The 72,089-nt window shown below is 47.5% G+C and overlaps 1 protein-coding gene across 1 annotated transcript; it reads right to left on the reverse strand.

Annotated features, from left to right (window-relative positions):
- Window positions 1-12,251: 12,251 nt before the first annotated feature.
- Window positions 12,252-25,688, reverse strand: LOC140355562 (erythroferrone). Its single transcript, XM_072440196.1, has 8 exons — window positions 25,146-25,688; window positions 24,362-24,478; window positions 24,037-24,160; window positions 20,417-20,568; window positions 17,196-17,292; window positions 16,550-16,631; window positions 14,618-14,696; window positions 12,252-12,384 (listed from the first exon to the last, which is right to left on the reverse strand). The coding sequence occupies exons 1-8, from the start codon at window positions 25,335-25,337 to the stop codon at window positions 12,286-12,288; spliced, it is 942 nt and encodes a 313-aa protein (XP_072296297.1). The 5' UTR covers window positions 25,338-25,688; the 3' UTR covers window positions 12,252-12,285.
- Window positions 25,689-72,089: the final 46,401 nt, after the last annotated feature.

Here is a 72,089-nt window from a genome sequence, read left to right on the forward strand (position 1 = left end):
CAGCAGGAGGCCATGTTTAGTCCTGACTCTGGCACCAGCAGGAGGCCATGTTTAGTCCTGACTCTGGCACCAGCAGGAGGCCGGTCCATGTTTAGTCCTGACTCTGGCACCAGCAGGAGGCCATGTTTAATCCTGACTCTGGCACCAGCAGGAGGCCATGTTTAGTCCTGACTCTGGCACCAGCAGGAGGCCGGTCCATGTTTAGTCCTGACTCTGGCACCAGCAGGAGGCCGGTCCATGTTTAGTCCTGACTCTGGCACCAGCAGGAGGCCGCTCCATGTTTAGTCCTGTCTCTGGCACCAGCAGGAGGCCATGTTTAGTCCTGACTCTGGCACCAGCAGGAGGCCGCTCCATGTTTAGTCCTGACTCTGGCACCAGCAGGAGGCCATGTTTAGTCCTGACTCTGGCACCAGCAGGAGGCCGGTCCATGTTTAGTCCTGACTCTAGCACCAGCAGGAGGCCGGTCCATGTTTAGTCCTGACTCTGGCACCAGCAGGAGGCCGGTCCATGTTTAGTCCTGACTCTGGCACCAGCAGGAGGCCGCTCCATGTTTAGTCCTGACTCTGGCACCAGCAGGAGGCCATGTTTAGTCCTGACTCTGGCACCAGTAGGAGGACGGTCCATGTTTAGTCCTGACTCTGGCACCAGCAGGAGGCCATGTTTAGTCCTGACTCTGGCACCAGCAGGAGGCCGCTCCATGTTTAGTCCTGACTCTGGCACCAGCAGGAGGCCATGTTTAGTCCTGACTCTGGCACCAGTAGGAGGACGGTCCATGTTTAGTCCTGACTCTGGCACCAGCAGGAGGCCATGTTTAGTCCTGACTCTGGCACCAGCAGGAGGCCGGTCCATGTTTAGTCCTGACTCTGGCACCAGCAGGAGGCCATGTTTAGTCCTGACTCTGGCACCAGCAGGAGGCCATGTTTAGTCCTGACTATGGCACCAGCAGGAGGCCATGTTTAGTCCTGACTCTGGCACCAGCAGGAGGCCGGTCCATGTTTAGTCCTGACTCTGGCACCAGCAGGAGGCCATGTTTAGTCCTGACTCTGGCACCAGTAGGAGGCCGCTCCATGTTTAGTCCTGACTCTGGCACCAGCAGGAGGCCGGTCCATGTTTAGTCCTGACTCTGGCACCAGCAGGAGGCCGCTCCATGTTTAGTCCTGACTCTGGCACCAGCAGGAGGCCGCTCCATGTTTAGTCCTGACTCTGGCACCAGCAGGAGGCCGCTCCATGTTTAGTCCTGACTCTGGCACCAGCAGGAGGCCGGTCCATGTTTAGTCCTGACTCTGGCACCAGCAGGAGGCCGCTCCATGTTTAGTCCTGACTCTGGCACCAGCAGGAGGCCGCTCCATGTTTAGTCCTGACTCTGGCACCAGCAGGAGGCCATGTTTAGTCCTGACTCTGACACCAGCAGGAGGCCGGTCCATGTTTAGTCCTGACTCTGGCACCAGCAGGAGGCCGGTCCATGTTTAGTCCTGACTCTGGCACCAGCAGGAGGCCGCTCCATGTTTAGTCCTGACTCTGGCACCAGCAGGAGGCCGGTCCATGTTTAGTCCTGACTCTGGCACCAGCAGGAGACCATGTTTAGTCCTGACTCTGGCACCAGCAGGAGGCCATGTTTAGTCCTGACTCTGGCACCAGCAGGAGGCCATGTTTAGTCCTGACTCTGGCACCAGCAGGAGGCCATGTTTAGTCCTGACTCTGGCACCAGCAGGAGGCCATGTTTAGTCCTGACTCTGGCACCAGCAGGAGGCCGCTCCATGTTTAGTCCTGACTCTGGCACCAGCAGGAGGCCGGTCCATGTTTAGTCCTGACTCTGGCACCAGCAGGAGGCCTTTCCATGTTTAGTCCTGACTCTGGCACCAGCAGGAGGCCGGTCCATGTTTAGTCCTGACTCTGGCACCAGCAGGAGGCCGCTCCATGTTTAGTCCTGTCTCTGGCACCAGCAGGAGGCCATGTTTAGTCCTGACTCTGGCACCAGCAGGAGGCCGCTCCATGTTTAGTCCTGACTCTGGCACCAGCAGGAGGCCATGTTTAGTCCTGACTCTGGCACCAGCAGGAGGCCATGTTTAGTCCTGACTCTGGCACCAGCAGGAGGCCGGTCCATGTTTAGTCCTGACTCTGGCACCAGCAGGAGGCCATGTTTAGTCCTGACTCTGGCACCAGCAGGAGGCCGGTCCATGTTTAGTCCTGACTCTGGCACCAGCAGGAGGCCATGTTTAGTCCTGACTCTGGCACCAGCAGGAGGCCGGTCCATGTTTAGTCCTGACTCTGGCACCAGCAGGAGGCCATGTTTAGTCCTGACTCTGGCACCAGTAGGAGGACGGTCCATGTTTAGTCCTGACTCTGGCACCAGCAGGAGGCCGGTCCATGTTTAGTCCTGACTCTGGCACCAGCAGGAGGCCGCTCCATGTTTAGTCCTGACTCTGGCACCAGCAGGAGGCCGGTCCATGTTTAGTCCTGACTCTGGCACCAGCAGGAGGCCGCTCCATGTTTAGTCCTGACTCTGGCACCAGCAGGAGGCCGGTCCATGTTTAGTCCTGACTCTGGCACCAGCAGGAGGCCGCTCCATGTTTAGTCCTGACTCTGGCACCAGCAGGAGGCCGGTCCATGTTTAGTCCTGACTCTGGCACCAGCAGGAGGCCGCTCCATGTTTAGTCCTGACTCTGGCACCAGCAGGAGGCCGCTCCATGTTTAGTCCTGACTCTGGCACCAGCAGGAGGCCGCTCCATGTTTAGTCCTGACTCTGGCACCAGCAGGAGGCCATGTTTAGTCCTGACTCTGGCACCAGCAGGAGGCTATGTTTAGTCCTGACTCTGGCACCAGCAGGAGGCCATGTTTAGTCCTGACTCTGGCACCAGCAGGAGGCCATGTTTAGTCCTGACTCTGGCACCAGCAGGAGGCCGGTCCATGTTTAGTCCTGACTCTGGCACCAGCAGGAGGCCATGTTTAGTCCTGACTCTGGCACCAGCAGGAGGCCATGTTTAGTCCTGACTCTGGCACCAGCAGGAGGCCATGTTTAGTCCTGACTCTGGCACCAGCAGGAGGCCGGTCCATGTTTAGTCCTGACTCTGGCACCAGCAGGAGGCCATGTTTAGTCCTGACTCTGGCACCAGCAGGAGGCCATGTTTAGTCCTGACTCTGGCACCAGCAGGAGGCCATGTTTAGTCCTGACTCTGGCACCAGCAGGAGGCCGGTCCATGTTTAGTCCTGACTCTGGCACCAGCAGGAGGCCATGTTTAGTCCTGACTCTGGCACCAGCAGGAGGCCGCTCCATGTTTAGTCCTGACTCTGGCACCAGCAGGAGGCCATGTTTAGTCCTGACTCTGGCACCAGTAGGAGGACGGTCCATGTTTAGTCCTGACTCTGGCACCAGCAGGAGGCCGGTCCATGTTTAATCCTGACTCTGGCACCAGCAGGAGGCCGGTCCATGTTTAGTCCTGACTCTGGCACCAGCAGGAGGCCGCTCCATGTTTAGTCCTGACTCTGGCACCAGCAGGAGGCCGCTCCATGTTTAGTCCTGACTCTGGCACCAGCAGGAGGCCGGTCCATGTTTAGTCCTGACTCTGGCACCAGCAGGAGGCCGGTCCATGTTTAGTCCTGACTCTGGCACCAGCAGGAGGCCGGTCCATGTTTAGTCCTGACTCTGGCACCAGCAGGAGGCCGCTCCATGTTTAGTCCTGACTCTGGCACCAGCAGGAGGCCGGTCCATGTTTAGTCCTGACTCTGGCACCAGCAGGAGGCCGCTCCATGTTTAGTCCTGACTCTGGCACCAGCAGGAGGCCGCTCCATGTTTAGTCCTGACTCTGGCACCAGCAGGAGGCCGCTCCATGTTTAGTCCTGACTCTGGCACCAGCAGGAGGCCGCTCCATGTTTAGTCCTGACTCTGGCACCAGCAGGAGGCCGGTCAATGTTTAGTCCTGACTCTGGCACCAGCAGGAGGCCATGTTTAGTCCTGACTCTGGCACCAGCAGGAGGCCGCTCCATGTTTAGTCCTGACTCTGGCACCAGCAGGAGGCCGGTCCATGTTTAGTCCTGACTCTGGCACCAGCAGGAGGCCATGTTTAGTCCTGACTCTGGCACCAGCAGGAGGCCATGTTTAGTCCTGACTCTGGCACCAGCAGGAGGCCGGTCCATGTTTAGTCCTGACTCTGGTCCCAGCAGGAGGCCATGTTTAGTCCTGACTCTGGCACCAGCAGGAGGCCGGTCCATGTTTAGTCCTGACTCTGGCACCAGCAGGAGGCCATGTTTCGTCCTGACTCTGGCACCAGCAGGAGGCCGCTCCATGTTTAGTCCTGACTCTGGCACCAGCAGGAGGCCATGTTTAGTCCTGACTCTGGCACCAGCAGGAGGCCGGTCCATGTTTAGTCCTGACTCTGGCACCAGCAGGAGGCCATGTTTAGTCCTGACTCTGGCACCAGCAGGAGGCCATGTTTAGTCCTGACTCTGGCACCAGCAGGAGGCCGGTCCATGTTTAGTCCTGACTCTGGCACCAGCAGGAGGCCATGTTTAATCCTGACTCTGGCACCAGCAGGAGGCCATGTTTAGTCCTGACTCTGGCACCAGCAGGAGGCCGGTCCATGTTTAGTCCTGACTCTGGCACCAGCAGGAGGCCGGTCCATGTTTAGTCCTGACTCTGGCACCAGCAGGAGGCCGCTCCATGTTTAGTCCTGACTCTGGCACCAGCAGGAGGCCGGTCCATGTTTAGTCCTGACTCTGGCACCAGCAGGAGGCCGCTCCATGTTTAGTCCTGACTCTGGCACCAGCAGGAGGCCGCTCCATGTTTAGTCCTGACTCTGGCACCAGCAGGAGGCCGCTCCATGTTTAGTCCTGACTCTGGCACCAGCAGGAGGCCGGTCCATGTTTAGTCCTGACTCTGGCACCAGCAGGAGGCCGCTCCATGTTTAGTCCTGACTCTGGTACCAGCAGGAGGCCGCTCCATGTTTAGTCCTGACTCTGGCACCAGCAGGAGGCCGCTCCATGTTTAGTCCTGACTCTGGCACCAGCAGGAGGCCATGTTTAGTCCTGACTCTGGCACCAGCAGGAGGCTATGTTTAGTCCTGACTCTGGCACCAGCAGGAGGCCATGTTTAGTCCTGACTCTGGCACCAGCAGGAGGCCATGTTTAGTCCTGACTCTGGCACCAGCAGGAGGCCGGTCCATGTTTAGTCCTGACTCTGGCACCAGCAGGAGGCCATGTTTAGTCCTGACTCTGGCACCAGCAGGAGGCCATGTTTAGTCCTGACTCTGGCACCAGCAGGAGGCCATGTTTAGTCCTGACTCTGGCACCAGCAGGAGGCCGGTCCATGTTTAGTCCTGACTCTGGCACCAGCAGGAGGCCATGTTTAGTCCTGACTCTGGCACCAGCAGGAGGCCATGTTTAGTCCTGACTCTGGCACCAGCAGGAGGCCATGTTTAGTCCTGACTCTGGCACCAGCAGGAGGCCGGTCCATGTTTAGTCCTGACTCTGGCACCAGCAGGAGGCCATGTTTAGTCCTGACTCTGGCACCAGCAGGAGGCCGCTCCATGTTTAGTCCTGACTCTGGCACCAGCAGGAGGCCATGTTTAGTCCTGACTCTGGCACCAGTAGGAGGACGGTCCATGTTTAGTCCTGACTCTGGCACCAGCAGGAGGCCGGTCCATGTTTAATCCTGACTCTGGCACCAGCAGGAGGCCGGTCCATGTTTAGTCCTGACTCTGGCACCAGCAGGAGGCCGCTCCATGTTTAGTCCTGACTCTGGCACCAGCAGGAGGCCGCTCCATGTTTAGTCCTGACTCTGGCACCAGCAGGAGGCCGGTCCATGTTTAGTCCTGACTCTGGCACCAGCAGGAGGCCGGTCCATGTTTAGTCCTGACTCTGGCACCAGCAGGAGGCCGCTCCATGTTTAGTCCTGACTCTGGCACCAGCAGGAGGCCGGTCCATGTTTAGTCCTGACTCTGGCACCAGCAGGAGGCCGGTCCATGTTTAGTCCTGACTCTGGCACCAGCAGGAGGCCGGTCCATGTTTAGTCCTGACTCTGGCACCAGCAGGAGGCCGCTCCATGTTTAGTCCTGACTCTGGCACCAGCAGGAGGCCGGTCCATGTTTAGTCCTGACTCTGGCACCAGCAGGAGGCCGCTCCATGTTTAGTCCTGACTCTGGCACCAGCAGGAGGCCGCTCCATGTTTAGTCCTGACTCTGGCACCAGCAGGAGGCCGCTCCATGTTTAGTCCTGACTCTGGCACCAGCAGGAGGCCGCTCCATGTTTAGTCCTGACTCTGGCACCAGCAGGAGGCCGGTCCATGTTTAGTCCTGACTCTGGCACCAGCAGGAGGCCATGTTTAGTCCTGACTCTGGCACCAGCAGGAGGCCGCTCCATGTTTAGTCCTGACTCTGGCACCAGCAGGAGGCCGGTCCATGTTTAGTCCTGACTCTGGCACCAGCAGGAGGCCATGTTTAGGCCTGACTCTGGCACCAGCAGGAGGCCATGTTTAGTCCTGACTCTGGCACCAGCAGGAGGCCGGTCCATGTTTAGTCCTGACTCTGGCACCAGCAGGAGGCCATGTTTAGTCCTGACTCTGGCACCAGCAGGAGGCCGGTCCATGTTTAGTCCTGACTCTGGCACCAGCAGGAGGCCATGTTTCGTCCTGACTCTGGCACCAGCAGGAGGCCGCTCCATGTTTAGTCCTGACTCTGGCACCAGCAGGAGGCCATGTTTAGTCCTGACTCTGGCACCAGCAGGAGGCCGGTCCATGTTTAGTCCTGACTCTGGCACCAGCAGGAGGCCATGTTTAGTCCTGACTCTGGCACCAGCAGGAGGCCATGTTTAGTCCTGACTCTGGCACCAGCAGGAGGCCGGTCCATGTTTAGTCCTGACTCTGGCACCAGCAGGAGACCATGTTTAGTCCTGACTCTGGCACCAGCAGGAGGCCGGTCCATGTTTAGTCCTGACTCTGGCACCAGCAGGAGGCCATGTTTAGTCCTGACTCTGGCACCAGCAGGAGGCCGGTCCATGTTTAGTCCTGACTCTGGCACCAGCAGGAGGCCATGTTTAGTCCTGACTCTGGCACCAGCAGGAGGCCGGTCCATGTTTAGTCCTGACTCTGGCACCAGCAGGAGGCCGGTCCATGTTTAGTCCTGACTCTGGCACCAGCAGGAGGCTGGTCCATGTTTAGTCCTGACTCTGGCACCAGCAGGAGGCCGGTCCATGTTTAGTCCTGACTCTGGCACCAGCAGGAGGCCGGTCCATGTTTAGTCCTGACTCTGGCACCAGCAGGAGGCCGGTCCATGTTTAGTCCTGACTCTTCTGCGTTTATCGTTTCTGTTCAAACATTTATGAGGCAAAACTCTTCATGATCCAACGTCAAACGGAGGATTTTAGAGTTCCACGTTTTTAACCAGATAAAGGTGAATATTTATGAATAAAGTGTTTAATGAAGAAGAAAATAATAGTTTATTCTTTTTTGACATTTTGAATTAACAATGTGTCTGTGTTTGTTATAAAAAGCTCTTTATGTGTTTTAGACAAACAAGAGTCGAGTCACGGTCCGTCCTGGTCCGTCCCGGTCCGTCCTGGTCCGTCCCGGTCCGTCCTGGTCCGTCCTGGTCCGTCCCGGTCCGTCCTGGTCTTACCTTTTGACGCCTCAGCTCTGGTCCAGATCCTCTTCTGGTCCTGTTTTGGTTCCTGGTCTTCCTGTTGTCCAGGTCCGTTTTTTGCCCGGTTCTGGTCCTGGTCCTGGTCCTGGTCCTGCCTCTAGTCTTGGTCCTGGTTCTGGTCCTGGTCTTGGCCCTGGTCCTGGTTCTGCTCCTGGTCTTGGCCCTGGTCCTGGTCCTGGTCTTGGTTTTGCTCCTGGTCCTGGTCCTGGTCCTGGTCCTGGTCCTGGTCTTGGCCCTGGTCCTGGTCCTGGTTCTGCTCCTGGTCCTGGTCCTGGTCCTGGTCTTGGCCCTGGTCCTGGTTCTGCTCCTGGTCCTGGTCCTGGTCTTGCTGAGGACAGAGGAACTTCTCCTTCATGAATCTTTCAGCAGATATCAGGTGTTGCTCAGGTGAGTCTAACGTTTCAGACTCTGTTCACTGTCACCATGACGACGGACAGCCTCCTCCCACCTGTCAATCACAGAGGGCCTGCCCACTGAGGAAAAGGGGAGGAGTCTGAGGAAGCTCATTTGTGTGTTCAAAACTTGAAACCCCCCAAAAAACATCCTTGAATTGTTTTTTATTTTGAATTTCAGTCGCTGATTTTCGCTATTTATTTCATTTTTTGGGTACGTTCAGTTTGTGTCCAGACTTTGGACTAATAAAGCTTCACATCAGGTTTGGACATGTTATGGTTTGGTCCAATATAGAAAGACATTTTACCTTCTGTCCTGTGGATTCAAACACTGGGAATAGTTTCTGATTGTCTGATAAATTGGGTACAAAGTACAAAGTGAACAAAAGGGGGGACCAAGCACAACCCTGTCTCACTCCTCTCTCCAAAGTGAGTGAGTCATGTGACCCTAAAGTGTGATTCTTGATGTTGGACCATCAAATAACCTTTTTTATATTAAATCATCCATTTTAAATGTGTTTATGACTTTAAATAAATGAGTCCAGACTTATTCTTCCATCTTTGTTTAGTTGTGTTTGTGTGTCTCATTGTGTGTAACGATGGTCTTATGTCCTCTTGTGTGTGTCTCATTGTGTGTAAAGATGGTCTTATGTCCTCTTGTGTGTCTCATTGTGTGTAACGATGGTCTTATGTCCTCTTGTGTGTGTCTCATTGTGTGTAAAGATGGTCTTATGTCCTCTTGTGTGTCTCATTGTGTGTAACGATGGTCTTATGTCCTCTTGTGTGTGTCTCATTGTGTGTAAAGATGGTCTTATGTCTCTTGTGTGTGTCTCATTGTGTGTAACGATGGTCTTATGTCGTCTTGTGTGTGTCTCATTGTGTGTAACGATGGTCTTATGTCGTCTTGTGTGTGTCTCATTGTGTGTAAAGATGGTCTTATGTCGTCTTGTGTGTGTCTCATTGTGTGTAAAGATGGTCTTATGTCGTCTTGTGTGTGTCTCATTGTGTGTAACGATGGTCTTATGTCGTCTTGTGTGTGTCTCATTGTGTGTAAAGATGGTCTTATGTCGTCTTGTGTGTGTCTCATTGTGTGTAAAGATGGTCTTATGTCGTCTTGTGTGTGTCTCATTGTGTGTAAAGATGGTCTTATGTCCTCTTGTGTGTGTCTCATTGTGTGTAAAGATGGTCTTATGTCCTCTTGTGTGTGTCTCATTGTGTGTAACGATGGTCTTATGTCGTCTTGTGTGTGTCTCATTGTGTGTAAAGATGGTCTTATGTCGTCATGTGTGTGTCTCATTGTGTGTAAAGATGGTCTTATGTCGTCTTGTGTGTGTCTCATTGTGTGTAACGATGGTCTTATGTCGTCTTGTGTGTGTCTCATTGTGTGTAAAGATGGTCTTATGTCGTCTTGTGTGTGTCTCATTGTGTGTAAAGATGGTCTTATGTCCTCCTGTGTGTGTCTCATTGTGTGTAAAGATGGTCTTATGTCGTCTTGTGTGTGTCTCATTGTGTGTAAAGATGGTCTTATGTCGTCTTGTGTGTGTCTCATTGTGTGTAAAGATGGTCTTATGTCCTCTTGTGTGTGTCTCATTGTGTGTAAAGATGGTCTTATGTCGTCTTGTGTGTGTCTCATTGTGTGTAAAGATGGTCTTATGTCCTCTTGTGTGTGTCTCATTGTGTGTAAAGATGGTCTTATGTCGTCTTGTGTGTGTCTCATTGTGTGTAAAGATGGTCTTATGTCCTCTTGTGTGTGTCTCATTGTGTGTAAAGATGGTCTTATGTCCTCTTGTGTGTCTCATTGTGTGTAAAGATGGTCTTATGTCCTCTTGTGTGTGTCTCATTGTGTGTAACGATGGTCTTATGTCCTCTTGTGTGTGTCTCATTGTGTGTAAAGATGGTCTTATGTCGTCTTGTGTGTGTCTCATTGTGTGTAACGATGGTCTTATGTCCTCTTGTGTGTGTCTCATTGTGTGTAAAGATGGTCTTATGTCGTCTTGTGTGTCTCATTGTGTGTAAAAATGGTCTTATGTCGTCTTGTGTGTGTCTCATTGTGTGTAAAGATGGTCTTATGTCGTCTTGTGTGTGTCTCATTGTGTGTAAAGATGGTCTTGTGTCGTCTTGTGTGTGTCTCATTGTGTGTAACGATGGTCTTATGTCGTCTTGTGTGTGTCTCATTGTATGTAAAGATGGTCTTATGTCGTCTTGTGTGTGTCTCATTGTGTGTAAAGATGGTCTTATGTCGTCTTGTGTGTGTCTCATTGTGTGTAAAGATGGTCTTATGTCGTCTTGTGTGTGTCTCATTGTGTGTAAAGATGGTCTTATGTCGTCTTGTGTGTGTCTCATTGTGTGTAAAGATGGTCTTGTGTCGTCTTGTGTGTGTCTCATTGTGTGTAACGATGGTCTTATGTCGTCTTGTTTGTGTCTCATTGTGTGTAAAGATGGTCTTATGTCGTCTTGTGTGTGTCTCATTGTGTGTAAAAATGGTCTTATGTCGTCTTGTGTGTGTCTCATTGTGTGTAAAGATGGTCTTATGTCGTCTTGTGTGTGTCTCATTGTGTGTAAAGATGGTCTTATGTCCTCTTGTGTGTGTCTCATTGTGTGTAAAGATGGTCTTATGTCCTCTTGTGTGTGTCTCATTGTGTGTAAAGATGGTCTTATGTCCTCTTGTGTGTGTCTCATTGTGTGTAAAGATGGTCTTATGTCGTCTTGTGTGTGTCTCATTGTGTGTAAAGATGGTCTTATGTCTTCTTGTGTGTGTCTCATTGTGTGTAACGATGGTCTTATGTCCTCTTGTGTGTGTCTCATTGTGTGTAAAGATGGTCTTATGTCGTCTTGTGTGTGTCTCATTGTGTGTAAAGATGGTCTTATGTCGTCTTGTGTGTGTCTCATTGTGTGTAACGATGGTCTTATGTCGTCTTGTGTGTGTCTCATTGTGTGTAAAGATGGTCTTATGTCCTCTTGTGTGTGTCTCATTGTGTGTAAAGATGGTCTTATGTCCTCTTGTGTGTGTCTCATTGTGTGTAAAGATGGTCTTATGTCGTCTTGTGTGTGTCTCATTGTGTGTAAAGATGGTCTTATGTCCTCTTGTGTGTGTCTCATTGTGTGTAAAGATGGTCTTATGTCCTCTTGTGTGTGTCTCATTGTGTGTAAAGATGGTCTTATGTCCTCTTGTGTGTGTCTCATTGTGTGTAAAGATGGTCTTATGTCGTCTTGTGTGTGTCTCATTGTGTGTAAAGATGGTCTTATGTCCTCTTGTGTGTGTCTCATTGTGTGTAAAGATGGTCTTATGTCGTCTTGTGTGTGTCTCATTGTGTGTAAAGATGGTCTTATGTCGTCTTGTGTGTGTCTCATTGTGTGTAAAGATGGTCTTATGTCGTCTTGTGTGTGTCTCATTGTGTGTAAAGATGGTCTTATGTCGTCTTGTGTGTGTCTCATTGTGTGTAAAGATGGTCTTATGTCCTCTTGTGTGTGTCTCAGTGTGTGTAAAGATGGTCTTATGTCCTCTTGTGTGTGTCTCATTGTGTGTAAAGATGGTCTTATGTCCTCTTGTGTGTGTCTCATTGTGTGTAAAGATGGTCTTATGTCGTCTTGTGTGTGTCTCATTGTGTGTAAAGATGGTCTTATGTTGTCTTGTGTGTGTCTCATTGTGTGTAAAGATGGTCTTATGTCGTCTTGTGTGTGTCTCATTGTGTGTAAAGATGGTCTTATGTCGTCTTGTGTGTGTCTCATTGTGTGTAAAGATGGTCTTATGTCGTCTTGTGTGTGTCTCATTGTGTGTAAAGATGGTCTTATGTCGTCTTGTGTGTGTCTCATTGTGTGTAAAGATGGTCTTATGTCGTCTTGTGTGTGTCTCATTGTGTGTAAAGATGGTCTTATGTCCTCTTGTGTCTTTGTGGATTTGTTCCGTTCTTTTGGACATAATTGAGGTGAATAAACGTCATGTTCAGAATAGAAATAGTCTCTATGAGGCACAGTCGCTCCTTCACTTCTTTTGGTCTCAGGGACATGATGGACTCTGAGGTGTGTCTTTAGAGAGTCGGGGCTGTTGTTGGGACGACCTGTCGCTGGTGGAAATGGGCGGAGCCAGGTAAGATTGAAATGTCCTGATTCAAATAAATAATAAAACTATGAGACACAAAGTTCTTGAATCATTTTAATCAACAAAATATTTAAGTTTGAAGAAGATTTTATTTCACAAATATTCACATCATAAATAATGATCCAAACACACAAATATAACTGAGAAAGACCCGGACCCGGACTCAGACTCCGAGCAGGATCCCAGAGAACAGGGAGTGGGACAGAACACTGAGGGATGAACCGGTGCCATTGTCCACGAAAACAGAGACGTATTCACCGTCCTGCAACACAAGAGTCTGAACGTCACACACTGAAGTGCTCCTGAATCCTGAGCTCCACCTGCAGGTGGAGCAGCTTTACCTGCAGGTGGAGCACAGGTGGAGCACATTTACCTGCAGGTGGAGCACATTTACCTGCAGGTGGAGCTCATTTACCTGCAGGTGGAGCTCATTTACCTGCAGGTGGAGCTCATTTACCTGCAGGTGGAGCACATTTACCTGCAGGTGGAGCTCATTTACCTGCAGGTGGAGCACAGGTGGAGCTCATTTACCTGCAGGTGGAGCTCATTTACCTGCAGGTGGAGCACATTTACCTGCAGGTGGAGCACAGGTGGAGCACATTTACCTGCAGGTGGAGCTCATTTACCTGCAGGTGGAGCACATTTATCTGCAGGTGGAGCACATTTACCTGCAGGTGGAGCACATTTACCTGCAGGTGGAGCACAGGTGGAGCACATTTACCTGCAGGTGGAGCACAGGTGGAGCACATTTACCTGCAGGTGGAGCACATTTACCTGCAGGTGGAGCACATTTACCTGCAGGTGGAGCACATTTACCTGCAGGTGGAGCTCATTTACCTGCAGGTGGAGCTCATTTACCTGCAGGTGGAGCACATTTACCTGCAGGTGGAGCTCATTTACCTGCAGGTGGAGCACAGGTGGAGCTCATTTACCTGCAGGTGGAGCTCATTTACCTGCAGGTGGAGCACATTTACCTGCAGGTGGAGCACAGGTGGAGCACATTTACCTGCAGGTGGAGCTCATTTACCTGCAGGTGGAGCACATTTACCTGCAGGTGGAGCACAGGTGGAGCACATTTACCTGCAGGTGGAGCACAGGTGGAGCACATTTACCTGCAGGTGGAGCTCATTTACCTGCAGGTGGAGCACATTTATCTGCAGGTGGAGCACATTTACCTGCAGGTGGAGCACATTTACCTGCAGGTGGAGCAGCTTTACCTGCAGGTGGAGCAGCTTTACCTGCAGGTGGAGCACATTTACCTGCAGGTGGAGCTCATTTACCTGCAGGTGGAGCTCATTTATCTGCAGGTGGGGCACAGGTGGAGCACATTTACCTGCAGGTGGAGCAGCTTTACCTGCAGGTGGAGCAGCTTTACCTGCAGGTGGAGCTCATTTACCTGCAGGTGGAGCACAGGTGGAGCACATTTACCTGCAGGTGGAGCAGCTTTACCTGCAGGTGGAGCTCATTTACCTGCAGGTGGAGCACAGGTGGAGCACATTTACCTGCAGGTGGAGCAGCTTTACCTGCAGGTGGAGCTCATTTACCTGCAGGTGGAGCACAGGTGGAGCACATTTACCTGCAGGTGGAGCAGCTTTACCTGCAGGTGGAGCACATTTACCTGCAGGTGGAGCACAGGTGGAGCACATTTTCCTGCAGGTGGAGCACATTTACCTGCAGGTGGAGCACAGGTGGAGCACATTTACCTGCAGGTGGAGCAGCTTTACCTGCAGGTGGAGCACATTTACCTGCAGGTGGAGCACAGGTGGAGCACATTTACCTGCAGGTGGAGCACAGGTGGAGCACATTTACCTGCAGGTGGAGCTCATTTACCTGCAGGTGGAGCTCATTTACCTGCAGGTGGAGCACATTTACCTGCAGGTGGAGCACATTTACCTGCAGGTGGAGCACAGGTGGAGCACATTTACCTGCAGGTGGAGCTCATTTACCTGCAGGTGGAGCACATTTACCTGCAGGTGGAGCACATTTACCTGCAGGTGGAGCAGCTTTACCTGCAGGTGGAGCAGCTTTACCTGCAGGTGGAGCACATTTACCTGCAGGTGGAGCTCATTTACCTGCAGGTGGAGCTCATTTACCTGCAGGTGGAGCTCATTTACCTGCAGGTGGAGCACAGGTGGAGCACATTTACCTGCAGGTGGAGCAGCTTTACCTGCAGGTGGAGCTCATTTACCTGCAGGTGGAGCAGCTTTACCTGCAGGTGGAGCTCATTTACCTGCAGGTGGAGCACAGGTGGAGCACATTTACCTGCAGGTGGAGCAGCTTTACCTGCAGGTGGAGCACATTTACCTGCAGGTGGAGCACAGGTGGAGCACATTTACCTGCAGGTGGAGCACATTTACCTGCAGGTGGAGCACAGGTGGAGCACATTTACCTGCAGGTGGAGCAGCTTTACCTGCAGGTGGAGCACATTTACCTGCAGGTGGAGCACAGGTGGAGCACATTTACCTGCAGGTGGAGCACAGGTGGAGCACATTTACCTGCAGGTGGAGCGTCCCGGTGAGCAGAATACTGAAGGTTCCTCCAGACGCTGCCACGCCCATCACTGACGCCACAGACCTGAAACACACATCGTCTCAGGAACTCTAAAGGAACTCTTTCTGGCTCTTTTCAAATGAATCCCCGCCCACATCAGCCTCTTGGTTCTTCTTGGTTCCTCTCTGTTCCTCTTGGTTCTTCTTGGTTCCTCTCGGTTCCTCTTGGTTCTTCTTGGTTCCTCTTGGTTCCTCTTGGTTCCTCTTGGTTCCTCTAGGTTCTTCTTGGTTCCTCTTTGTTCCTCTTTGTTCCTCTAGGTTCTTCCTGGTTCCTCTTGGTTCTTCTTGGTTCTTCTTGGTTCTTCTTGGTTCCTCTTGGTTCCTCTTGGTTCCTCTAGGTTCTTCTTGGTAACTCTAGGTTCTTCTTGGTTCCTTTTGGTTCCTCTTGGTTCTTCTTGGTTCCTCTTGGTTCCTCTTGGTTCCTCTTGGTTCTTCTTGGTTCCTCTTGGTTCTTCTTGGTTCCTCTTGGTTCCTCTTGGTTCTTCTTGGTTCCTCTTGGTTCTTCTTGGTTCCTCTTGGTTCCTCTTGGTTCTTTTGTCAACAGGAATGACGATTGCCAGAAGAACACTTGGACAGTAAACTTAACGACGCTTGTCATCAAAACCATGGAAGACTTGGTCAAATATCAATAGGAACAGCGCCACCTTCAGTCAGCAATCGATAGTACCTAGAACACTTATGTACCTAGTATGTGGTTACTGCAGTTTTATAGTTCCTGTCGCAAACGAACCAATCACAATCCAGACGAGACTCGATATGATGCCCGTGTTGGACTAAAGCCAAGATGTTCAGACCAAGAAGAAACCAAAAAGGTCAAAGACACAAACTCTGAACTTAAGCCTTTCAGGTTTCAAAAAGACACGGTCAACACGGTGGTCGTGGGTTGTCGTGAGTTGGCGTGAGTTGGTGTGAGTTGGTGTGAGTTGGTGTGAGTTGTCGTGAGTTGTTGTGAGTTGTTGTGAGTTGGTGTGAGTTGGCGTGAGTTGGCGTGTGTTGGCGTGAGTTGGCGTGAGTTGGTGTGAGTTGGTGTGAGTTGGTGTGAGTTGGCGTGAGTTGGTGTGAGTTGGCGTGAGTTGTCGTGAGTTGGCGTGAGTTGGCGTGAGTTGGTGTGAGTTGGCGTGAGTTGGCGTGAGTTGGCGTGAGTTGGCGTGAGTTGGCGTGAGTTGACGTGTGTTGGCGTGGGTTGGCGTGGGTTGGCGTGGGTTGGCGTGGGTTGGCGTGGGTTAGCGTGAGTTGACGTGAGTTGACGTGTGTTGACGTGTGTTGACGTGTGTTGTCGTGAGTTGGCGTGTGTTGACGTGTGTTGTCGTGAGTTGGCGTGTGTTGGCGTGTGTTGGCGTGAGTTGGCGTGAGTTGGCGTGAGTTGGCGTGGGTTGGCGTGGGTTGGCGTGGGTTGGCGTGGGTTGGCGTGGGTTAGCGTGAGTTGGCGTGGGTTGGCGTGGGTTGGCGTGGGTTAGCGTGGGTTGGCGTGGGTTGGCGTGTGTTGGCGTGAGTTGGCGTGAGTTGGCGTGGGTTGGCGTGGGTTGGCGTGGGTTGGCGTGGGTTGGCGTGGGTTGGCGTGGGTTGGCGTGGGTTGGCGTGGGTTGGCGTGGGTTGGGGTGGGTTGGCGTGGGTTGGCGTGGGTTGGGGTGGGTTAGCGTGGGTTGGCGTGGGTTGGCGTGGGTTGGCGTGGGTTGGCGTGGGTTGGGGATCGTGATGTGGATGGGTGTGCCACAGGGCTCAGTCTTGGACACGAAGCTTTTTATTTTGTTTATGGATGATTATTACATTATGTCAAGAACAAGGAACTTCCTATTATCTGCAGGCGACATAAAGATCCTGGTTCTACATCACATGATGTTCCCCTGGGTCAGGGGTCGGGGGTCAGGGGTCACTCACAGGTTGGTCTGACACAGGGACTGGATGCAGATCGCTGCTCGGACGTGGTCTCGGACTCGGACTTGGACTCGGTCTCCAGACTCTGAAAACAAAATTAAAACAGTTTCTCTGCAGTAAAAGTACTTCTTAAAGATGGATAAATACTTCATTTTACTCTAGTAAAAGTATTTATTTTTGATCCGAAGAGTCAGACCGTGTTGACCTTTTTCAGTTACTCTGCTCCTGATTTTGATGTTAGGGCAAGTGGGCTAACATGCTAATGGGCTAACATGTTAATGGGCTAACATTCTAACTGGCTAACATTCTAACGGGCTAGTGGGCTAACATGCTAATGGACTAAAGGGCTAGTGGGCTAACATGCTAACGGGCTAGTGGGCTAAAGGGCTAGTGGGCTACCATGCTAACGGGCTAGTGGGCTAACGGACAAGTGGGCTAATGGCTAGTGGGCTAATGGGATAACATGCTAATGGGCTAACATGCTAATGGACTAACATGCTAACGGGCTAGTGGGTTAACGGGCTTTTGGGCTAACGGGCTTGTGGGCTAATGGGCTAACATGATAATGGGCTAGTGGGCTAACATGCTAACGGGCTAGTGGGCTAACGGGCTAGTGGGCTAACGGGCTAGTGGGCTAGCATGTACTCACCGATGAGCAGACTGGCTGTGAGCTGGTAAAAACCCGACACTGGAACCATGAAACGTCCTGAAGTCAGAGAAGAAGCTCGCTGAGAGAGAGAGGAAGACTGAAGAGAGGAGGAGAGGAGGAGAGGAGGAGGAGGAGAGGGAGGGAGGAGGAGAGGGAGGGAGGAGGAGAGGGAGGAGGAGGAGAGGGAGGGAGGAGGAGAGGGAGGGAGGAGGAGAGGGAGGGAGGAGGAGAGGGAGGAGGAGGAGAGGGAGGGAGGAGGAGAGGGAGGGAGGAGGAGAGGGAGGGAGGAGGAGAGGGAGGGAGGAGGAGAGGGAGGAGGAGGAGAGGGAGGGAGGAGGAGAGGGAGGGAGGAGGAGAGGGAGGGAGGAGGAGGAGAGGGAGGGAGGAGGAGAGGGAGGGAGGAGGAGAGGGAGGAGGAGGAGAGGGAGGGAGGAGGAGAGGGAGGGAGGAGGAGAGGGAGGAGGAGGAGAGGGAGGGAGGAGGAGAGGGAGGGAGGAGGAGAGGGAGGGAGGAGGAGAGGAGGAGGAGGAGAGGGAGGGAGGAGGAGAGGGAGGGAGGAGGAGAGGGAGGAGGAGGAGAGGGAGGGAGGAGGAGAGGGAGGGAGGAGGAGAGGGAGGGAGGAGGAGAGGGAGGGAGGAGGAGAGGAGGAGGAGGAGAGGGAGGGAGGAGGAGAGGGAGGGAGGAGGAGAGGGAGGAGGAGGAGAGGGAGGGAGGAGGAGAGGGAGGAGGAGGAGAGGGAGGGAGGAGGAGAGGGAGGGAGGAGGAGAGGGAGGAGGAGGAGAGGGAGGGAGGAGGAGAGGGAGGGAGGAGGAGAGGGAGGAGGAGGAGAGGGAGGGAGGAGGAGAGGGAGGAGGAGGAGAGGGAGGGAGGAGGAGAGGGAGGGAGGAGGAGAGGGAGGGAGGAGGAGAGGGAGGGAGGAGGAGAGGGAGGAGGAGGAGAGGGAGGGAGGAGGAGAGGGAGGGAGGAGGAGGAGAGGGAGGGAGGAGGAGAGGGAGGGAGGAGGAGAGGGAGGGAGGAGGAGAGGGAGGAGGAGGAGAGGGAGGGAGGAGGAGAGGGAGGGAGGAGGAGAGGGAGGAGGAGGAGAGGGAGGGAGGAGGAGGAGAGGGAGGAGGAGAGGGAGGAGGAGGAGAGGGAGGGAGGAGGAGAGGGAGGGAGGAGGAGAGGGAGGAGGAGGAGAGGGAGGGAGGAGGAGAGGGAGGGAGGAGGAGAGGGAGGGAGGAGGAGAGGGAGGAGGAGGAGAGGGAGGGAGGAGGAGAGGGAGGGAGGAGGAGAGGGAGGAGGAGGAGAGGGAGGGAGGAGGAGAGGGAGGAGGAGGAGAGGGAGGGAGGAGGAGAGGAGGGAGGAGGAGAGGGAGGGAGGAGGAGAGGGAGGAGGAGGAGAGGAGGAGGAGGAGAGGGAGGGAGGAGGAGAGGGAGGGAGGAGGAGAGGGAGGAGGAGGAGAGGGAGGGAGGAGGAGAGGGAGGGAGGAGGAGAGGGAGGGAGGAGGAGAGGAGGAGGAGGAGAGGGAGGGAGGAGGAGAGGGAGGGAGGAGGAGAGGGAGGGAGAACCAAGAGATTATTAGAAACAAATATAAACATTCTTAAACATTTTAACCAAAAAATAAACCAAAATAAAAGCATGTGTTTTTCATTTTGGAGGTTTTTATTGTAAACCTCATAGAGCTGCCTCTCCACAAACCTGACTCGTGTCTGAGCACTTTATTACTATTAATGGTAACATTTATTTATGAACGTCAAGTGAAACCAAGCCTAAACCAAGCCTAAACCAGGTCTAAACCGGGCCTAAACCGGGACTAAACCGGGTCTAAACCGGGACTAAACCGGGTCTAAACCGGGACTAAACCGGGACTAAACCGGGTCTAAACCGGGACTAAACCGGGTCTAAACCGGGACTAAACCGGGACTAAACCGGGTCTAAACCGGGACTAAACCGGGTCTAAACCGGGACTAAACCGGGACTAAACCGGGTCTAAACCGGGACTAAACCGGGCCTAAACCGGGACTAAACCGGGACTAAACCGGGTCTAAACCGGGACTAAACCGGGCCTAAACCGGGCATAAACCGGGACTAAACCGGGACTAAATCGGGTCCAAACCGGGACTAAACCGGGCCTAAACCGGGTCCAAACCGGGACTAAACCGGGCCTAAACCGGGCCTAAACCAGGACTAAACCAGGTCTAAACCAGGACTAAACTGGGCCTAAACCAAGCCTAAACCAGGTCTAAACCGGGCCTAAACCGGGACTAAACCGGGTCTAAACCGGGCCTAAACCAGGTCTAAACCGGGACTAAACCGGGTCTAAACCGGGACTAAACCGGGTCTAAACCGGGACTAAACCGGGCCTAAACCGGGCCTAAACCGGGCCTAAACCAGGTCTAAACCGGGTCTAAACCGGGCCTAAACCGGGTCTAAACCGGGACTAAACCGGGACTAAACCGGGTCTAAACCGGGACTAAACCGGGCCTAAACCGGGACTAAACCGGGTCCAAACCGGGACTAAACCGGGCCTAAACCGGGCATAAACCGGGACTAAACCGGGACTAAATCGGGTCCAAACCGGGACTAAACCGGGCCTAAACCGGGTCCAAACCGGGACTAAACCGGGCCTAAACCGGGCCTAAACCAGGACTAAACCAGGTCTAAACCAGGACTAAACTGGGCCTAAACCAAGCCTAAACCAGGTCTAAACCGGGCCTAAACCGGGACTAAACCGGGTCTAAACCGGGCCTAAACCGGGTCTAAACCGGGACTAAACCGGGTCTAAACGGGACTAAACCGGGTCTAAACCGGGACTAAACCGGGACTAAACCGGGTCTAAACCGGGACTAAACCGGGCCTAAACCGGGCATAAACCGGGACTAAACCGGGACTAAATCGGGTCCAAACCGGGACTAAACCGGGCCTAAACCGGGTCCAAACCGGGACTAAACCGGGCCTAAACCGGGCCTAAACCAGGACTAAACCAGGTCTAAACCAGACTAAACTGGGCCTAAACCAGGACTAAACCAGGTCTAAACCAGGACTAAACCAGGTCTAAACCAGGTCTAAACCAGGACTAAACCAGGACTAAACCAGGTCTAAACCAGGACTAAACTGGGCCTAAACCAGGACTAAACCAGGTCTAAACCAGGACTAAACCAGGTCTAAACCAGGTCTAAACCAGGACTAAACCAGGACTAAACCAGGTCTAAACCAGGTCTAAACCGGGACTAGAGTCAGACCTGGGTGAAGCGCTGCAGTTCGATCAGACTCCGGCGCGGCACAGAGACCGAGGACGGAAGACGACTCAGGAACGAGACTGAGACCAGAGGAAGACCAGGACCAGGACCAGGACCAGGACCAGGGCAGTGAAGACACACCTCTGCTGCCAGACCTAACCAATCAGAGATCAGCAGGTGAGAAACGGCCAATGAGGAAGGGAACAGTCGAATGTGAGCTGCTATTGTGTTTAACCTTATTTAACTTACATCCCTGTAGTGTGTGCACTGACTCCACCTGCGGGTGGAGCTCCGACTTGACCTGATGGACTTGACCTGATGGAGGCAGTGGCACACACTGCCTCCATCAGGTCGTCAGTGGTTGGGGAAGAATGTCTCAGACACTCTCAGCACAGGAGCTCCACAGGGCTGTGTACTGTCTCCTCTGCTCTTCTCCCTGTACGTTTGTGGACATATTAAGCCATGTTTATGTTGTTTTTGTTGTTTTTGTTGTTTTTGTTGTTTATGTTGTTTATGTTGTTTATGTTGTTTATGTTGTTTATGTTGTTTATGTTGTTTTCTGTTGTTTATGTTGTTTTCTGTTGTTTTCTGTTGTTTATGTTGTTTATGTTGTTTTCTGTTGTTTCTGTTGTTTCTGTTGTTTCTGTTGTTTCTGTTGTTTCTGTTGTTTATGTTGTTTTCTGTTGTTTTCTGTTGTTTATGTTGTTTATGTTGTTTATGTTGTTTTCTGTTGTTTATGTTGTTTGTATTGTTTGTGTTGTTTATGTTGTTTATGTTGTTTTATGGTGTTTATGTTGTTTATGTTGTTTATGTTGTTTATGTTGTTTTATGTTGTTTTATGTTGTTTATGTTGTTTGTTTATGTTGTTTATGTTGTTTAATGTTGTTTATGTTGTTTATGTTGTTTTATGGTGTTTATGTTGTTTATGTTGTTTATGTTGGTTTATGTTGTCTATGTTGTTTATGTTGTTTATGTTGTTTATGTTGTTTATGTTGTTTTATGTTGTTTTATGTTGTTTTCTGTTGTTTATGTTGTTTTCTGTTGTTTTCTGTTGTTTATGTTGTTTATGTTGTTTTATGTTGTTTATGTTGTTTATGTTGTTTATGTTGGTTTATGTTGTCTATGTTGTTTATGTTGTTTATGTTGTTTATGTTGTTTATGTTGTTTTATGGTGTTTTATGGTGTTTATGTTGTTTATGTTGTTTATGTTGTTTATGTTGTTTATGTTGTTTATGTTGTTTGTTTATGTTGTTTATGTTGTTTAATGTTGTTTATGTTGTTTAATGTTGTTTATGGTGTTTATGTTGTTTTATGGTGTTTATGTTGTCTATGTTGGTTTATGTTGTTTATGTTGTTTTATGTTGTTTATGTTGTTTATGTTGTTTATGTTGTTTATGTTGTTTTATGTTGTTTATGTTGTTTTATGTTGTTTTCTGTTGTTTATGTTGTTTTCTGTTGTTTTCTGTTGTTTTCTGTTGTTTTCTGTTGTTTTCTGTTGTTTATGTTGTTTATGTTGTTGTTTAATGTTGTTTATGTTGTTTATGTTGTTTATGTTGTTTATGTTGTTTATGTTGTTTATGTTGTTTATGTTGTTTTCTGTTGTTTTCTGTTGTTTATGTTGTTTATGTTGTTTATGTTGTTTTCTGTTGTTTTTTGTTGTTTATGTTGTTTATGTTGTTTATGTTGTTTTCTGTTGTTTTCTGTTGTTTTCTGTTGTTTTATGTTGTTTATGTTGTTTTCTGTTGTTTTCTGTTGTTTATGTTGTTTATGTTGTTTATGTTGTTTATGTTGTTTCTGTTGTTTCTGTTGTTTATGTTGTTTATGTTGTTTATGTTGTTTTCTGTTGTTTATGTTGTTTATGTTGTTTATGTTGTTTCTGTTGTTTTCTGTTGTTTATGTTGTTTATGTTGTTTATGTTGTTTTATGGTGTTTATGTTGTTTATGTTGTTTATGTTGTTTATGTTGTTTCTGTTGTTTCTGTTGTTTTCTGTTGTTTATGTTGTTTATGTTGTTTATGTTGTTTTCTGTTGTTTATGTTGTTTATGTTGTTTGTGTTGTTTATGTTGTTTATGTTGTTTTATGGTGTTTATGTTGTTTATGTTGTTTATGTTGTTTATGTTGTTTTATGTTGTTTATGTTGTTTGTTTATGTTGTTTATGTTGTTTAATGTTGTTTATGTTGTTTATGTTGTTTTATGGTGTTTATGTTGTTTATGTTGTTTATGTTGGTTTATGTTGTCTATGTTGTTTATGTTGTTTATGTTGTTTATGTTGTTTTATGTTGTTTATGTTGTTTTCTGTTGTTTTCTGTTGTTTATGTTGTTTTCTGTTGTTTTCTGTTGTTTATGTTGTTTATGTTGTTTATGTTGTTTGTGTTGTTTGTGTTGTTTGTGTTGTTTATGTTGTTTCATGTTGTTTATGTTGTTTATGTTGTTTATGTTGTTTTCTGTTGTTTTCTGTTGTTTTCTGTTGTTTTATGTTGTTTTATGTTGTTTATGTTGTTTTCTGTTGTTTATGTTGTTTATGTTGTTTATGTTGTTTCTGTTGTTTCTGTTGTTTCTGTTGTTTATGTTGTTTATGTTGTTTTCTGTTGTTTATGTTGTTTATGTTGTTTCTGTTGTTTCTGTTGTTTTCTGTTGTTTATGTTGTTTATGTTGTTTATGTTGTTTTATGGTGTTTATGTTGTTTATGTTGTTTATGTTGTTTATGTTGTTTCTGTTGTTTCTGTTGTTTTCTGTTGTTTATGTTGTTTATGTTGTTTATGTTGTTTTCTGTTGTTTATGTTGTTTGTGTTGTTTGTGTTGTTTGTGTTGTTTATGTTGTTTATGTTGTTTTATGGTGTTTATGTTGTTTATGTTGTTTATGTTGTTTATGTTGTTTTATGTTGTTTATGTTGTTTGTTTATGTTGTTTATGTTGTTTAATGTTGTTTATGGTGTTTATGTTGTTTTATGGTGTTTATGTTGTTTATGTTGTTTATGTTGGTTTATGTTGTCTATGTTGTTTATGTTGTTTATGTTGTTTATGTTGTTTTATGTTGTTTATGTTGTTTTCTGTTGTTTTCTGTTGTTTATGTTGTTTTCTGTTGTTTTCTGTTGTTTATGTTGTTTATGTTGTTTATGTTGTTTATGTTGTTTGTGTTGTTTGTGTTGTTTGTGTTGTTTATGTTGTTTCATGTTGTTTATGTTGTTTATGTTGTTTATTTTGTTTCTCCTCCTGCTCCTCTCTGCTCCTCTCTGCTCCTCTCTGCTCCTCCTGATCCTCCTGATCCTCCTGCTCCTCTCTGCTCCTCTCTGCTCCTCTCTGCTCCTCCTGATCCTCCTGATCCTCCTGCTCCTCTCTGCTCCTCCTGCTCCTCTCTGCTCCTCTCTGCTCCTCTCTGCTCCTCTCTGCTCCTCCTGATCCTCCTGCTCCTCCTGATCCTCCTGCTCCTCCTGCTCCTCCTGCTCCTCCTGCTCCTCCTGCTCCTCTCTGCTCCTCCTGCTCCTCTCTGCTCCTCCTGCTCCTCCTGCTCCTCTCTGCTCCTCCTGCTCCTCCTGATCCTCCTGCTCCTCCTGCTCCTCCTGATCCTCCTGCTCCTCCCTGTATGATCATAAATATCCCCAGAGAAGACAATAGGTCTCACCTCTCATTTGTCCTCTCAGCTCCTGCAGGAGGCGCTGTTGCTGTGGTAGAGGGGGGGCTAGGGGGCCAGGAGGGCCTTGTGGTCCAGGAGGCCCCTGAGGCCCTGGAGGTCCTGGGAGCCCGTGCTGAAGACACAGACATTTTCACATCAGTCTTTAGATCATCTTAGTCCCTAAACAACTGAACTCAGATCATCTTAAACTGCTCAGTCACTAAAACACGACAAAAACATTGCAAATCAAACAACAAAGTGTAAAAATGCAGTTAAAACGCAGAGGAGGAGACTAAAGTGAGACAAAAAAGTAAGAAATACCAGGCTAAAGTACCTTGGGGCTCCTCTTGGGGCTCTTGTGTCGTTGGTCGTTTCCTTTGGCAGAGTTTCTCCTGAAGACGAGCCACGAACTCAGAGGAGAAAGTCTGGAACCTTCTGAAGACGCCTCCTCCTGAGGACAAGACACAGTCACTCCTCTGCATCATCTGCCCCTCCTCCTCTTCCTCCTCCTCTTCCTCCTTCTCTTCTCTTCTTCCTCTGCTCCTCCTGCTGATGTCATAATGTGGGCCCTTTACTGTCACTGTGTTTGGCCCCCGTCCAGCCTCTGTAGGGCCCCCGTCCAGCCTCCTCTGTAGGGCCCCCGTCCAGCCTCTGTAGGGCCCCGTCCAGCCTCTGTAGGGCCCCCGTCCAGCCTCTGTAGGGCCCCCGTCCAGCCTCCTCTGTAGGGCCCCGTCCAGCCTCTGTAGGGCCCCGTCCAGCCTCTGTAGGGCCCCGTCCAGCCTCTGTAGGGCCCCCGTCCAGCCTCCTCTGTAGGGCCCCGTCCAGCCTCTGTAGGGCCCCGTCCAGCCTCTGTAGGGCCCCGTCCAGCCTTTGTAGGGCCCCCGTCCAGCCTCTGTAGGGCCCCGTCCAGCCTCTGTAGGGCCCCGTCCAGCCTCCTCTGTAGGGCCCCGTCCAGCCTCTGTAGGGCCCCGTCCAGCCTCTGTAGGGCCCCGTCCAGCCTCCTCTGTAGGGCCCCGTCCAGCCTCCTCTGTAGGGCCCCGTCCAGCCTCTGTAGGGGCCCCTAATGAAAAATGTCTCAAACTGGTTTAAGAGTGAATAAATGTAAACACAAGACTCACTAGGATGTCGTCCTCAGTCTCCAGCTCGTCCCGGGGCCCCGGTTCGTCCCGGGGCCCCGGCTGCTCCTTGCTGGGTTCACTTTGAGTTGCTGCTCCCTCCAGAACCAGAACCAGAACCAGGACCAGAACCAGGCTCCAGGGCCTCACTGCCCCAGTAACACTGCCTCTGCCCTGGGCACGAGCTGACCTCATGCTGGGCGTCCTGGAGCTCGTCTAAACCGGGTCTAAACCGAGTCTAAACCGGGTCTAAACCGGGTCTAAACCGGGTCTAAACTGGGTCTAAACCGGGTCTAAACTGGGTCTGGCCCAGGAATAAACCCAGAACTGAAGAGGCCTAACAAAGCACAACAAAATCAGGTCCAAACTAGACTAAACTAGGACTAAACCAGGATTTAAGTGAATCTAGAGTAGAACTAGTGTGAGGTCTAAACCAGGTCCAGTCCATGTCTCGCTCTGAGAGTCCAGGACCAGGTTTAGTCTGAGTCCAGGACCAGGTTTAGTCTCGGTCCAGGACCAGGTTTAGTCTGAGTCCAGGACCAGGTTTAGTCTCGGTCCAGGACCAGGTTTAGTCTGAGTCCAGGACCAGGTTTAGTCTCGGTCCAGGACCAGGTTTAGTCTGAGTCCAGGACCAGGTTTAGTCTGAGTCCAGGACCAGGTTTAGTCTCGGTCCAGGACCAGGTTTAGTCTCGGTCCAGGACCAGGTTTAGTCTCGGTCCAGGACCAGGTTTAGTCTCGGTCCAGGACCAGGTTTAGTCTCGGTCCAGGACCAGGTTTAGTCTCGGTCCAGGACCAGGTTTAGTCTCGGTCCAGGACCAGGTTTAGTCTCGGTCCAGGACCAGGTTTAGTCTCGGTCCAGGACCAGGTTTAGTCTCGGTCCAGGACCAGGTTTAGTCTCGCTTTGGATCAAGAGTCCGGTCAAAAGTCTCAGTCTCACTTTTTCCATTCTTCACTTTTATATCAGACACTGGATTTAACCCCGCCCCTGCGCAGCCCAAGCCCCGCCCCTCTGGCCCTAGCCCCACCCTTAGCCCCGCCCCTGCAGAATGTGTGTGTGTGGACATATTTCTGCTGCACTTTGGACCCAGATGAATGAGATCTGATCACAAATGTGATGAGAGACAAATCCTGGAGGAGACGACGAGACGGAGACGACGAGAGGTGAGGACAGAGGAGTCCAGGGGTGAGGACAGAGGAGACCAGGGGTGAGGACAGAGGAGACGAGGGGACAGAGGAGACGAGGAATGAGGACAGAGTAGTCCAGGGGTAAGGACAGAGGAGAAGAGGGGACAGAGGGGACAGAGGAGACGAGGAATGAGGACAGAGGAGACCAGGGGTAAGGCCAGAGGAGTCCAGGGGTGAGGACAGAGGAGTCCAGGGGTGAGGACAGAGGAGATGACGAGAGGTGAGGACATAGGAGACGAGGAGTGAGGACAGAGGAGACAAGGAATAAGGACAGAGGAGACGACGAGAGGTGAGTACAGAGGAGACGAGGAATGAGGACAGAGGAGACGAGGAGTGAGGACAGAGGAGTCCAGGGGTGAGGACAGAGGAGACGAGGGGACAGAGGAGTCCAGGGATGAGGACAGAGGAGACCAGGGGTGAGGACAGAGGAGATGACGAGAGGTGAGGACAGAGGAGACGAGGAGTGAGGACAGAGGAGACGAGGAGTGAGGACAGAGGAGACGAGGAGTGAGGACAGAGGATACGAGGTGTGAGGACAGAGGAGACGAGGAGTGAGGACAGAGGAGACGAGGTGTGAGGACAGAGGAGACGAGGAGTGAGGACAGAGGAGATGAGGAGTGAGGACAGAGGAGACGAGGAGTGAGGACAGAGGAGATGAGGAGTGAGGACAGAGGATACGAGGTGTGAGGACAGAGGAGACGAGGAGTGAGGACAGAGGAGACGAGGAGTGAGGACAGAGGACAGAGGAGACGAGGAGTGAGGACAGAGGACACGAGGAGTGAGGACAGAGGAGACGAAGAGTGAGGACAGAGGACAGAGGAGACGAGGAGTGAGGACAGAGGAGACGAGGAGTGAGGACAGAGGAGACGAGGAGTGAGGACAGAGGAGACGAGGTGTGAGGACAGAGGAGACGAGGTGTGAGGACAGAGGAGATGAGGAGTGAGGACAGAGGAGACGAGGAGTGAGGACAGAGGAGACGAGGTGTGAGGACAGAGGAGATGAGGAGTGAGGACAGAGGAGACGAGGAGTGAGGACAGAGGAGACGAGGAGTGAGGACAGAGGAGACGAGGAGTGAGGACAGAGGAGACGAGGACAGAGGAGATGAGGAGTGAGGACAGAGGAGACGAGGAGTGAGGACAGAGGAGACGAGGAGTGAGGACAGAGGAGACGAGGAGTGAGGACAGAGGACAGAGGAGACGAGGAGTGAGGACAGAGCAGACGAGGAGTGAGGACAGAGGAGACGAGGAGTGAGGACAGAGGACAGAGGAGACGAGTAGTGAGGACAGAGGAGACGAGGAGTGAGGACAGAGGAGACGAGGAGTGAGGAGTGAGGACAGAGGAGACGAGGAGTGAGGACAGAGGAGACGAGGAGTGAGGACAGAGGAGACGAGGAGTGAGGACAGAGGAGACGAGGAGTGAGGAGTGAGGAGTGAGGACAGAGGAGACGAGGAGTGAGGACAGAGGAGACGAGGAGTGAGGACAGAGGAGACGAGGAGTGAGGACAGAGGAGACGAGGAGTGAGGAGTGAGGACAGAGGAGACGAGGAGTGAGGACAGAGGAGACGAGGAGTGAGGACAGAGGAGACGAGGAGTGAGGACAGAGGAGACGAGGAGTGAGGACAGAGGAGACGAGGAGTGAGGACAGAGGAGACGAGGAGTGAGGACAGAGGAGATGAGGAGTGAGGACAGAGGAGACGAGGAGTGAGGAGTGAGGACAGAGGAGACGAGGAGTGAGGACAGAGGAGACGAGGAGTGAGGACAGAGGAGACGAGGAGTGAGGACAGAGGAGACGAGGAGTGAGGACAGAGGAGACGAGGAGTGAGGACAGAGGAGACGAGGAGTGAGGACAGAGGAGACGAGGAGTGAGGACAGAGGAGACGAGGAGTGAGGACAGAGGAGACGAGGAGTGAGGACAGAGGAGACGAGGAGTGAGGACTTCAGAATTCTGTTTATTCATGTAAACTAAGCCACGCCCACTTCACATTAGAGGCGGGTCTAACAGCTCAGGAGGCGTGACCAGAGGGAGTGATGAGTGACACATTACATCATCATGAAACTGATGAAACTTTACAGAGGGTTTGACACTAGTGGACACAGTGTCCCGGTCACACTAGGGTGGACACAGTGTCCCGGTCACACTAGGGTGGACACAGTGTCCCGGTCACACTAGGGTGGACACAGTGTCCCGGTCACACTAGGGTGGACACAGTGTCCCGGTCACACTAGGGTGGACACAGTGTCCCGGTCACACTAGAGTGGACAAAGTGTCCCGGTCACACTAGAGTGGACACAGTGTCCCGGTCACACTAGAGTGGACAAAGTGTCCCGGTCACACTAGAGTGGACACAGTGTCCCGGTCACACTAGGGTGGACACAGTGTCCCGGTCACACTAGAGTGGACAAAGTGTCCCGGTCACACTAGGGTGGACACAGTGTCCCGGTCACACTAGGGTGGACACAGTGTCCCGGTCACACTAGAGTGGACAAAGTGTCCCGGTCACACTAGAGTGGACACAGTGTCCCGGTCACACTAGAGTGGACAAAGTGTCCCGGTCACACTAGAGTGGACACAGTGTCCCGGTCACACTAGAGTGGACAAAGTGTCCCGGTCACACTAGGGTGGACACAGTGTCCCGGTCACACTAGAGTGGACAAAGTGTCCCGGTCACACTAGAGTGGATACAGTTTGGATGTTTTTCTGACAGAGCATAATCAAAGAAGTTTGTTTTCTTGTTGTTAGCTCTACATTAGCTCCACGTTAGTTCTACGTTAGCTCCACGTTAGCTCCACCTTAGCTCCACATTAGCTCCACGTTAGCTCCACGTTAGCTCCACGTTAGCTCCACCTTAGCTCCACATTAGCTCCACGTTAGCTCCACGTTAGCTCCACGTTAGCTCCACGTTAGCTCCTCATCAGCTCCACATTAGCTCCACGTTAGCTCCACGTTAGCTCCACATTAGCTCCACGTTAGCTCCACGTTAGCTCCACGTTAGCTCCACGTTAGCTCCACATTAGCTCCACGTTAGCTCCTCATTAGCTCCACATTAGCTCCACATTAGCTCCACATTAGCTCCACGTTAGCTCCATATTAGCTCCTCGTTAGCTCCACGTTAGCTCCACGTTAGCTCCACGTTAGCTCCACGTTAGCTCCACGTTAGCTCCACATTAGCTCCACGTTAGCTCCACATTAGCTCCATATTAGCTCCTCGTTAGCTCCACGTTAGCTCCACGTTAGCTCCACGTTAGCTCCACGTTAGCTCCACATTAGCTCCACGTTAGCTCCACTTTAGCTCCATATTGGCTCCTCGTTAGCTCCACGTTAGCTCCATGTTAGCTCCACGTTAGCTCCACATTTGCTCCATATTAGCTCCTCGTTAGCTCCACGTTAGCTCCACGTTAGCTCCTCGTTAGCTCCACGTTAGCTCCACGTTAGCTCCACGTTAGCTCCACATTAGCTCCACGTTAGCTCCACGTTAGCTCCACGTTAGCTCCACATTAGCTCCATATTAGCTCCTCGTTAGCTCCACGTTAGCTCCACGTTAGCTCCACGTTAGCTCCACGTTAGCTCCACATTAGCTCCACGTTAGCTCCACTTTAGCTCCATATTGGCTCCTCGTTAGCTCCACGTTAGCTCCACGTTAGCTCCACATTAGCTCCATATTAGCTCCTCGTTAGCTCCACGTTAGCTCCACGTTAGCTCCACGTTAGCTCCTCGTTAGCTCCACGTTAGCTCCACGTTAGCTCCACGTTAGCTCCACGTTAGCTCCACGTTAGCTCCACATTAGCTCCACATTAGCTCCACATTAGCTCGTCTCTTTTCCGGCTCAGACCTCTGCTCAAGTCTACTTTAGAGCACTTCTCAGACCTCGGCACTCGCTCCAGCAGCACCGAGCAGCACCGAGCAGCACCGAGCAGCACCGAGCAGCACCGAGCACCGAGCACCGAGCACCGAGCAGCACCGAGCAGCACCGAGCACCGAGCAGCACCGAGCACCGAGCAGCACCGAGCAGCACCGAGCACCGAGCAGCACCGAGCAGCACCGAGCACCGAGCAGCACCGAGCACCGAGCAGCACCGAGCACCGAGCAGCACCGAGCACCGAGCAGCACCGAGCAGCACCGAGCAGCACCGAGCAGCACCGAGCACCGAGCAGCACCGAGCAGCACCGAGCACCGAGCAGCAGGGGGAGGGACGGCTGCTGCAAAGAACTGTGGGACTCATAGTTCTAGCAATATAAACACTATATATTTATTTAACGTAATAAATATGAATTAGAACGTATTTGTGTGTCACGGACCACATGTTTGAGACCCCTGACTTACAGTTTCAAACCTGGTTTAGTCCTGGTTTAGTCCTGCTTTAGACCTGGTTTAGTCCTGGTTTAGACCTGGTTTAGTCCTGGTTTAGTCCTGGTTTAGTCCTGGTTTAGTCCTGGTTTAGTCCTGGTTTAGTCCTGGTTTAGACCTGGTTTAGTCCTGGTTTAGACCTGGTTTAGTCCTGGTTTAGTCCTGGTTTAGTCCTGGTTTAGTCCTGGTTTAGTCCTGATGCAGGTTTACATCATGTGGAGGAAGTGTGTTTGTCTCTCGATAACTTTATCAGACGTTTGGATTCAGAGAAAAGGAGGTTACATCAGAACAACCGTTGGAGACAAGACCAAACCAGGACTAAACCAGGACCAAACCAGGACTAAACCAGGACTAAACCAGGTCTAAACCAGGACTAAACCAGGACTAAACCAGGACTAAACCCGGTCTAAACTAGAACTAAACCAGAACTAAACCAGGACTAAACCCGGTCTAAACTAGAACTAAACCAGAACTAAACCAGGACTAAACCAAGACTAAACCAGGACTAAACCAGGACTAAACCAGGTCTAAACCAGGACTAAACCAGGTCTAAACCAGGGCTAAACCAGGACTAAACCAGGACTAAACCAGGACTAAACCAGGACTAAACCAGGACTAAACCAGGTCTAAACCAGGACTAAACCAGGTCTAAACCAGGGCTAAACCAGGACTAAACCAGGACTAAACCAGGACTAAACCAGGTCTAAAGCAGGACTAAACCAGGACTAAACCAGAACTAAACCAGGACTAAACCAGGACTAAACCAAGACTAAACCAGGACTAAACCAGGACTAAACCAGGTCTAAACCAGGTCTAAACCAGGACTAAACCAGGACTAAACCAGGACTAAACCAGGTCTAAACCAGGACTAAACCAGGTCTAAACCAGGGCTAAACCAGGACTAAACCAGGACTAAACCAGGACTAAACCAGGACTAAACCAGGACTAAACCAGGTCTAAACCAGGACTAAACCAGGTCTAAAGCAGGACTAAACCAGGACTAAACCAGGACTAAACCAGGACTAAACCAGGACTAAACCAGGACTAAACCAGGTCTAAACCAGGTCTAAAGCAGGACTAAACCAGGACTAAACCAGGACTAAACCAGGGCTAAACCAGGACTAAACCAGGACTAAACCAGGACTAAACCAGGACTAAACCAGGTCTAAAGCAGGACTAAACCAGGACTAAACCAGGACTAAACCAGGACTAAACCAGGACTAAACCAGGACTAAACTAGAACTAAACCAGAACTAAACCAGGACTAAACCAGGACTAAACCAAGACTAAACCAGGACTAAACCAGGACTAAACCAGGTCTAAACCAGGACTAAACCAGGTCTAAACCAGGGCTAAACCAGGACTAAACCAGGACTAAACCAGGACTAAACCAGGACTAAACCAGGACTAAACCAGGTCTAAACCAGGGCTAAACCAGGACTAAACCAGGACTAAACCAGGACTAAACCAGGTCTAAAGCAGGACTAAACCAGGACTAAACCAGGACTAAACCAGGACTAAACCAGGACTAAACCCGGTCTAAACTAGAACTAAACCAGAACTAAACCAGGACTAAACCAAGACTAAACCAGGACTAAACCAGGACTAAACCAGGTCTAAACCAGGACTAAACCAGGTCTAAACCAGGGCTAAACCAGGACTAAACCAGGACTAAACCAGGACTAAACCAGGACTAAACCAGGACTAAACCAGGTCTAAACCAGGACTAAACCAGGTCTAAATCAGGACTAAACCAGGACTAAACCAGGTCTAAACCAGGACTAAACCAGGTCTAAACCAGGGCTAAACCAGGACTAAACCAGGACTAAACCAGGACTAAACCAGGTCTAAAGCAGGACTAAACCAGGACTAAACCAGAACTAAACCAGGACTAAACCAGGACTAAACCAAGACTAAACCAGGACTAAACCAGGACTAAACCAGGTCTAAACCAGGTCTAAACCAGGACTAAACCAGGACTAAACCAGGTCTAAACCAGGACTAAACCAGGTCTAAACCAGGGCTAAACCAGGACTAAACCAGGACTAAACCAGGACTAAACCAGGACTAAACCAGGACTAAACCAGGCCTAAACCAGGTCTAAAGCAGGACTAAACCAGGACTAAACCAGGTCTAAAGCAGGACTAAACCAGGACTAAACCAGGACTAAACCAGGACTAAACCAGGACTAAACCAGGACTAAACCCGGTCTAAACTAGAACTAAACCAGAACTAAACCAGGACTAAACCAGGACTAAACCAAGACTAAACCAGGACTAAACCAGGACTAAACCAGGTCTAAACCAGGACTAAACCAGGTCTAAACCAGGGCTAAACCAGGACTAAACCAGGACTAAACCAGGACTAAACCAGGACTAAACCAGGACTAAACCAGGACTAAACCAGGTCTAAACCAGGACTAAACCAGGTCTAAACCAGGGCTAAACCAGGACTAAACCAGGACTAAACCAGGACTAAACCAGGACTAAACCAGGACTAAACCCGGTCTAAACTAGAACTAAACCAGAACTAAACCAGGACTAAACCAAGACTAAACCAGGACTAAACCAGGACTAAACCAGGTCTAAACCAGGACTAAACCAGGTCTAAACCAGGGCTAAACCAGGACTAAACCAGGACTAAACCAGGACTAAACCAGGTCTAAACCAGGACTAAACCAGGTCTAAACCAGGGCTAAACCAGGACTAAACCAGGACTAAACCAGGACTAAACCAGGTCTAAAGCAGGACTAAACCAGGACTAAACCAGAACTAAACCAGGACTAAACCAGGACTAAACCAAGACTAAACCAGGACTAAACCAGGACTAAACCAGGTCTAAACCAGGACTAAACCAGGTCTAAACCAGGGCTAAACCAGGACTAAACCAGGACTAAACCAGGACTAAACCAGGACTAAACCAGGACTAAACCAGGTCTAAACCAGGACTAAACCAGGTCTAAACCAGGGCTAAACCAGGACTAAACCAGGACTAAACCAGGACTAAACCAGGTCTAAACCAGGACTAAACCAGGACTAAACCAGGACTAAACCAGGACTAAACCCGGTCTAAACCCGGTCTAAACTAGAACTAAACCAGAACTAAACCAGGACTAAACCAAGACTAAACCAGGACTAAACCAGGACTAAACCAGGTCTAAACCAGGTCTAAACCAGGGCTAAACCAGGACTAAACCAGGACTAAACCAGGACTAAACCAGGACTAAACCAGGACTAAACCCGGTCTAACTAGAACTAAACCAGAACTAAACCAGGACTAAACCAGGACTAAACCAGGTCTAAACCAGGGCTAAACCAGGACTAAACCAGGACTAAACCAGGACTAAACCAGGACTAAACCAGGTCTAAACCAGGACTAAACCAGGTCTAAAGCAGGACTAAACCAGGACTAAACCAGGACTAAACCAGGACTAAACCAGGACTAAACCCGGTCTAAACTAGAACTAAACCAGAACTAAACCAGGACTAAACCAGGACTAAACCAAGACTAAACCAGGACTAAACCAGGTCTAAACCAGGACTAAACCAGGTCTAAACCAGGGCTAAACCAGGACTAAACCAGGACTAAACCAGGACTAAACCAGGACTAAACCAGGTCTAAACCAGGACTAAACCAGGTCTAAACCAGGGCTAAACCAGGACTAAACCAGGACTAAACCAGGACTAAACCAGGTCTAAAGCAGGACTAAACCAGGACTAAACCAGAACTAAACCAGGACTAAACCAGGACTAAACCAAGACTAAACCAGGACTAAACCAGGACTAAACCAGGTCTAAACCAGGACTAAACCAGGTCTAAACCAGGACTAAACCAGGACTAAACCAGGACTAAACCAGGTCTAAACCAGGACTAAACCAGGTCTAAACCAGGACTAAACCAGGACTAAACCAGGACTAAACCAGGTCTAAAGCAGGACTAAACCAGGACTAAACCAGGACTAAACCAGGACTAAACCAGGACTAAACCCGGTCTAAACTAGAACTAAACCAGAACTAAACCAGGACTAAACCAGGACTAAACCAAGACTAAACCAGGACTAAACCAGGACTAAACCAGGTCTAAACCAGGTCTAAACCAGGGCTAAACCAGGACTAAACCAGGACTAAACCAGGACTAAACCAGGACTAAACCAGGACTAAACCAGGTCTAAAGCAGGACTAAACCAGGACTAAACCAGGACTAAACCAGGACTAAACCAGGACTAAACCCGGTCTAAACTAGAACTAAACCAGAACTAAACCAGGACTAAACCAGGACTAAACCAAGACTAAACCAGGACTAAACCAGGACTAAACCAGGACTAAACCAAGACTAAACCAGGACTAAACCAGGACTAAACCAGGACTAAACCAGGACTAAACCCGGACTAAACCAGGACTAAACCAGGTCTAAAGCAGGACTAAACCAGGTCTAAACCAGGGCTAAACCAGGACTAAACCAGGACTAAACCAGGACTAAACCAGGTCTAAAGCAGGACTAAACCAGGACTAAACCAGGACTAAACCAGGACTAAACCAGGACTAAACCAGGACTAAACCCGGTCTAAACTAGAACTAAACCAGAACTAAACCAGGACTAAACCAAGACTAAACCAGGACTAAACCAGGACTAAACCAGGACTAAACCAGGTCTAAACCAGGACTAAACCAGGACTAAACCAGGGCTAAACCAGGACTAAACCAGGACTAAACCAGGTCTAAACCAGGGCTAAACCAGGACTAAACCAGGACTAAACCAGGACTAAACCAGGTCTAAAGCAGGACTAAACCAGGTCTAAACCAGGACTAAACCAGGACTAAACCAGGACTAAACAAGGACTAAACCAGGACTAAACTAGAACTAAACCAGAACTAAACCAGGACTAAACCAGGACTAAACCAAGACTAAACCAGGACTAAACCAGGACTAAACCAGGACTAAACCAGGTCTAAACCAGGGCTAAACCAGGACTAAACCAGGACTAAACCAGGACTAAACCAGGACTAAACCAGGTCTAAACCAGGACTAAACCAGGTCTAAACCAGGGCTAAACCAGGACTAAACCAGGACTAAACCAGGACTAAACCAGGTCTAAAGCAGGACTAAACCAGGACTAAACCAGGACTAAACCAGGACTAAACCAGGTCTAAACCAGGACTAAACCAGGTCTAAACCAGGGCTAAACCAGGACTAAACCAGGACTAAACCAGGACTAAACCAGGTCTAAAGCAGGACTAAACCAGGACTAAACCAGGACTAAACCAGGACTAAACCAGGACTAAACCCGGTCTAAACTAGAACTAAACCAGAACTAAACCAGGACTAAACCAGGACTAAACCAAGACTAAACCAGGACTAAACCAGGACTAAACCAGGTCTAAACCAGGACTAAACCAGGTCTAAACCAGGGCTAAACCAGGACTAAACCAGGACTAAACCAGGACTAAACCAGGACTAAACCAGGACTAAACCAGGTCTAAACCAGGACTAAACCAGGTCTAAACCAGGGCTAAACCAGGACTAAACCAGGACTAAACCAGGACTAAACCAGGTCTAAAGCAGGACTAAACCAGGACTAAACCAGGACTAAACCAGGACTAAACCCGGTCTAAACTAGAACTAAACCAGAACTAAACCAGGACTAAACCAGGACTAAACCAAGACTAAACCAGGACTAAACCAGGACTAAACCAGGACTAAACCAAGACTAAACCAGGACTAAACCAGGACTAAACCAGGACTAAACCAGGACTAAACCCGGACTAAACCAGGACTAAACCAGGTCTAAAGCAGGACTAAACCAGGTCTAAACCAGGGCTAAACCAGGACTAAACCAGGACTAAACCAGGACTAAACCAGGTCTAAAGCAGGACTAAACCAGGACTAAACCAGGACTAAACCAGGACTAAACCAGGACTAAACCAGGACTAAACCCGGTCTAAACTAGAACTAAACCAGAACTAAACCAGGACTAAACCAGGACTAAACCAAGACTAAACCAGGACTAAACCAGGACTAAACCAAGACTAAACCAGGACTAAACCAGGACTAAACCAGGACTAAACCAGGACTAAACCAGGTCTAAACCAGGACTAAACCAGGACTAAACCAGGGCTAAACCAGGACTAAACCAGGACTAAACCAGGTCTAAACCAGGGCTAAACCAGGACTAAACCAGGACTAAACCAGGACTAAACCAGGTCTAAAGCAGGACTAAACCAGGTCTAAACCAGGACTAAACCAGGACTAAACCAGGACTAAACCAGGACTAAACCAGGACTAAACCCGGTCTAAACTAGAACTAAACCAGGACTAAACCAAGACTAAACCAGGACTAAACCAGGACTAAACCAGGACTAAACCAAGACTAAACCAGGACTAAACCAGGACTAAACCAGGACTAAACCAGGTCTAAACCAGGACTAAACCAGGACTAAACCAGGACTAAACCAGGACTAAACCAGGTCTAAACCAGGACTAAACCAGGACTAAACCAGGACTAAACCAGGACTAAACCAGGTCTAAAGCAGGACTAAACCAGGACTAAACCAGGACTAAACCAGGACTAAACCAGGACTAAACCAGGTCTAAACCAGGACTAAACCAGGTCTAAACCAGGGCTAAACCAGGACTAAACCAGGACTAAACCAGGACTAAACCAGGTCTAAAGCAGGACTAAACCAGGACTAAACCAGGACTAAACCAGGACTAAACCCTGTCTAAACTAGAACTAAACCAGAACTAAACCAGGACTAAACCAAGACTAAACCAGGACTAAACCAGGACTAAACCAGGACTAAACCAGGACTAAACCAAGACTAAACCAGGACTAAACCAGGACTAAACCAGGACTAAACCAGGTCTAAACCAGGACTAAACCAGGACTAAACCAGGGCTAAACCAGGACTAAACCAGGACTAAACCAGGTCTAAACCAGGGCTATACCAGGACTAAACCAGGACTAAACCAGGACTAAACCAGGTCTAAAGCAGGACTAAACCAGGACTAAACCAGGACTAAACCAGGTCTAAACCAGGACTAAACCAGGACTAAACCAGGTCTAAACCAGGACTAAACCAGGACTAAACCAGGACTAAACCAGGACTAAACCAGGACTAAACCAGGGCTAAACCAGGACTAAACCAGGACTAAACCAGGACTAAACCAGGTCTAAAGCAGGACTAAACCAGGTCTAAACCAGGACTAAACCAGGACTAAACCAGGACTAAACCAGGACTAAACCAGGACTAAACCCGGTCTAAACTAGAACTAAACCAGAACTAAACCAGGACTAAACCAGGACTAAACCAGGACTAAACCAGGACTAAACCCGGTCTAAACTAGAACTAAACCAGAACTAAACCAGGACTAAACCAGGACTAAACCAAGACTAAACCAGGACTAAACCAGGACTAAACCAGGTCTAAACCAGGACTAAACCAGGTCTAAACCAGGGCTAAACCAGGACTAAACCAGGACTAAACCAGGACTAAACCAGGACTAAACCAGGACTAAACCAGGTCTAAACCAGGACTAAACCAGGTCTAAACCAGGGCTAAACCAGGACTAAACCAGGACTAAACCAGGACTAAACCAGGTCTAAAGCAGGACTAAACCAGGACTAAACCAGAACTAAACCAGGACTAAACCAGGACTAAACCAAGACTAAACCAGGACTAAACCAGGACTAAACCAGGTCTAAACCAGGACTAAACCAGGTCTAAACCAGGGCTAAACCAGGACTAAACCAGGACTAAACCAGGACTAAACCAGGACTAAACCAAGACTAAACCAGGACTAAACCAGGACTAAACCAGGTCTAAACCAGGTCTAAACCAGGGCTAAACCAGGACTAAACCAGGACTAAACCAGGACTAAACCAGGACTAAACCAGGACTAAACCAGGTCTAAACCAGGACTAAACCAGGTCTAAACCAGGGCTAAACCAGGACTAAACCAGGACTAAACCAGGACTAAACCAGGTCTAAAGCAGGACTAAACCAGGACTAAACCAGGACTAAACCAGGACTAAACCAGGACTAAACCCGGTCTAAACTAGAACTAAACCAGAACTAAACCAGGACTAAACCAGGACTAAACCAAGACTAAACCAGGACTAAACCAGGACTAAACCAGGACTAAACCAAGACTAAACCAGGACTAAACCAGGACTAAACCAGGACTAAACCCGGACTAAACCAGGTCTAAAGCAGGACTAAACCAGGTCTAAACCAGGTCTAAACCAGGACTAAACCAGGACTAAACCAGGACTAAACCAGGACTAAACCAGGACTAAACCAGGACTAAACCCGGTCTAAACTAGAACTAAACCAGGACTAAACCAAGACTAAACCAGGACTAAACCAGGACTAAACCAGGACTAAACCAAGACTAAACCAGGACTAAACCAGGACTAAACCAGGACTAAACCAGGTCTAAACCAGGACTAAACCAGGACTAAACTAGGACTAAACCAGGTCTAAACCAGGACTAAACCAGGACTAAACCAGGACTAAACCAGGACTAAACCAGGACTAAACCAGGTCTAAAGCAGGACTAAACCAGGACTAAACCAGGACTAAACCAGGTCTAAACCAGGACTAAACCAGGTCTAAACCAGGGCTAAACCAGGACTAAACCAGGACTAAACCAGGACTAAACCAGGTCTAAAGCAGGACTAAACCAGGACTAAACCAGGACTAAACCAGGACTAAACTAGAACTAAACCAGAACTAAACCAGGACTAAACCAAGACTAAACCAGGACTAAACCAGGACTAAACCAGGACTAAACCAGGACTAAACCAAGACTAAACCAGGACTAAACCAGGACTAAACCAGGACTAAACCAGGTCTAAACCAGGACTAAACCAGGACTAAACCAGGGCTAAACCAGGACTAAACCAGGACTAAACCAGGTCTAAACCAGGGCTAAACCAGGACTAAACCAGGACTAAACCAGGACTAAACCAGGTCTAAAGCAGGACTAAACCAGGTCTAAACCAGGACTAAACCAGGACTAAACCAGGACTAAACCAGGACTAAACCAGGACTAAACCCGGTCTAAACTAGAACTAAACCAGGACTAAACCAAGACTAAACCAGGACTAAACCAGGACTAAACCAGGACTAAACCAGGACTAAACCAAGACTAAACCAGGACTAAACCAGGACTAAACCAGGACTAAACCAGGTCTAAACCAGGACTAAACCAGGACTAAACCAGGGCTAAACCAGGACTAAACCAGGACTAAACCAGGTCTAAACCAGGGCTAAACCAGGACTAAACCAGGGCTAAACCAGGACTAAACCAGGACTAAACCAGGACTAAACCAGGACTAAACCAGGGCTAAACCAGGACTAAACCAGGACTAAACCAGGACTAAACCAGGTCTAAAGCAGGACTAAACCAGGTCTAAACCAGGACTAAACCAGGAGTAAACCAGGACTAAACCAGGACTAAACCAGGACTAAACCCGGTCTAAACTAGAACTAAACCAGAACTAAACCAGGACTAAACCAGGACTAAACCAGGACTAAACCAGGTCTAAACCAGGACTAAACCAGGTCTAAACCAGGGCTAAACCAGGACTAAACCAGGACTAAACCAGGACTAAACCAGGTCTAAAGCAGGACTAAACCAGGACTAAACCAGGACTAAACCAGGACTAAACCAGGACTAAACCCGGTCTAAACTAGAACTAAACCAGAACTAAACCAGGACTAAACCAGGACTAAACCAAGACTAAACCAGGACTAAACCAGGACTAAACCAGGACTAAACCAAGACTAAACCAGGACTAAACCAGGACTAAACCAGGACTAAACCCGGACTAAACCAGGTCTAAAGCAGGACTAAACCAGGTCTAAACCAGGTCTAAAGCAGGACTAAACCAGGACTAAACCAGGACTAAACCAGGACTAAACCAGGACTAAACCCGGTCTAAACTAGAACTAAACCAGGACTAAACCAAGACTAAACCAGGACTAAACCAGGACTAAACCAGGACTAAACCAAGACTAAACCAGGACTAAACCAGGACTAAACCAGGACTAAACCAGGTCTAAACCAGGACTAAACCAGGACTAAACCAGGACTAAACCAGGTCTAAACCAGGACTAAACCAGGACTAAACCAGGACTAAACCAGGACTAAACCAGGACTAAACCAGGTCTAAAGCAGGACTAAACCAGGACTAAACCAGGACTAAACCAGGTCTAAACCAGGACTAAACCAGGTCTAAACCAGGGCTAAACCAGGACTAAACCAGGACTAAACCAGGACTAAACCAGGTCTAAAGCAGGACTAAACCAGGACTAAACCAGGACTAAACCAGGACTAAACTAGAACTAAACCAGAACTAAACCAGGACTAAACCAAGACTAAACCAGGACTAAACCAGGACTAAACCAGGACTAAACCAAGACTAAACCAGGACTAAACCAGGACTAAACCAGGACTAAACCAGGTCTAAACCAGGACTAAACCAGGACTAAACCAGGGCTAAACCAGGACTAAACCAGGACTAAACCAGGTCTAAACCAGGGCTAAACCAGGACTAAACCAGGACTAAACCAGGACTAAACCAGGTCTAAAGCAGGACTAAACCAGGTCTAAACCAGGACTAAACCAGGACTAAACCAGGACTAAACCAGGACTAAACCCGGTCTAAACTAGAACTAAACCAGGACTAAACCAAGACTAAACCAGGACTAAACCAGGACTAAACCAGGACTAAACCAGGACTAAACCAAGACTAAACCAGGACTAAACCAGGACTAAACCAGGACTAAACCAGGTCTAAACCAGGACTAAACCAGGACTAAACCAGGGCTAAACCAGGACTAAACCAGGACTAAACCAGGTCTAAACCAGGGCTAAACCAGGACTAAACCAGGGCTAAACCAGGGCTAAACCAGGACTAAACCAGGACTAAACCAGGACTAAACCAGGACTAAACCAGGACTAAACCAGGGCTAAACCAGGACTAAACCAGGACTAAACCAGGTCTAAAGCAGGACTAAACCAGGTCTAAACCAGGACTAAACCAGGAGTAAACCAGGACTAAACCAGGACTAAACCAGGACTAAACCCGGTCTAAACTAGAACTAAACCAGAACTAAACCAGGACTAAACCAGGACTAAACCAGGACTAAACCAGGACTAAACCCGGTCTAAACTAGAACTAAACCAGAACTAAACCAGGACTAAACCAGGACTAAACCAAGACTAAACCAGGACTAAACCAGGACTAAACCAGGTCTAAACCAGGACTAAACCAGGTCTAAACCAGGACTAAACCAGGACTAAACCAGGACTAAACCAGGACTAAACCAGGACTAAACCAGGTCTAAACCAGGACTAAACCAGGTCTAAACCAGGGCTAAACTTGGACTAAACCAGGACTAAACCAGGACTAAACCAGGTCTAAAGCAGGACTAAACCAGGACTAAACCAGAACTAAACCAGGACTAAACCAGGACTAAACCAAGACTAAACCAGGACTAAACCAGGACTAAACCAGGTCTAAACCAGGACTAAACCAGGTCTAAACCAGGGCTAAACCAGGACTAAACCAGGACTAAACCAGGACTAAACCAGGACTAAACCAGGACTAAACCAGGTCTAAACTAGGACTAAACCAGGTCTAAACCAGGGCTAAACCAGGACTAAACCAGGACTAAACCAGGACTAAACCAGGTCTAAAGCAGGACTAAACCAGGACTAAACCAGGACTAAACCAGGACTAAACCAGGACTAAACCCGGTCTAAACTAGAACTAAACCAGAACTAAACCAGGACTAAACCAGGACTAAACCAGGACTAAACCAAGACTAAACCAGGACTAAACCAGGACTAAACCAGGTCTAAACCAGGTCTAAACCAGGGCTAAACCAGGACTAAACCAGGACTAAACCAGGACTAAACCAGGACTAAACCAGGTCTAAACCAGGACTAAACCAGGTCTAAACCAGGGCTAAACCAGGACTAAACCAGGACTAAACCAGGACTAAACCAGGTCTAAAGCAGGACTAAACCAGGACTAAACCAGGACTAAACCAGGACTAAACTAGAACTAAACCAGAACTAAACCAGGACTAAACCAGGACTAAACCAAGACTAAACTAGGACTAAACCAGGACTAAACCAGGACTAAACCAGGACTAAACCAAGACTAAACCAGGACTAAACCAGGACTAAACCAGGACTAAACCCGGACTAAACCAGGACTAAACCAGGTCTAAAGCAGGACTAAACCAGGTCTAAACCAGGGCTAAACCAGGACTAAACCAGGACTAAACCAGGACTAAACCAGGTCTAAAGCAGGACTAAACCAGGACTAAACCAGGACTAAACCAGGACTAAACCAGGACTAAACCAGGACTAAACCCGGTCTAAACTAGAACTAAACCAGAACTAAACCAGGACTAAACCAGGACTAAACCAAGACTAAACCAGGACTAAACCAGGACTAAACCAGGACTAAACCAAGACTAAACCAGGACTAAACCAGGACTAAACCAGGACTAAACCAGGACTAAACCAGGTCTAAACCAGGACTAAACCAGGACTAAACCAGGGCTAAACCAGGACTAAACCAGGACTAAACCAGGTCTAAACCAGGGCTAAACCAGGACTAAACCAGGACTAAACCAGGACTAAACCAGGTCTAAAGCAGGACTAAACCAGGTCTAAACCAGGACTAAACCAGGACTAAACCAGGACTAAACCAGGACTAAACCAGGACTAAACTAGAACTAAACCAGGACTAAACCAGGACTAAACCAAGACTAAACCAGGACTAAACCAGGACTAAACCAGGACTAAACCAGGTCTAAACCAGGGCTAAACCAGGACTAAACCAGGACTAAACCAGGACTAAACCAGGACTAAACCAGGTCTAAACCAGGACTAAACCAGGTCTAAACCAGGGCTAAACCAGGACTAAACCAGGACTAAACCAGGACTAAACCAGGTCTAAAGCAGGACTAAACCAGGACTAAACCAGGACTAAACCAGGACTAAACCAGGACTAAACCCGGTCTAAACTAGAACTAAACCAGAACTAAACCAGGACTAAACCAGGACTAAACCAAGACTAAACCAGGACTAAACCAGGACTAAACCAGGTCTAAACCAGGACTAAACCAGGTCTAAACCAGGGCTAAACCAGGACTAAACCAGGACTAAACCAGGACTAAACCAGGTCTAAACCAGGACTAAACCAGGACTAAACCAGGTCTAAAGCAGGACTAAACCAGGTCTAAACCAGGGCTAAACCAGGACTAAACCAGGACTAAACCAGGACTAAACCAGGACTAAACCAGGACTAAACCCGGTCTAAACTAGAACTAAACCAGAACTAAACCAGGACTAAACCAGGACTAAACCAAGACTAAACCAGGACTAAACCAGGACTAAACCAGGTCTAAACCAGGACTAAACCAGGTCTAAACCAGGACTAAACCAGGACTAAACCAGGACTAAACCAGGACTAAACCAGGACTAAACCAGGTCTAAACCAGGACTAAACCAGGTCTAAACCAGGGCTAAACCAGGACTAAACCAGGACTAAACCAGGACTAAACCAGGTCTAAAGCAGGACTAAACCAGGACTAAACCAGGACTAAACCAGGACTAAACCCGGTCTAAACTAGAACTAAACCAGAACTAAACCAGGACTAAACCAGGACTAAACCAAGACTAAACCAGGACTAAACCAGGACTAAACCAGGACTAAACCAAGACTAAACCAGGACTAAACCAGGACTAAACCAGGACTAAACCAGGACTAAACCCGGTCTAAACTAGAACTAAACCAGAACTAAACCAGGACTAAACCAGGACTAAACCAAGACTAAACCAAGACTAAACCAGGACTAAACCAGGACTAAACCAGGTCTAAACCAGGTCTAAACCAGGTCTAAACCAGGGCTAAACCAGGACTAAACCAGGACTAAACCAGGACTAAACCAGGTCTAAACCAGGACTAAACCAGGTCTAAACCAGGGCTAAACCAGGACTAAACCAGGACTAAACCAGGACTAAACCAGGTCTAAACCAGGACTAAACCAGGACTAAACCAGGACTAAACCAGGACTAAACCCGGTCTAAACTAGAACTAAACCAGAACTAAACCAGGACTAAACCAGGACTAAACCAAGACTAAACCAGGACTAAACCAGGACTAAACCAAGACTAAACCAGGACTAAACCAGGACTAAACCCGGACTAAACCAGGACTAAACCAGGTCTAAAGCAGGACTAAACCAGGTCTAAACCAGGGCTAAACCAGGACTAAACCAGGACTAAACCAGGTCTAAAGCAGGACTAAACCAGGACTAAACCAGGACTAAACCAGGACTAAACCAGGACTAAACCCGGTCTAAACTAGAACTAAACCAGAACTAAACCAGGACTAAACCAGGACTAAACCAAGACTAAACCAGGACTAAACCAGGACTAAACCAGGACTAAACCAGGACTAAACCAAGACTAAACCAGGACTAAACCAGGACTAAACCAGGACTAAACCAGGACTAAACCAGGTCTAAACCAGGACTAAACCAGGACTAAACCAGGACTAAACCAGGGCTAAACCAGGACTAAACCAGGACTAAACCAGGTCTAAAGCAGGACTAAACCAGGTCTAAACCAGGACTAAACCAGGACTAAACCAGGACTAAACCAGGACTAAACCAGGACTAAACTAGAACTAAACCAGAACTAAACCAGGACTAAACCAGGACTAAACCAAGACTAAACCAGGACTAAACCAGGACTAAACCAGGACTAAACCAGGTCTAAACCAGGGCTAAACCAGGACTAAACCAGGACTAAACCAGGACTAAACCAGGACTAAAACAGGACTAAACCAGGTCTAAACCAGGACTAAACCAGGTCTAAACCAGGGCTAAACCAGGACTAAACCAGGACTAAACCAGGACTAAACCAGGTCTAAAGCAGGACTAAACCAGGACTAAACCAGGACTAAACCAGGACTAAACCAGGACTAAACCAGGACTAAACCCGGTCTAAACTAGAACTAAACCAGAACTAAACCAGGACTAAACCAGGACTAAACCAGGACTAAACCAAGACTAAACCAGGACTAAACCAGGACTAAACCAGGTCTAAACCAGGACTAAACCAGGGCTAAACCAGGACTAAACCAGGACTAAACCAGGACTAAACCAGGACTAAACCAGGTCTAAACCAGGACTAAACCAGGACTAAACCAGGTCTAAAGCAGGACTAAACCAGGTCTAAACCAGGGCTAAACCAGGACTAAACCAGGACTAAACCAGGACTAAACCAGGTCTAAAGCAGGACTAAATCAGGACTAAACCAGGACTAAACCAGGACTAAACCAGGACTAAACCAGGACTAAACCCGGTCTAAACTAGAACTAAACCAGAACTAAACCAGGACTAAACCAGGACTAAACCAAGACTAAACCAGGACTAAACCAGGACTAAACCAGGTCTAAACCAGGACTAAACCAGGTCTAAACCAGGGCTAAACCAGGACTAAACCAGGGCTAAACCAGGACTAAACCAGGACTAAACCAGGACTAAACCAGGTCTAAAGCAGGACTAAACCAGGACTAAACCAGGACTAAACCAGGACTAAACCCGGTCTAAACTAGAACTAAACCAGAACTAAACCAGGACTAAACCAGGACTAAACCAAGACTAAACCAGGACTAAACCAGGACTAAACCAGGACTAAACCAGGACTAAACCAAGACTAAACCAGGACTAAACTAGGACTAAACCAGGACTAAACCAGGTCTAAACCAGGACTAAACCAGGACTAAACCAGGGCTAAACCAGGACTAAACCAGGACTAAACCAGGTCTAAACCAGGGCTAAACCAGGACTAAACCAGGACTAAACCAGGACTAAACCAGGTCTAAACCAGGACTAAACCAGGACTAAACCAGGACTAAACCAGGTCTAAACCAGGACTAAACCAGGACTAAACCAGGACTAAACCAGGTCTAAACCAGGACTAAACCAGGACTAAACCAGGACTAAACCAGGACTAAACCAGGACTAAACCCGGTCTAAACTAGAACTAAACCAGGACTAAACCAAGACTAAACCAGGACTAAACCAGGACTAAACCAGGACTAAACCAGGACTAAACCAAGACTAAACCAGGACTAAACCAGGACTAAACCAGGACTAAACCAGGTCTAAACCAGGACTAAACCAGGACTAAACCAGGGCTAAACCAGGACTAAACCAGGACTAAACCAGGTCTAAACCAGGGCTAAACCAGGACTAAACCAGGGCTAAACCAGGGCTAAACCAGGACTAAACCAGGACTAAACCAGGACTAAACCAGGACTAAACCAGGACTAAACCAGGGCTAAACCAGGACTAAACCAGGACTAAACCAGGACTAAACCAGGTCTAAAGCAGGACTAAACCAGGTCTAAACCAGGACTAAACCAGGAGTAAACCAGGACTAAACCAGGACTAAACCAGGACTAAACCCGGTCTAAACTAGAACTAAACCAGAACTAAACCAGGACTAAACCAGGACTAAACCAGGACTAAACCAGGACTAAACCCGGTCTAAACTAGAACTAAACCAGAACTAAACCAGGACTAAACCAGGACTAAACCAAGACTAAACCAGGACTAAACCAGGACTAAACCAGGTCTAAACCAGGACTAAACCAGGTCTAAACCAGGACTAAACCAGGACTAAACCAGGACTAAACCAGGACTAAACCAGGTCTAAACCAGGACTAAACCAGGTCTAAACCAGGGCTAAACTTGGACTAAACCAGGACTAAACCAGGACTAAACCAGGTCTAAAGCAGGACTAAACCAGGACTAAACCAGAACTAAACCAGGACTAAACCAGGACTAAACCAAGACTAAACCAGGACTAAACCAGGACTAAACCAGGTCTAAACCAGGACTAAACCAGGTCTAAACCAGGGCTAAACCAGGACTAAACCAGGACTAAACCAGGACTAAACCAGGTCTAAAGCAGGACTAAACCAGGACTAAACCAGGACTAAACCAGGACTAAACCAGGACTAAACCCGGTCTAAACTAGAACTAAACCAGAACTAAACCAGGACTAAACCAGGACTAAACCAAGACTAAACCAGGACTAAACCAGGACTAAACCAGGACTAAACCAGGACTAAACCAGGACTAAACCAGGACTAAACCAGGACTAAACCAGGGCTAAACCAGGACTAAACCAGGACTAAACCAGGTCTAAACCAGGGCTAAACCAGGACTAAACCAGGACTAAACCAGGTCTAAACCAGGACTAAACCAAGACTAAACCAGGACTAAACCAGGACTAAACCAGGACTAAACCAGGTCTAAACCAGGGCTAAACCAGGACTAAACCAGGACTAAACCAGGACTAAACCAGGACTAAACCAGGTCTAAACCAGGACTAAACCAGGTCTAAACCAGGGCTAAACCAGGACTAAACCAGGACTAAACCAGGACTAAACCAGGTCTAAAGCAGGACTAAACCAGGACTAAACCAGGACTAAACCAGGACTAAACCCGGTCTAAACTAGAACTAAACCAGAACTAAACCAGGACTAAACCAGGACTAAACCAAGACTAAACCAGGACTAAACCAGGACTAAACCAGGTCTAAACCAGGACTAAACCAGGTCTAAACCAGGTCCAAACCAGGTCTAAACCAGGACTAAACCAGGACTAAACCAGGACTAAACCAGGTCTAAACCAGGACTAAACCAGGACTAAACCAGGTCTAAAGCAGGACTAAACCAGGTCTAAACCAGGGCTAAACCAGGACTAAACCAGGACTAAACCAGGACTAAACCAGGACTAAACCCGGTCTAAACTAGAACTAAACCAGAACTAAACCAGGACTAAACCAAGACTAAACCAGGACTAAACCAGGACTAAACCAGGTCTAAACCAGGACTAAACCAGGTCTAAACCAGGGCTAAACCAGGACTAAACCAGGACTAAACCAGGACTAAACCAGGACTAAACCAGGACTAAACCAGGTCTAAACCAGGACTAAACCAGGTCTAAACCAGGGCTAAACCAGGACTAAACCAGGACTAAACCAGGACTAAACCAGGTCTAAAGCAGGACTAAACCAGGACTAAACCAGGACTAAACCAGGACTAAACCCGGTCTAAACTAGAACTAAACCAGAACTAAACCAGGACTAAACCAGGACTAAACCAAGACTAAACCAGGACTAAACCAGGACTAAACCAGGACTAAACCAGGACTAAACCAAGACTAAACCAGGACTAAACCAGGACTAAACCAGGACTAAACCAGGACTAAACCCGGTCTAAACTAGAACTAAACCAGAACTAAACCAGGACTAAACCAGGACTAAACCAAGACTAAACCAAGACTAAACCAGGACTAAACCAGGACTAAACCAGGTCTAAACCAGGTCTAAACCAGGTCTAAACCAGGGCTAAACCAGGACTAAACCAGGACTAAACCAGGACTAAACCAGGTCTAAACCAGGACTAAACCAGGTCTAAACCAGGGCTAAACCAGGACTAAACCAGGACTAAACCAGGACTAAACCAGGTCTAAACCAGGACTAAACCAGGACTAAACCAGGACTAAACCAGGACTAAACCCGGTCTAAACTAGAACTAAACCAGAACTAAACCAGGACTAAACCAGGACTAAACCAAGACTAAACCAGGACTAAACCAGGACTAAACCAAGACTAAACCAGGACTAAACCAGGACTAAACCCGGACTAAACCAGGACTAAACCAGGTCTAAAGCAGGACTAAACCAGGTCTAAACCAGGGCTAAACCAGGACTAAACCAGGACTAAACCAGGTCTAAAGCAGGACTAAACCAGGACTAAACCAGGACTAAACCAGGACTAAACCAGGACTAAACCAGGACTAAACCCGGTCTAAACTAGAACTAAACCAGAACTAAACCAGGACTAAACCAGGACTAAACCAAGACTAAACCAGGACTAAACCAGGACTAAACCAGGACTAAACCAGGACTAAACCAAGACTAAACCAGGACTAAACCAGGACTAAACCAGGACTAAACCAGGACTAAACCAGGTCTAAACCAGGACTAAACCAGGACTAAACCAGGACTAAACCAGGGCTAAACCAGGACTAAACCAGGTCTAAACCAGGGCTAAACCAGGACTAAACCAGGACTAAACCAGGACTAAACCAGGTCTAAAGCAGGACTAAACCAGGTCTAAACCAGGACTAAACCAGGACTAAACCAGGACTAAACCAGGACTAAACCAGGACTAAACTAGAACTAAACCAGAACTAAACCAGGACTAAACCAGGACTAAACCAAGACTAAACCAGGACTAAACCAGGACTAAACCAGGACTAAACCAGGTCTAAACCAGGGCTAAACCAGGACTAAACCAGGACTAAACCAGGACTAAACCAGGACTAAAACAGGACTAAACCAGGTCTAAACCAGGACTAAACCAGGTCTAAACCAGGGCTAAACCAGGACTAAACCAGGACTAAACCAGGTCTAAAGCAGGACTAAACCAGGACTAAACCAGGACTAAACCAGGACTAAACCAGGACTAAACCAGGACTAAACCCGGTCTAAACTAGAACTAAACCAGAACTAAACCAGGACTAAACCAGGACTAAACCAGGACTAAACCAAGACTAAACCAGGACTAAACCAGGACTAAACCAGGTCTAAACCAGGACTAAACCAGGGCTAAACCAGGACTAAACCAGGACTAAACCAGGACTAAACCAGGACTAAACCAGGTCTAAACCAGGACTAAACCAGGACTAAACCAGGTCTAAAGCAGGACTAAACCAGGTCTAAACCAGGGCTAAACCAGGACTAAACCAGGACTAAACCAGGACTAAACCAGGTCTAAAGCAGGACTAAACCAGGACTAAACCAGGACTAAACCAGGACTAAACCAGGACTAAACCAGGACTAAACCCGGTCTAAACTAGAACTAAACCAGAACTAAACCAGGACTAAACCAGGACTAAACCAAGACTAAACCAGGACTAAACCAGGACTAAACCAGGTCTAAACCAGGACTAAACCAGGTCTAAACCAGGGCTAAACCAGGACTAAACCAGGACTAAACCAGGACTAAACCAGGACTAAACCAGGTCTAAACCAGGACTAAACCAGGTCTAAACCAGGGCTAAACCAGGACTAAACCAGGACTAAACCAGGACTAAACCAGGTCTAAAGCAGGACTAAACCAGGACTAAACCAGGACTAAACCAGGACTAAACCCGGTCTAAACTAGAACTAAACCAGAACTAAACCAGGACTAAACCAGGACTAAACCAAGACTAAACCAGGACTAAACCAGGACTAAACCAGGACTAAACCAAGACTAAACCAGGACTAAACCAGGACTAAACCAGGACTAAACCAGGACTAAACCCGGACTAAACCAGGACTAAACCAGGTCTAAAGCAGGACTAAACCAGGTCTAAACCAGGGCTAAACCAGGACTAAACCAGGACTAAACCAGGACTAAACCAGGTCTAAAGCAGGACTAAACCAGGACTAAACCAGGACTAAACCAGGACTAAACCAGGACTAAACCCGGTCTAAACTAGAACTAAACCAGAACTAAACCAGGACTAAACCAGAAATAAACCATGACTAAACCAGGACTAAACCAGGACTAAACCAAGACTAAACCAGGACTAAACCAGGACTAAACCAGGACTAAACCAGGACTAAACCAGGTCTAAACCAGGACTAAACCAGGACTAAACCAGGGCTAAACCAGGACTAAACCAGGACTAAACCAGGTCTAAACCAGGGCTAAACCAGGACTAAACCAGGACTAAACCAGGTCTAAAGCAGGACTAAACCAGGTCTAAACCAGGACTAAACCAGGACTAAACCAGGACTAAACCAGGACTAAACCAGGACTAAACCAGGACTAAACTAGAACTAAACCAGGACTAAACCAAGACTAAACCAGGACTAAACCAGGACTAAACCAGGACTAAACCAGGACTAAACCAGGACTAAACCAGGTCTAAACCAGGACTAAACCAGGACTAAACCAGGACTAAACCAGGTCTAAACCAGGACTAAACCAGGACTAAACCAGGACTAAACCAGGTCTAAAGCAGGACTAAACCAGGACTAAACCAGGACTAAACCAGGACTAAACCAGGACTAAACCAGGTCTAAACCAGGACTAAACCAGGTCTAAACCAGGGCTAAACCAGGACTAAACCAGGACTAAACCAGGACTAAACCAGGTCTAAAGCAGGACTAAACCAGGACTAAACCAGGACTAAACCAGGACTAAACCCGGTCTAAACTAGAACTAAACCAGAACTAAACCAGGACTAAACCAGGACTAAACCAAGACTAAACCAGGACTAAACCAGGACTAAACCAGGACTAAACCAAGACTAAACCAGGACTAAACCAGGACTAAACCAGGACTAAACCAGGTCTAAACCAGGACTAAACCAGGACTAAACCAGGGCTAAACCAGGACTAAACCAGGACTAAACCAGGTCTAAACCAGGGCTAAACCAGGACTAAACCAGGACTAAACCAGGACTAAACCAGGTCTAAAGCAGGACTAAACCAGGTCTAAACCAGGACTAAACCAGGACTAAACCAGGACTAAACCAGGACTAAACCAGGACTAAACCAAGACTAAACCAGGACTAAACCAGGACTAAACCAAGACTAAACCAGGACTAAACCAGGACTAAACCAAGACTAAACCAGGACTAAACCAGGTCTAAACCAGGACTAAACCAGGACTAAACCAGGTCTAAACCAGGACTAAACCAGGACTAAACCAGGGCTAAACCAGGACTAAACCAGGACTAAACCAGGACTAAACCCGGTCTAAACTAGAACTAAACCAGAACTAAACCAGGACTAAACCAGGACTAAACCAGGTCTAAACCAGGACTAAACCAGGACTAAAGCAAGACTAAACCAGGACTAAACCAGGACTAAACCCGGTCTAAACTAGAACTAGACCAGAACTAAACCAGGACTAAACCAGGACTAAACCAGGACTAAACCAGGTCTAAAGCAGGACTAAACCAGGACTAAACCAGGACTAAACGAGGACTAAACCAGGACTAAACCAGGTCTAAAGCAGGACTAAACCCGGTCTAAACTAGAACTAAACCAGAACTAAACCAGGACTAAACCAGGACTAAACCAGGACTAAACCAGGTCTAAAGCAGGACTAAACCCGGTCTAAACTAGAACTAAACCAGAACTAAACCAGGACTAAACCAGGACTAAACCAGGACTAAACCAGGACTAAACCAGGTCTAAAGCAGGACTAAACCAGGTCTAAACCAGGACTAAACCAGGACTAAACCAGGACTAAACCAGGACTAAACCAGGACTAAACCCGGTCTAAACTAGAACTAAACCAGAACTAAACCAGGACTAAACCAGGACTAAACCAGGACTAAACCAGGTCTAAAGCAGGACTAAACCAGGACTAAACCAAGACTAAACCAGGACTAAACCAGGACTAAACCAGGACTAAACCAGGTCTAAACCAGGACTAAACCAGGGCTAAACCAGGACTAAACCAGGACTAAACCAGGTCTAAAGCAGGACCAAACCAGGTCTAAACCAGGACTAAACCAGGACTAAACCAGGACTAAACCAAGACTAAACCAGGACTAAAGCAAGACTAAACCAGGACTAAACCAGGACTAAACCCGGTCTAAACTAGAACTAAACCAGAACTAAACCAGGACTAAACCAGGACTAAACCAGGTCTAAACCCGGTCTAAACTAGAACTAAACCAGAACTAAACCAGGACTAAACCAGGACTAAACCAGGACTAAACCAGGACTAAACCCGGTCTAAACTAGAACTAAACCAGAACTAAACCAGGACTAAACCAGGTCTAAACCAGGGCTAAACCAGGACTAAACCAGGACTAAACCAGGACTAAACCAGGTCTAAAGCAGGATTAAACCAGGTCTAAACCAGGACTAAACCAGGACTAAACCAGGACTAAACCAGGACTAAACCAGGACTAAACCCGGTCTAAACTAGAACTAAACCAAGACTAAACCAGGACTAAACCAGGACTAAACCAGGACTAAACCAAGACTAAACCAGGACTAAACCAGGACTAAACCAGGACTAAACCAGGACTAAACCAGGTCTAAACCAGGACTAAACCAGGACTAAACCAGGACTAAACCAGGTCTAAACCAGGACTAAACCAGGACTAAACCAGGACTAAACCAGGACTAAACCAGGACTAAACCAGGTCTAAAGCAGGACTAAACCAGGACTAAACCAGGACTAAACCAGGTCTAAACCAGGACTAAACCAGGGCTAAACCAGGACTAAACCAGGACTAAACCAGGTCTAAAGCAGGACTAAACCAGGACTAAACCAGGACTAAACCAGGACTAAACCCGGTCTAAACTAGAACTAAACCAGAACTAAACCAGGACTAAACCAGGACTAAACCAAGACTAAACCAGGACTAAACCAGGACTAAACCAGGACTAAACCAGGACTAAACCAAGACTAAACCAGGACTAAACCAGGACTAAACCAGGACTAAACCAGGACTAAACCAGGTCTAAACCAGGACTAAACCAGGACTAAACCAGGACTAAACCAGGACTAAACCAGGACTAAACCCGGTCTAAACTAGAACTAAACCAGGACTAAACCAAGACTAAACCAGGACTAAACCAGGACTAAACCAGGACTAAACCAGGACTAAACCAAGACTAAACCAGGACTAAACCAGGGCTAAACCAGGACTAAACCAGGACTAAACCAGGTCTAAACCAGGGCTAAACCAGGACTAAACCAGGACTAAACCAGGACTAAACCAGGTCTAAAGCAGGACTAAACCAGGTCTAAACCAGGACTAAACCAGGACTAAACCAGGACTAAACCAGGACTAAACCAGGACTAAACCCGGTCTAAACTAGAACTAAACCAGAACTAAACCAGGACTAAACCAGGACTAAACCAGGTCTAAACCCGGTCTAAACTAGAACTAAACCAGAACTAAACCAGGACTAAACCAGGACTAAACCAGGACTAAACCAGGACTAAACCCGGTCTAAACTAGAACTAAACCAGAACTAAACCAGGACTAAACCAGGTCTAAACCAGGGCTAAACCAGGACTAAACCAGGACTAAACCAGGACTAAACCAGGTCTAAAGCAGGACTAAACCAGGTCTAAACCAGGACTAAACCAGGACTAAACCAGGACTAAACCAGGACTAAACCAGGACTAAACCCGGTCTAAACTAGAACTAAACCAGGACTAAACCAGGACTAAACCAGGACTAAACCAGGACTAAACCAGGTCTAAACCAGGACTAAACCAGGACTAAACCAGGACTAAACCAGGTCTAAACCAGGACTAAACCAGGACTAAACCAGGACTAAACCAGGACTAAACCAGGTCTAAAGCAGGACTAAACCAGGACTAAACCAGGACTAAACCAGGTCTAAACCAGGACTAAACCAGGTCTAAACCAGGGCTAAACCAGGACTAAACCAGGACTAAACCAGGTCTAAAGCAGGACTAAACCAGGACTAAACCAGGACTAAACCAGGACTAAACCCGGTCTAAACTAGAACTAAACCAGAACTAAACCAGGACTAAACCAGGACTAAACCAAGACTAAACCAGGACTAAACCAGGACTAAACCAGGACTAAACCAGGACTAAACCAAGACTAAACCAGGACTAAACCAGGACTAAACCAGGACTAAACCAAGACTAAACCAGGACTAAACCAGGGCTAAACCAGGACTAAACCAGGACTAAACCAGGTCTAAACCAGGGCTAAACCAGGACTAAACCAGGACTAAACCAGGACTAAACCAGGTCTAAAGCAGGACTAAACCAGGTCTAAACCAGGACTAAACCAGGACTAAACCAGGACTAAACCAGGACTAAACCAGGACTAAACCAGGACTAAACCCGGTCTAAACTAGAACTAAACCAGGACTAAACCAAGACTAAACCAGGACTAAACCAGGACTAAACCAGGACTAAACCAGGACTAAACCAAGACTAAACCAGGACTAAACCAGGACTAAACCAGGACTAAACCAGGTCTAAACCAGGACTAAACCAGGACTAAACCAGGACTAAACCAGGTCTAAAGCAGGACTAAACCAGGACTAAACCAGGACTAAACCAGGACTAAACCAGGACTAAACCCGGTCTAAACTAGAACTAAACCAGAACTAAACCAGGACTAAACCAGAAATAAACCAAGACTAAACCAGGACTAAACCAGGACTAAACCAAGACTAAACCAGGACTAAACCAGGACTAAACCAGGACTAAACCAGGACTAAACCAGGTCTAAACCAGGACTAAACCAGGACTAAACCAGGGCTAAACCAGGACTAAACCAGGACTAAACCAGGTCTAAACCAGGGCTAAACCAGGACTAAACCAGGACTAAACCAGGACTAAACCAGGTCTAAAGCAGGACTAAACCAGGTCTAAACCAGGACTAAACCAGGACTAAACCAGGACTAAACCAGGACTAAACCAGGACTAAACCCGGTCTAAACTAGAACTAAACCAGGACTAAACCAAGACTAAACCAGGACTAAACCAGGACTAAACCAGGACTAAACCAAGACTAAACCAGGACTAAACCAGGACTAAACCAGGTCTAAACCAGGACTAAACCAGGACTAAACCAGGACTAAACCAGGTCTAAACCAGGACTAAACCAGGACTAAACCAGGACTAAACCAGGTCTAAAGCAGGACTAAACCAGGACTAAACCAGGACTAAACCAGGACTAAACCAGGACTAAACCAGGTCTAAACCAGGACTAAACCAGGTCTAAACCAGGGCTAAACCAGGACTAAACCAGGACTAAACCAGGACTAAACCAGGTCTAAAGCAGGACTAAACCAGGACTAAACCAGGACTAAACCAGGACTAAACCCGGTCTAAACTAGAACTAAACCAGAACTAAACCAGGACTAAACCAGGACTAAACCAAGACTAAACCAGGACTAAACCACGACTAAACCAGGACTAAACCAGGACTAAACCAAGACTAAACCAGGACTAAACCAGGACTAAACCAGGACTAAACCAGGTCTAAACCAGGACTAAACCAGGACTAAACCAGGGCTAAACCAGGACTAAACCAGGACTAAACCAGGTCTAAACCAGGGCTAAACCAGGACTAAACCAGGACTAAACCAGGACTAAACCAGGTCTAAAGCAGGACTAAACCAGGTCCAAACCAGGACTAAACCAGGACTAAACCAGGACTAAACCAGGACTAAACCAGGACTAAACCAGGACTAAACCCGGTCTAAACTAGAACTAAACCAGGACTAAACCAAGACTAAACCAGGACTAAACCAGGACTAAACCAGGACTAAACCAAGACTAAACCAGGACTAAACCAGGACTAAACCAGGACTAAACCAGGTCTAAACCAGGACTAAACCAGGACTAAACCAGGGACTAAACCAGGACTAAACCAGGGACTAAACCAGGTCTAAACCAGGGCTAAACCAGGACTAAACCAGGACTAAACCAGGACTAAACCAGGTCTAAAGCAGGACTAAACCAGGTCTAAACCAGGACTAAACCAGGACTAACCAGGACTAAACCAGGACTAAACCAAGACTAAACCAGGACTAAACCAGGACTAAACCAAGACTAAACCAGGACTAAACCAGGACTAAACCAAGACTAAACCAGGACTAAACCAGGTCTAAACCAGGACTAAACCAGGACTAAACCAGGTCTAAACCAGGACTAAACCAGGACTAAACCAGGGCTAAACCAGGACTAAACCAGGACTAAACCAGGACTAAACCCGGTCTAAACTAGAACTAAACCAGAACTAAACCAGGACTAAACCAGGACTAAACCAGGTCTAAACCAGGACTAAACCAGGACTAAAGCAAGACTAAACCAGGACTAAACCAGGACTAAACCCGGTCTAAACTAGAACTAAACCAGAACTAAACCAGGACTAAACCAGGACTAAACCAGGACTAAACCAGGTCTAAAGCAGGACTAAACCAGGACTAAACCAGGACTAAACGAGGACTAAACCAGGACTAAACCAGGTCTAAAGCAGGACTAAACCCGGTCTAAACTAGAACTAAACCAGAACTAAACCAGGACTAAACAGGACTAAACCAGACTAAACCAGGTCTAAAGCAGGACTAAACCCGGTCTAAACTAGAACTAAACCAGAACTAAACCAGGACTAAACCAGGACTAAACCAGGACTAAACCAGGACTAAACCAGGTCTAAAGCAGGACTAAACCAGGTCTAAACCAGGACTAAACCAGGACTAAACCAGGACTAAACCAGGACTAAACCAGGACTAAACCCGGTCTAAACTAGAACTAAACCAGAACTAAACCAGGACTAAACCAGGACTAAACCAGGACTAAACCAGGTCTAAAGCAGGACTAAACCAGGACTAAACCAGGACTAAACCAGGACTAAACCCGGTCTAAACTAGAACTAAACCAGAACTAAACCAGGACTAAACCAGACTAAACCAGGACTAAACCAAGACTAAACCAGGACTAAACCAGGACTAAACCAGGACTAAACCAAGACTAAACCAGGACTAAACCAGGACTAAACCAGGACTAAACCAGGTCTAAACCAGGACTAAACCAGGCTAAACCAGGACTAAACCAGGACTAAACCAGGTCTAAAGCAGGACAAACCAGGTCTAAACCAGGACTAAACCAGGACTAAACCAGGACTAAACCAAGACTAAACCAGGACTAAAGCAGACTAAACCAGGACTAAACCAGGACTAAACCCGGTCTAAACTAGAACTAAACCAGAACTAAACAGGACTAAACCAGGACTAAACCAGGTCTAAACCCGTCTAAACTAGAACTAAACCAGAACTAAACCAGGACTAAACCAGGACTAAACCAGGACTAAACCAGGACTAAACCGGTCTAAACTAGAACTAAACCAGAACTAAACCAGGACTAAACCAGGTCTAAACCAGGGCTAAACCAGGACTAAACCAGGACTAAACCAGGTCTAAAGCAGGACTAAACCAGGTCTAAACCAGGACTAAACCAGGACTAAACCAGGTCTAAACTAGAACTAAACCAAGACTAAACCAGGACTAAACCAGGACTAAACCAGGACTAAACCAAGACTAAACCAGGACTAAACCAGGACTAAACCAGGACTAAACCAGGACTAAACCAGGTCTAAACCAGGACTAAACAGGACTAAACCAGGTCTAAACCAGGACTAAACCAGGACTAAACCAGGACTAAACCAGGACTAAACCAGGACTAAACCAGGTCTAAAGCAGGACTAAACCAGGACTAAACCAGGACTAAACCAGGTCTAAACCAGGACTAAACCAGGTCTAAACCAGGGCTAAACCAGGACTAAACCAGGACTAAACAGGTCTAAAGCAGGACTAAACCAGGACTAAACCAGGACTAAACCAGGACTAAACCCGGTCTAAACTAGAACTAAACCAGAACTAAACCAGGACTAAACCAGGACTAAACCAAGACTAAACCAGGACTAAACCAGGACTAAACCAGGACTAAACCAGGACTAAACCAAGACTAAACCAGGACTAAACAGGACTAAACCAGGACTAAACCAGGACTAAACCAGGTCTAAACCAGGACTAAACCAGGACTAAACCAGGGCTAAACCAGGACTAAACCAGGACTAAACCAGGTCTAAACCAGGGCTAAACCAGGACTAAACCAGGACTAAACGAGGACTAAACCAGGTCTAAAGCAGGACTAAACCAGGTCTAAACCAGGACTAAACCAGGACTAAACCAGGACTAAACCAGGACTAAACCAGGACTAAACCAGACTAAACCCGGTCTAAACTAGAACTAAACCAGGACTAAACCAAGACTAAACCAGGACTAAACCAGGACTAAACCAGGACTAAACCAGGACTAAACCAGAATAAACCAGGACTAAACCAGGACTAAACCAGGACTAAACCAGGTCTAAACCAGGACTAAACCAGGACTAAACCAGGGCTAAACCAGGACTAAACCAGGACTAAACCAGGTCTAAACCAGGGCTAAACCAGGACTAAACCAGGACTAAACCAGGTCTAAAGCAGGACTAAACCAGGTCTAAACCAGGACTAAACCAGGACTAAACCAGGACTAAACCAGGACTAAACCAGGACTAAACCGGTCTAAACTAGAACTAAACCAGAACTAAACCAGGACTAAACCAGGACTAAACCAAGACTAAACCAGGACTAAACCAGGACTAAACCAAGACTAAACCAGGACTAAACCAGGACTAAACCAAGACTAAACCAGGACTAAACCAGGTCTAAACCAGGACTAAACCAGGACTAAACCAGGTCTAAACCAGGACTAAACCAGGACTAAACCAGGGCTAAACAGGACTAAACCAGGGACTAAACCAGGACTAAACCGGTCTAAACTAGAACTAAACCAGAACTAAACCAGGACTAAACCAGGACTAAACCAGGTCTAAACCAGGACTAAACCAGGACTAAAGCAAGACTAAACCAGGACTAAACCAGGACTAAACCCGGTCTAAACTAGAACTAAACCAGAACTAAACCAGGACTAAACCAGGACTAAACCAGGACTAAACCAGGTCTAAAGCAGGACTAAACCAGGACTAAACCAGGACTAAACGAGGACTAAACCCGGTCTAAACTAGAACTAAACCAGAACTAAACCAGGACTAAACCAGGACTAAACCAGGACTAAACCAGGACTAAACCAGGTCTAAAGCAGGACTAAACCAGGTCTAAAGCAGGACTAAACCAGGACTAAACCAGGACTAAACCAGGACTAAACCAGGACTAAACCAGGACTAAACCCGGTCTAAACTAGAACTAAACCAGAACTAAACAGGACTAAACCAGGACTAAACCAAGACTAAACCAGGACTAAACCAGGACTAAACCAGGACTAAACCAAGACTAAACCAGGACTAAACCAGGACTAAACCAGGACTAAACCAGGACTAAACCAGGTCTAAACCAGGACTAAACCAGGACTAAACCAGGGCTAAACCAGGACTAAACCAGGACTAAACCAGGTCTAAACCAGGGCTAAACCAGGACTAAACCAGGACTAAACCAGGTCTAAAGCAGGACTAAACCAGGACTAAACCAGGACTAAACCAGGACTAAACTAGAACTAAACCAGAACTAAACCAGGACTAAACCAGGACTAAACCAAGACTAAACCAGGACTAAACCAGGGACTAAACCAGGACTAAACCAGGTCTAAACCAGGGCTAAACCAGGACTAAACCAGGACTAAACCAGGACTAAACCAGGACTAAACCAGGACTTAAACCAGGACTAAACCCGGTCTAAACCTAGAACTAAACCAGAAACTAAACCAGGACTAAACCCAGGACTAAACCAGACTAAACCAGGTCTAAAGCAGGACTAAACCAGGACTAAACCAGGACTAAACCAGGACTAAACCCGGTCTAAACTAGAACTAAACCAGAACTAAACCAGGACTAAACCAGGACTAAACCAGGACTAAACCAAGACTAAACCAGGACTAAACCAGGACTAAACCAGGACTAAACCAAGACTAAACCAGGACTAAACCAGGACTAAACCAGGACTAAACCAGGTCTAAACCAGGACTAAACCAGGGCTAAACAGGACTAAACCAGGACTAAACCAGGTCTAAAGCAGGACCAAACCAGGTCTAAACCAGGACTAAACCAGGACTAAACCAGGACTAAACCAAGACTAAACCAGGACTAAAGCAAGACTAAACCAGGACTAAACCAGGACTAAACCCGGTCTAAACTAGAACTAAACCAGAACTAAACCAGGACTAAACCAGGACTAAACCAGGTCTAAACCCGGTCTAAACTAGAACTAAACCAGAACTAAACCAGGACTAAACCAGGACTAAACCAGGACTAAACCAGGACTAAACCCGGTCTAAACTAGAACTAAACCAGAACTAAACCAGGACTAAACCAGGTCTAAACCAGGGCTAAACCAGGACTAAACCAGGACTAAACCAGGTCTAAAGCAGGACTAAACCAGGTCTAAACCAGGACTAAACAGGACTAAACCAGGTCTAAACTAGAACTAAACCAAGACTAAACCAGGACTAAACCAGGACTAAACCAGGACTAAACCAAGACTAAACCAGGACTAAACCAGGACTAAACCAGGACTAAACCAGGACTAAACCAGGTCTAAACCAGGACTAAACCAGGACTAAACCAGGTCTAAACCAGGACTAAACCAGGACTAAACCAGGACTAAACCAGGACTAAACCAGGACTAAACCAGGTCTAAAGCAGGACTAAACCAGGACTAAACCAGGACTAAACCAGGTCTAAACCAGGACTAAACAGATCTAAACCAGGGCTAAACCAGGACTAAACCAGGACTAAACCAGGTCTAAAGCAGGACTAAACCAGGACTAAACCAGGACTAAACCAGGACTAAACCCGGTCTAAACTAGAACTAAACCAGAACTAAACCAGGACTAAACCAGGACTAAACCAAGACTAAACCAGGACTAAACCAGGACTAAACCAGGACTAAACCAGGACTAAACCAAGACTAAACCAGGACTAAACCAGGACTAAACCAGGACTAAACCAGGACTAAACCAGGTCTAAACCAGGACTAAACCAGGACTAAACCAGGGCTAAACCAGGACTAAACCAGGACTAAACCAGGTCTAAACCAGGGCTAAACCAGGACTAAACCAGGACTAAACCAGGACTAAACCAGGTCTAAAGCAGGACTAAACCAGGTCTAAACCAGGACTAAACCAGGACTAAACCAGGACTAAACCAGGGACTAAACCAGGACTAAACCCGGTCTAAACTAGAACTAAACCAGGACTAAACCAAGACTAAACCAGGACTAAACCAGGACTAAACCAGGACTAAACCAGGTCTAAACCAGGACTAAACCAGGACTAAACCAGGGCTAAACCAGGACTAAACCAGGACTAAACCAGGTCTAAACCAGGGCTAAACCAGGACTAAACCAGACTAAACCAGGTCTAAAGCAGGACTAAACCAGGTCTAAACCAGGACTAAACCAGGACTAAACCAGGACTAAACCAGGACTAAACCAGGACTAAACCCGGTCTAAACTAGAACTAAACCAGAACTAAACCAGGACTAAACCAGGACTAAACCAAGACTAAACCAGGACTAAACCAGGACTAAACCAAGACTAAACCAGGACTAAACCAGGACTAAACCAAGACTAAACCAGGACTAAACCAGGTCTAAACCAGGACTAAACCAGGACTAAACCAGGTCTAAACCAGGACTAAACCAGGACTAAACCAGGGCTAAACCAGGACTAAACCAGGACTAAACCAGGACTAAACCCGGTCTAAACTAGAACTAAACCAGAACTAAACCAGGACTAAACCAGGACTAAACCAGGTCTAAACCAGGACTAAACCAGGACTAAAGCAAGACTAAACCAGGACTAAACCAGGACTAAACCCGGTCTAAACTAGAACTAAACCAGAACTAAACCAGGACTAAACCAGGACTAAACCAGGACTAAACCAGGTCTAAAGCAGGACTAAACCAGGACTAAACCAGGACTAAACGAGGACTAAACCCGGTCTAAACTAGAACTAAACCAGAACTAAACCAGGACTAAACCAGGACTAAACCAGGACTAAACCAGGACTAAACCAGGTCTAAAGCAGGACTAAACCAGGTCTAAAGCAGGACTAAACCAGGACTAAACCAGGACTAAACCAGGACTAAACCAGGACTAAACCAGGACTAAACCCGGTCTAAACTAGAACTAAACCAGAACTAAACCAGGACTAAACCAGGACTAAACCAAGACTAAACCAGGACTAAACCAGGACTAAACCAGGACTAAACCAAGACTAAACCAGGACTAAACCAGGACTAAACCAGGACTAAACCAGGACTAAACCAGGTCTAAACCAGGACTAAACCAGGACTAAACCAGGGCTAAACCAGGACTAAACCAGGACTAAACCAGGTCTAAACCAGGGCTAAACCAGGACTAAACCAGGACTAAACCAGGTCTAAAGCAGGACTAAACCAGGACTAAACCAGGACTAAACCAGGACTAAACTAGAACTAAACCAGAACTAAACCAGGACTAAACCAGGACTAAACCAAGACTAAACCAGGACTAAACCAGGACTAAACCAGGACTAAACCAGGTCTAAACCAGGGCTAAACCAGGACTAAACCAGGACTAAACCAGGACTAAACCAGGACTAAACCAGGTCTAAACCAGGACTAAACCAGGTCTAAACCAGGGCTAAACCAGGACTAAACCAGGACTAAACCAGGACTAAACCAGGTCTAAAGCAGGACTAAACCAGGACTAAACCAGGACTAAACCAGGACTAAACCAGGACTAAACCCGGTCTAAACTAGAACTAAACCAGAACTAAACCAGGACTAAACCAGGACTAAACCAAGACTAAACCAGGACTAAACCAGGACTAAACCAGGTCTAAACCAGGACTAAACCAGGTCTAAACCAGGTCTAAACCAGGACTAAACCAGGACTAAACCAGGACTAAACCAGGACTAAACCAGGTCTAAACCAGGACTAAACCAGGTCTAAACCAGGACTAAACCAGGACTAAACCAGGTCTAAAGCAGGACTAAACCAGGACTAAACCAGGACTAAACCAGGACTAAACCAGGACTAAACCCGGTCTAAACTAGAACTAAACCAGAACTAAACCAGGACTAAACCAGGACTAAACCAAGACTAAACCAGGACTAAACCAGGACTAAACCAGGTCTAAACCAGGACTAAACCAGGGCTAAACCAGGACTAAACCAGGACTAAACCAGGACTAAACCAGGACTAAACCAGGTCTAAACCAGGACTAAACCAGGTCTAAACCAGGGCTAAACCAGGACTAAACCAGGACTAAACCAGGACTAAACCAGGTCTAAAGCAGGACTAAACCAGGACTAAACCAGGACTAAACCAGGACTAAACCCGGTCTAAACTAGAACTAAACCAGAACTAAACCAGGACTAAACCAGGACTAAACCAAGACTAAACCAGGACTAAACCAGGACTAAACCAGGACTAAACCAGGACTAAACCAAGACTAAACCAGGACTAAACCAGGACTAAACCAGGACTAAACCCGGACTAAACCAGGACTAAACCAGGTCTAAAGCAGGACTAAACCAGGTCTAAACCAGGGCTAAACCAGGACTAAACCAGGACTAAACCAGGACTAAACCAGGTCTAAAGCAGGACTAAACCAGGACTAAACCAGGACTAAACCAGGACTAAACCAGGACTAAACCAGGACTAAACCCGGTCTAAACTAGAACTAAACCAGAACTAAACCAGGACTAAACCAGGACTAAACCAGGACTAAACCAGGACTAAACCAAGACTAAACCAGGACTAAACCAGGACTAAACCAGGACTAAACCAGGACTAAACCAGGTCTAAACCAGGACTAAACCAGGGCTAAACCAGGGCTAAACCAGGACTAAACCAGGACTAAACCAGGTCTAAACCAGGGCTAAACCAGGGCTAAACCAGGACTAAACCAGGACTAAACCAGGACTAAACCAGGTCTAAAGCAGGACTAAACCAGGTCTAAACCAGGACTAAACCAGGACTAAACCAGGACTAAACCAGGACTAAACCAGGACTAAACCCGGTCTAAACTAGAACTAAACCAGGACTAAACCAAGACTAAACCAGGACTAAACCAGGACTAAACCAGGACTAAACCAAGACTAAACCAGGACTAAACCAGGACCAAACCAGGACTAAACCAGGTCTAAACCAGGACTAAACCAGGACTAAACCAGGACTAAACCAGGTCTAAACCAGGACTAAACCAGGACTAAACCAGGACTAAAGCAGGACTAAACCAGGACTAAACCAGGACTAAACCAGGACTAAACCAGGACTAAACCACGTCTAAACCAGGACTAAACCAGGTCTAAACCAGGGCTAAACCAGGACTAAACCAGGACTAAACCAGGACTAAACCAGGTCTAAAGCAGGACTAAACCAGGACTAAACCAGGACTAAACCAGGACTAAACCCGGTCTAAACTAGAACTAAACCAGAACTAAACCAGGACTAAACCAAGACTAAACCAGGACTAAACCAGGACTAAACCAGGACTAAACCAAGACTAAACCAGGACTAAACCAGGACTAAACCAGGACTAAACCAGGACTAAACCAGGGCTAAACCAGGACTAAACCAGGACTAAACCAGGTCTAAACCAGGGCTAAACCAGGACTAAACCAGGACTAAACCAGGACTAAACCAGGTCTAAAGCAGGACTAAACCAGGTCTAAACCAGGACTAAACCAGGACTAAACCAGGACTAAACCAGGACTAAACCAGGACTAAACCCGGTCTAAACTAGAACTAAACCAGGACTAAACCAAGACTAAACCAGGACTAAACCAGGACTAAACCAGGACTAAACCAGGACTAAACCAAGACTAAACCAGGACTAAACCAGGACTAAACCAGGACTAAACCAGGTCTAAACCAGGACTAAACCAGGACTAAACCAGGGCTAAACCAGGACTAAACCAGGACTAAACCAGGTCTAAAGCAGGACTAAACCAGGACTAAACCAGGTCTAAACCAGGACTAAACCAGGACTAAACCAGGACTAAACCCGGTCTAAACTAGAACTAAACCAGAACTAAACCAGGACTAAACCAGGACTAAACCAGGACTAAACCAGGACTAAACCCGGTCTAAACTAGAACTAAACCAGAACTAAACCAGGACTAAACCAGGACTAAACCAAGACTAAACCAGGACTAAACCAGGACTAAACCAGGTCTAAACCAGGACTAAACCAGGTCTAAACCAGGGCTAAACCAGGACTAAACCAGGACTAAACCAGGACTAAACCAGGTCTAAACCAGGTCTAAACCAGGGCTAAACCAGGACTAAACCAGGACTAAACCAGGTCTAAAGCAGGACTAAACCAGGACTAAACCAGAACTAAACCAGGACTAAACCAGGACTAAACCAAGACTAAACCAGGACTAAACCAGGACTAAACCAGGTCTAAACCAGGACTAAACCAGGTCTAAACCAGGGCTAAACCAGGACTAAACCAGGACTAAACCAGGACTAAACCAGGACTAAACCAGGTCTAAACCAGGACTAAACCAGGTCTAAACCAGGGCTAAACCAGGACTAAACCAGGACTAAACCAGGACTAAACCAGGTCTAAAGCAGGACTAAACCAGGACTAAACCAGGACTAAACCAGGACTAAACCAGGACTAAACCAGGACTAAACCAGGACTAAACCCGGTCTAAACTAGAACTAAACCAGAACTAAACCAGGACTAAACCAGGACTAAACCAGGACTAAACCAGGACTAAACCAGGTCTAAACCAGGACTAAACCAGGTCTAAACCAGGGCTAAACCAGGACTAAACCAGGACTAAACCAGGACTAAACCAGGTCTAAAGCAGGACTAAACCAGGACTAAACCAGGACTAAACCAGGACTAAACCCGGTCTAAACTAGAACTAAACAAGAACTAAACCAGGACTAAACCAGGACTAAACCAAGACTAAACCAGGACTAAACCAGGACTAAACCAGGACTAAACCAGGACTAAACCAAGACTAAACCAGGACTAAACCAGGACTAAACCAGGACTAAACCCGGACTAAACCAGGACTAAACCAGGTCTAAAGCAGGACTAAACCAGGTCTAAACCAGGGCTAAACCAGGACTAAACCAGGACTAAACCAGGACTAAACCAGGTCTAAAGCAGGACTAAACCAGGACTAAACCAGGACTAAACCAGGACTAAACCAGGACTAAACCAGGACTAAACCCGGTCTAAACTAGAACTAAACCAGAACTAAACCAGGACTAAACCAGGACTAAACCAGGTCTAAACCAGGACTAAACCAGGACTAAAGCAAGACTAAACCAGGACTAAACCAGGACTAAACCCGGTCTAAACTAGAACTAAACCAGAACTAAACCAGGACTAAACCAGGACTAAACCAGGACTAAACCAGGTCTAAAGCAGGACTAAACCAGGACTAAACCAGGACTAAACGAGGACTAAACCCGGTCTAAACTAGAACTAAACCAGAACTAAACCAGGACTAAACCAGGACTAAACCAGGACTAAACCAGGACTAAACCAGGTCTAAAGCAGGACTAAACCAGGTCTAAAGCAGGACTAAACCAGGACTAAACCAGGACTAAACCAGGACTAAACCAGGACTAAACCAGGACTAAACCCGGTCTAAACTAGAACTAAACCAGAACTAAACCAGGACTAAACCAGGACTAAACCAAGACTAAACCAGGACTAAACCAGGACTAAACCAGGACTAAACCAAGACTAAACCAGGACTAAACCAGGACTAAACCAGGACTAAACCAGGACTAAACCAGGTCTAAACCAGGACTAAACCAGGACTAAACCAGGGCTAAACCAGGACTAAACCAGGACTAAACCAGGTCTAAACCAGGGCTAAACCAGGACTAAACCAGGACTAAACCAGGTCTAAAGCAGGACTAAACCAGGACTAAACCAGGACTAAACCAGGACTAAACTAGAACTAAACCAGAACTAAACCAGGACTAAACCAGGACTAAACCAAGACTAAACCAGGACTAAACCAGGACTAAACCAGGACTAAACCAGGTCTAAACCAGGGCTAAACCAGGACTAAACCAGGACTAAACCAGGACTAAACCAGGACTAAACCAGGACTAAACCAGGACTAAACCCGGTCTAAACTAGAACTAAACCAGAACTAAACCAGGACTAAACCAGGACTAAACCAGGACTAAACCAGGTCTAAAGCAGGACTAAACCAGGACTAAACCAGGACTAAACCAGGACTAAACCCGGTCTAAACTAGAACTAAACCAGAACTAAACCAGGACTAAACCAGGACTAAACCAGGACTAAACCAAGACTAAACCAGGACTAAACCAGGACTAAACCAGGACTAAACCAAGACTAAACCAGGACTAAACCAGGACTAAACCAGGACTAAACCAGGTCTAAACCAGGACTAAACCAGGGCTAAACCAGGACTAAACCAGGACTAAACCAGGTCTAAAGCAGGACCAAACCAGGTCTAAACCAGGACTAAACCAGGACTAAACCAGGACTAAACCAAGACTAAACCAGGACTAAAGCAAGACTAAACCAGGACTAAACCAGGACTAAACCCGGTCTAAACTAGAACTAAACCAGAACTAAACCAGGACTAAACCAGGACTAAACCAGGTCTAAACCCGGTCTAAACTAGAACTAAACCAGAACTAAACCAGGACTAAACCAGGACTAAACCAGGACTAAACCAGGACTAAACCCGGTCTAAACTAGAACTAAACCAGAACTAAACCAGGACTAAACCAGGTCTAAACCAGGGCTAAACCAGGACTAAACCAGGACTAAACCAGGTCTAAAGCAGGACTAAACCAGGTCTAAACCAGGACTAAACCAGGACTAAACCAGGTCTAAACTAGAACTAAACCAAGACTAAACCAGGACTAAACCAGGACTAAACCAGGACTAAACCAAGACTAAACCAGGACTAAACCAGGACTAAACCAGGACTAAACCAGGACTAAACCAGGTCTAAACCAGGACTAAACCAGGACTAAACCAGGTCTAAACCAGGACTAAACCAGGACTAAACCAGGACTAAACCAGGACTAAACCAGGACTAAACCAGGTCTAAAGCAGGACTAAACCAGGACTAAACCAGGACTAAACCAGGTCTAAACCAGGACTAAACCAGGTCTAAACCAGGGCTAAACCAGGACTAAACCAGGACTAAACCAGGTCTAAAGCAGGACTAAACCAGGACTAAACCAGGACTAAACCAGGACTAAACCCGGTCTAAACTAGAACTAAACCAGAACTAAACCAGGACTAAACCAGGACTAAACCAAGACTAAACCAGGACTAAACCAGGACTAAACCAGGACTAAACCAGGACTAAACCAAGACTAAACCAGGACTAAACCAGGACTAAACCAGGACTAAACCAGGACTAAACCAGGTCTAAACCAGGACTAAACCAGGACTAAACCAGGGCTAAACCAGGACTAAACCAGGACTAAACCAGGTCTAAACCAGGGCTAAACCAGGACTAAACCAGGACTAAACCAGGACTAAACCAGGTCTAAAGCAGGACTAAACCAGGTCTAAACCAGGACTAAACCAGGACTAAACCAGGACTAAACCAGGACTAAACCAGGACTAAACCAGGACTAAACCCGGTCTAAACTAGAACTAAACCAGGACTAAACCAAGACTAAACCAGGACTAAACCAGGACTAAACCAGGACTAAACCAGGACTAAACCAAGAATAAACCAGGACTAAACCAGGACTAAACCAGGACTAAACCAGGTCTAAACCAGGACTAAACCAGGACTAAACCAGGGCTAAACCAGGACTAAACCAGGACTAAACCAGGTCTAAACCAGGGCTAAACCAGGACTAAACCAGGACTAAACCAGGTCTAAAGCAGGACTAAACCAGGTCTAAACCAGGACTAAACCAGGACTAAACCAGGACTAAACCAGGACTAAACCAGGACTAAACCCGGTCTAAACTAGAACTAAACCAGAACTAAACCAGGACTAAACCAGGACTAAACCAAGACTAAACCAGGACTAAACCAGGACTAAACCAAGACTAAACCAGGACTAAACCAGGACTAAACCAAGACTAAACCAGGACTAAACCAGGTCTAAACCAGGACTAAACCAGGACTAAACCAGGTCTAAACCAGGACTAAACCAGGACTAAACCAGGGCTAAACCAGGACTAAACCAGGACTAAACCAGGACTAAACCCGGTCTAAACTAGAACTAAACCAGAACTAAACCAGGACTAAACCAGGACTAAACCAGGTCTAAACCAGGACTAAACCAGGACTAAAGCAAGACTAAACCAGGACTAAACCAGGACTAAACCCGGTCTAAACTAGAACTAAACCAGAACTAAACCAGGACTAAACCAGGACTAAACCAGGACTAAACCAGGTCTAAAGCAGGACTAAACCAGGACTAAACCAGGACTAAACGAGGACTAAACCCGGTCTAAACTAGAACTAAACCAGAACTAAACCAGGACTAAACCAGGACTAAACCAGGACTAAACCAGGACTAAACCAGGTCTAAAGCAGGACTAAACCAGGTCTAAAGCAGGACTAAACCAGGACTAAACCAGGACTAAACCAGGACTAAACCAGGACTAAACCAGGACTAAACCCGGTCTAAACTAGAACTAAACCAGAACTAAACCAGGACTAAACCAGGACTAAACCAAGACTAAACCAGGACTAAACCAGGACTAAACCAGGACTAAACCAAGACTAAACCAGGACTAAACCAGGACTAAACCAGGACTAAACCAGGACTAAACCAGGTCTAAACCAGGACTAAACCAGGACTAAACCAGGGCTAAACCAGGACTAAACCAGGACTAAACCAGGTCTAAACCAGGGCTAAACCAGGACTAAACCAGGACTAAACCAGGTCTAAAGCAGGACTAAACCAGGACTAAACCAGGACTAAACCAGGACTAAACTAGAACTAAACCAGAACTAAACCAGGACTAAACCAGGACTAAACCAAGACTAAACCAGGACTAAACCAGGACTAAACCAGGACTAAACCAGGTCTAAACCAGGGCTAAACCAGGACTAAACCAGGACTAAACCAGGACTAAACCAGGACTAAACCAGGTCTAAACCAGGACTAAACCAGGTCTAAACCAGGGCTAAACCAGGACTAAACCAGGACTAAACCAGGACTAAACCAGGTCTAAAGCAGGACTAAACCAGGACTAAACCAGGACTAAACCAGGACTAAACCAGGACTAAACCCGGTCTAAACTAGAACTAAACCAGAACTAAACCAGGACTAAACCAGGACTAAACCAAGACTAAACCAGGACTAAACCAGGACTAAACCAGGTCTAAACCAGGACTAAACCAGGTCTAAACCAGGTCTAAACCAGGACTAAACCAGGACTAAACCAGGACTAAACCAGGACTAAACCAGGTCTAAACCAGGACTAAACCAGGTCTAAACCAGGACTAAACCAGGACTAAACCAGGTCTAAAGCAGGACTAAACCAGGACTAAACCAGGACTAAACCAGGACTAAACCAGGACTAAACCCGGTCTAAACTAGAACTAAACCAGAACTAAACCAGGACTAAACCAGGACTAAACCAAGACTAAACCAGGACTAAACCAGGACTAAACCAGGTCTAAACCAGGACTAAACCAGGGCTAAACCAGGACTAAACCAGGACTAAACCAGGACTAAACCAGGACTAAACCAGGTCTAAACCAGGACTAAACCAGGTCTAAACCAGGGCTAAACCAG

This window comes from Eucyclogobius newberryi, unplaced genomic scaffold (assembly GCF_026437365.1).
Source record: "Eucyclogobius newberryi isolate DKJ021-1_F unplaced genomic scaffold, fEucNew1.0.hap1 SCAF_114, whole genome shotgun sequence".
Lineage (NCBI taxonomy): Eukaryota > Metazoa > Chordata > Actinopteri > Gobiiformes > Gobiidae > Eucyclogobius > Eucyclogobius newberryi.

What these genes read in the sequence shown, in the direction of transcription:
- LOC140355562 (XM_072440196.1), bottom strand. Translation starts at nt 25,337, where the DNA reads ATGAGGTCAGCTCGTGCCCAGGGCAGAGGCAGTGTTACTGGGGCAGTG. An exon ending in AACTGCAGCGCTTCACCCAG is followed by an intron (nt 17,293 to 20,416) that starts GTCTGACTCTAG and finishes TCCTCTCTTCAG; the next exon opens with TCTTCCTCTCTCTCTCAGCG. An exon ending in CCGGGACGCTCCACCTGCAG is followed by an intron (nt 12,385 to 14,617) that starts GTAAATGTGCTC and finishes CTTGTGTTGCAG; the next exon opens with GACGGTGAATACGTCTCTGT.